This window comes from Pinus tabuliformis, chromosome 9, assembly GCF_031772625.1.
Source record: "Pinus tabuliformis cultivar Carrire ecotype Pingquan chromosome 9, CPIR1, whole genome shotgun sequence".
Classification (NCBI taxonomy): Eukaryota; Viridiplantae; Streptophyta; class Pinopsida; order Pinales; family Pinaceae; genus Pinus; species Pinus tabuliformis.
Window position 1 is genome coordinate 1,705,021,282 of NC_142307.1, and position 72,089 is coordinate 1,705,093,370.

Genomic DNA, 72,089 nt, shown 5'->3' on the forward strand with positions numbered 1-72,089 from the left:
AAACTCACACGGATCGACAGGGAAATAATCGGGGCCATCAATTATGTTTTAATCTTGGCCATTGGTGATCCAATAGAAAATTATAAGAAGTTGATGGGTAGATGGAGAACACACCAGTGCAATTACTCAGTTGCTAAGGGAGATCAATTTTCTCAGTGGTTGAAGTTCAGCAGAGGAGATAGAGATAGAGGGTGAGTTGCAGGAGAGAGAGAGAGGGTATTAGCAGTGGTCCAGGAAGTGCAGGACAAATTCAGGAAGACATAGCGTGAGGAGAGACGCAGTCCACTAGAGCACTGAGCAGAGGGTGACACAGAGACACCAGCGTATGGGCAGAGGGTCCATCTAGGGGTCAGGGAGTCGCTGTGGAGAGTGAGAAATTTGTCACTAAAGTTCTCTCATTATTTTTCCTCTATTTCGCTCTCCGAATTTTTGTACTTGAATCACTGCTGAAAATTTAATAAAGAAAACCCTCATCTGCTGCACCGGTTTTCCTGCATTGGGTTTTTCCAGGGACAATTGTCCAAAAATAACTGTGTCAATGTGTGTGATATAATTTCTCTAATTTTCCAACATTTATTTTTCTTCTGCAGTATTTGTTTTGTGAAGGCTGCAGTGTATATGTTTCAATATTTTCCGTAGGAAACTGCAAATAGTTTGTTTAACTAATTTAACAAATAGAAGAAATATTCTCAGTTGTTGCAGTAGGATTCCGTGTTTCGGAATTTTCACATGGTATCAGAGCACAAATAGAAGTCGGAGAGCTCAGTTGCAGAGAGGAGGAGCTTCGTAGCACTGCGTAAGCAGCTGCACGAAATCCCAGAGGTTGCGCAATCCCCTTAGTCAGGAGGGTAAGTTTTTGAGGAAAAGCCTATTTCTCCAAGAGAGTTGACAGAGAAATTAGATTTTCCAAATGATTGTCAGAGGCAAAGGGAGCAACAGTGTTTTTTGCAGAGTAGATTTCGAGCTGGGACGCAGTATTTTGCAGCAACAAAATCATCGTTAGGAAGAAAGGGAGAAATAGCATAGAAAATCATGGATAGGATTAATAGTCAGGAAGCCTCAGAATTATCTTCTAGGTTGTAGAATGAGTTTGTGTGGTTGTTAGGTTTGGCATCATTTGGTGTCTAGTATATTGATAGTGGAGCTTCAGCTCATATGATAGGAGTTAGAGAATATTCCTCTAGCTATCAGGAGGTGCAGATGGACTTCCAGATCACTATGGGCAACAAAACTAAATGTACTGTGGTAGGGAGAGGCACCATATAATTTCAGACAGTTACAGAAACCAGCACCAGCGCTACTAATGTACTGCATGTGCCAAGATTGGGTAGGAACCTAATTTCAGTGTTTCAGTTACAGGACAAGGGGTACGATGTACACTTCGTGGGTAAGAAAGTGTATGTCAAATGCTCTAGCTGGAAGAAGGTGAGACAGATTGGAGCTCAGAGCAACATGTTATATAGGTTGCAGCTCGATTCTCCAATGGCACTGATAGGTAGTGATAATAGAAGTGGAAAGGAGATGAACGAACTATGGCACAAGAGGATGGGACATTTACACCATGGAGCACTTAGGATGCTTAGAGAAATTGTAACGGGACTTCCAGTTGTCAGCACAGAGCACGATGATGTGTGTAGAGGATGCGTACTTGGGAAGTACGCTGTTGTCGCGCGGATTGACACGACAACTCTCAGACCGGGGGCTGTCACTCTGATCCCCGATCCCTCCGTTTAAGCCTGTCTCCCGCGGCTAAGGGGGGTAGACCCTATGAGATGATGAGACCAACTGTCGACCAGTTGGTTGGGAGACACGAGACACGATGATATAAGCACTAAAATGAATTGATTAAATTAGCAGACCAGTGCCTTAAGAGATTGTTGTAAAAACGATTACTTGTTAAATGATATAGAAACATAAAACGTGAACAACAATCATTTGTCATCAAAAGGAATCAGCTAAATCACAATGCTCTTAGAATGACAAAAACGATATCCAGCAATTGAAAATTTAGAAAAGATGAATGCTTTAAACCACCATGAGAATCATTAACCAGATATCATATTCGTATCTCGACTTGAAAACTTAGATCTCAGCATGAAAGATAATAATTCCCGAAAGTAAAACTGGATCTGACGAAGATTTTTTTTTTATTTTTTTTATTTTTTTTTAAATGAAATTTAAAATTTAATCCAAAACTAAAAATACAACTAAGCCTAAAAATCCTCCTCCTTTTTTTTTTTTAAATAAAATTAAAACTTAATTAAAATCTGAATGCAATAAAACATAAACTAAAATATAACATTACATCAAAAAAAAAATTTAAAATCTAACCATTGTCCTAACGAAATTCGATTTTTTTATATTTTTTAAAGATTTGGAATTAAAAAAAATGAAAATCAAGCTAAAGAACTAAATCTAAAAAAAACTGAACATATAAAACCATAATCTAAATCTAAATAAAAAACTAAACCTACATCTATCATGACGTAACTATTGCTAAAATCTAATTTAAACAAAACGAATAACCTCTGATGCAAAGAAAAACAAATAGTCAACAGTCCCGACGATATTCCATAATGAAAAATCTTCGATTTATATGCTACCGTCTGCGATTAAGATGGAATCGATTTTACCTGAGCAGCTTTGAGAATACGTTTACCTTCAAATTTCGTGAAGCCGCCTGCGTCTGGAACTCGACGGCGGCAGGGAAAGAACCCGAATCAGTTCACCTGAACGCTTATGCTTATCATACCCTTGCCTCAGTCGATGGTGGCGGACGGATCTGTGTATACTGACCCTGGACGTCTGACGGATTTGAGCCGTTGAGGATTGATTCGAAACCGTGTTGATACCGAATTGAAACAACTTTGATTTGCTCGGATCAGTTACATGGCGTGTATAGTTTGTTTTCTTTGTGCATTTGCAGGTGCGATTTAGACGGCGGAGGCGAATGCTGCAGCGGATTTGAATTGGAACGACCTCAATTTGCATGCATCCTCACTGTCGCAGCAAACAAACCAAGGAAATACGCTAATCAAATCGGAAATGCTACAGGATGACGTCTCAGCTGTGTACATGGAGTTTGATAAAAACTGGCGTCCACAGCAAAAATAATATTTGATCCTCGCTCAGTTTTAAAAGGTCGATCGGTTTTGTTTTGAATGGGTGCGATAGCTTCGTCGTAGCCGCAGGAGAAAAGAGGCACCGTAACCGACGTTTGAAATGGCAAATGCCCACAGGATGACCAACAGCAGCGTGGGAAGATAGCTCTTTGGACAACGAAGAAATGACCCTGCAAAATTTTTTCCTCCAAATCTTATCTGTAACCTGCAAGAGAAAAGAGAACCTAAAATGAAGAATACCAGAAACTAAACTAAAAACCCTAAACCCTAATGAAGACTGTGTAAAACAAAAATTTGAAAAACCTAGATCAGCTAATTTAATGTACAGATTTGGCCCCTTAACAGCCAGATTTCAGCAATAGGCACAGAAATATTTTAAAGAAATAAAGATTCTCAGATTTTCACTGTGAAGAACTTCAGAAAATCTCTCATGCAAATTTAAAAAAAATAAACCGAATGATAGACCCAGGATCAAATCCAATTGGGCTCAACACAAAATGCTTGCGGGAGTTGGCTGGTTCAGCCGAGAACTTCCCCGAACGCCCACAAATTTCCTTCAAAAAATGTTTTCTGCACAGCTCAAAACAACCATCAGCAAAGAGGGCAAAAATGCTGCTAGATCTCAGGAAGTAATGGAGATACCTGCCATTACTTCAGAAACCCTAACAGCACCCAAACCCTAGCAAGTGAACAAGATACCTGTGCTCACAATACTCTACAAAAAGCTATTATTAACGGCTGAAAATAACATATGTAGAAAATTAAACAATCTCACAGCATTTCAAGAGAGTAACACCAGCAAGATATGGACCCCAAAGTCTTCTTTTATTAACCAGAAATAGATTTACAAGAGAACTTCTTCAGTATCAGACTCACAGATCCCATGATCTAAAAAGACCCCTAGCACCCTATTTAAAGGAAATGATCCCAACGGCTAGTTCGAGTGATCCATGTAAAAATGATCCCGACCGTTGATGAGGATCAAGACATCTCTTGATCTCATCCGTCGATTTATTCACTTAAAATATTATTATTTTATTAGTTAGGGTTTTATTATTATTATTATTATTATTATTATTATTATTTTATTATTTTTATTCATTTTTTAAATGGATCATCGAACTAAGCCTTCGGAAACATCACCTAGGACCTAGGACTTAGGACTCACGAGGGGATTTAAAACATTTTCAACCCTCAAGACACATTTCATGATGACTTTTTACAATTTACATCTCAAGGGGACAAACCCACTTAATACAGACCCTCACAAAACACCCAGTTCTGCGACACAACTATAATCTAGCAGATCAACACACTAGGATTCTCCTAAAGTTCTAATGACAAAATCCATCCCGGCTTTGGGGTCAGGTTTGAAGGAAAACTCTGCCGATCCATGGATCGGTGAGACGAAAAACCTTCCGGGACGTAGATTACCACTAGAAAGTTAGGTCCACCTAGGCAATTCACATACACGACTCATGTCTACTAAGATTATTTACAATTCATACATGCAGACTGGGTTTACAATCAAAATGATCAAGCTGCTGATGACTGCAGGATGGCACAGAAACGCTGATCAGGTGCTGCCCCTCTTTGCAAAGAAAAGGGGGGTGTACTGCATGGGTAGTTGACCAGTAGTGGTCAACATCTGGCTCTACTTGGGGACACGTTGCTGCACTGTAGGAATGTGAGAATCCAGAATCTGCACCCATACAACACACAGATAAAAATAAGTAGCATCCATTCCAAAATCATCCTATACATTAAGCACGGGAAAGATAAAAGCTCTTCATTTATTAACTAATCTAGAAAAGTAAATCTAAATCCTAAAACAGAAATAAAAATGCGGAAAAAACAAGGAGTAGGGTTAGAAATACGATACAAAGGATGCCCCATGGCATCAGATGTGTTCAATATAGTGTATACTGAGCATTTGCCTACTTTCAGGCAAATCTGTCGGCTGCTTGTCGGATGTGCCATGTCCAATTTTGCATATGGTAGGACTTTTTCCTATCCGAAAATCAAGCTGCTCACGGCCGTCTGATGTATCAAATCTTCGTCTCATCTTCTTTCTCTTACGTTTTTTCTTTCTGGCAGGTGGAATTACTGATGACCTGGAACTTTCTGTTTCAAAACTATCAGATGAAGTATGCGTGATATGTCTTTCTTTATCCTGCATCTGATCTTTATCATTCTTAAGTCTATCCGGATCACCTTCAATTAACCATCTTTCAATCGAATCAATAACCTCCTCATAATAAGATGGAACTTGTTGTAGCAAATGAGAAGGCTCCTGATCTGTTGATGTCCCCTGGTTTCTCTTATCATGTATTTTAATGGCATCCATCTGACTAGAGTGTTCAACTTTTATATCACCGATTTGTCTGGCATGATGTTCTTCCATGTCTTTTATCATTTTATTGTTCTTTTCCTTTATGTCCATCAAGTAATGCTGCATGAAATTTATTTCTTCTTTATGATTCGCTTGCATGTCAGCCAACTGATTATTATCATTGAACGTCATGATAGTCATTTCCTCTTCCATAGTTAGTAACTTGTTTTGCATAGAGTCAATTTCCCTATCATGATCAGCTTTCATGGTCACCATATTTTCCTCTAAGACTGACATCTTGCTATGCATGTTTCCAATTTCTGTTTCATATTTAGTTTTCATGGCCTCAATTTCTTTAGCATGCTGATTTTGCGTGACCTCAATCTCCCTATTACGTTTTTCCAGGTGGGTGCATAAAGTTTTCACATCATTGACATAATTAGTTTGATTGATTTCCATATTTCTCACCAGCATCATTAGATCTCGTAAAATTTGTTTTTGCTCTTCCCTTTCATTGTCATTTGTCCCTGATTTTTCACTATCATGAACTTGATCTGCAATATTTCCGGTGGATGACACATTCTGACATGATGAATCGTCTTGGGATCTTTCAGCTGGACCTCTTATCAAATTACTTTCATTCTGTTGCACAATTTTAGAGGCAGAAGGCAAGCTGTTTGGATAACCATATCTATTTTTAAAAGCATCGACAATGTCTTCTAAAGAAGTGAAAGATTCCTTTGGAAAATTGTTAAACCAATTCAAAGCATCATCTTCTAAAGAAAGGACAAATAGACGCATTTTGATATTTTCATGATTAAACTGAGGGGATCTACAATATATGATCATGATGCGAGTAAACAAGACTAGATGCCTTCTAACAGCGATTGGATCACCACCCGAGAAAATAGGTAACTTAGGAATGGCATCTTCCGGAAAATCATGGAGACGTTCAGTAAAACGACATGGCTTAAATGAATAATCCATGATGAATGATAAGGGATTAAAAGGATGATAGAACTAGATATCTGCTCAAGAAAATCAAGAGATGAAAACAGTGGAGTTGCCACTTGAACAATGAATCTGATTCTAGGATCCAAAAAGTAACCACAAGCAGATATGAGGAAAGCTTCTTGTCTGGGAAGAATGAGAAAGTGGAGTCGCCACCCAAACAAGAAACAAACCGAAGAGATGCTACTGATATGGCGAAAAATAAGGCAATAAAAGATCCAAATGATAACCCAAAAGGTTGAATTTGCCAGCTCAAAATGAGAGATGAGAAAGATGAGAAGGTGAAAGTCGATGAAACCTCCAGGAACAGAAAAACTCTGTCCCCGGCAACGGCGCCAAAAAATGTTGTCGCGCGGATTGACACGACAACGCTCAGACCGGGGGCTGTCACTCTGATCCCCGATCCCTCCGTTTAAGCCTGTCTCCCGCGGCTAAGGGGGGTAGACCCTATGAGATGATGAGACCAACTGTCGACCAGTTGGTTGGGAGACACGAGACACGATGATATAAGCACTAAAATGATTTGATTAAATTAGCAGACCAGTGCCTTAAGAGATTGTTGTTAAAACGATTACTTGTTAAATGATATAGAAACATAAAACGTGAACAGCAATCATTTGTCATCAAAAGGAATCAGCTAAATCACAATGCTCTTAGAATGACAAAAACGATATCCAGCAATTGAAAATTTAGAAAAGATGAATGCTTTAAACCACCATGAGAATCATTAACCAGATATCATATTCGTATCTCGACTTGAAAACTTAGATCTCAGCATGAAAGATAATAATTCCCGAAAGTAAAACTGGATCTGACGAAGAAATTTTTTTTTTTTTTTTTTAAATGAAATTTAAAATTTAATCCAAAACTAAAAATACAACTAAGCCTAAAAATCCTCCTCCTTTTTTTTTTTTTAAATAAAATTAAAACTTAATTAAAATCTGAATGCAATAAAACATAAACTAAAATATAACATTACATCAAAAAATTTAAAATCTAACAATTGTCCTAACGAAATTCGATTTTTATATTTTTTAAAGATTTGGAATTAAAAAAAATGAAAATAAAGCTAAAGAACTAAATCTAAAACTAAACATATAAAACCATAATCTAAATCTAAATAAAAAACTAAACCTACATCTATCATGACGTAACTATTGCTAAAATCTAATTTAAACAAAACGAATAACCTCTGATGCAAAGAAAAACAAATAGTCAACAGTCCCGACGCTATTCCATAATGAAAAATTTTCGATTTATATGCTACCGTCTGCGATTAAGATGGAATCGATTTTACCTGAGCAGCTTTGAGAATACGTTTACCTTCAAATTTCGTGAAGCCGCCTGCGTCTGGAACTCGACGGCGGCAGGGAAAAAACCCGAATCAGTTCACCTGAACGCTTATGCTTATCATACCCTTGCCTCAGTCGATGGTGGCGGACGGATCTGTGTATACTGACCCTGGACGTCTGACGGATTTGAGCCGTTGAGGATTGATTCGAAACCGTGTTGATACCGAATTGAAACAACTTTGATTTGCTCGGATCAGTTACATGGCGTGTATAGTTTGTTTTCTTTGTGCATTTGCAGGTGCGATTTAGACGGCGGAGGTGAATGCTGCAGCGGATTTGAATTGGAACGACCTCAATTTGCACGCATCCTCACTGCCGCAGCAAACAAACCAAGGAAATACGCTAAGCAAATCGGAAATGCTACAGGATGACGTCTCAGCTGTGCAGATGGAGTTCGATAAAAACTGGCGTCCACAGCAAAAATAATATTTGATCCTCGCTCAGTTTTAAAAGGTCGATCGGTTTTGTTTTGAATGGGTGCGATAGCTTCGTCGTAGCCGCAGGAGAAAAGAGGCACCGTAACCGACGTTTGAAATGGCAAATGCCCACAGGATGACCAACAGCAGCGTGGAAAGATAGCTCTTTGGACAACGAAGAAATGACCCTGCAAAATTTTTTCCTCCAGATCTTATCTGTAACCTGCAAGAGAAAAGAGAACCTAAAATGAAGAATACCAGAAACTAAACTAAAAACCCTAAACCCTAATGAAGACTGTGTAAAACAAAAATTTGAAAAACCTAGATCAGCTAATTTAATGTACAGAGTTGGCCCCTTAACAGCCAGATTTCAGCAATAGGCACAGAAATATTTTAAAGAAATAAAGATTCTCAGATTTTCACTGTGAAGAACTTTAGAAAATCTCTCATGCAAATTTAAAAAAAATAAACCGAATGATAGACCCAGGATCAAATCCAACTGGGCTCAACACAAAATGCTTGCGGGAGTTGGCTGGTTCAGCCGAGAACTTCCCCGAACGCCCACAAATTTCCTTCAAAAAATGTTTTCTGCACAGCTCAAAACAACCATCAGTAAAGAAGGCAAAAATGCTGCTAGATCTCAGGAAGTAATGGAGATACCTGCCATTACTTCAGAAACCCTAACAGCACCCAAACCCTAGCAAGTGAACAAGATACCTGTGCTCACAATACTCTACAAAAAGCTATTATTAACGGCTGAAAATAACATATGCAGAAAATTAAACAATCTCACAGCATTTCAAGAGAGTAACACCAGCAAGATATGGACCCCAAAGTCTTCTTTTATTAACCAGAAATAGATTTACAAGAGAACTTCTTCAGTATCAGACTCACAGATCCCATGATCTGAAAAGACCCCTAGCACCCTATTTAAAGGAAATGATCCCAACGGCTAGTTCGAGTGATCCATGTAGAAATGATCCCGACCGTTGATGAGGATCAAGACATCTCTTGATCTCATCCGTCGATTTATTCACTTAAAATATTATTATTTTATTAGTTAGGGTTTTATTATTATTATTATTATTATTTTTATTTTATTTTTATTCATTTTTTAAATGGATCATCGAACTAAGCCTTCGGAAACATCACCTAGGACCTAGGACTTAGGACTCACGAGGGGATTTAAAACATTTTCAACCCTCAAGACACATTTCATGATGACTTTTTACAATTTACATCTCAAGGGGACAAACCCACTTAATACAGACCCTCACAAAACACCCAGTTCTGCGACACAACTATAATCTAGCAGATCAACACACTAGGATTCTCCTAAAGTTCTAATGACAAAATCCATCCCGGCTTTGGGGTCAGGTTTGAAGGAAAACTCTGCCGATCCATGGATCGGTGAGACGAAAAACCTTCCGGGACGTAGATTACCACTAGAAAGTTAGGTCCACCTAGGCAATTCACATACACGACTCATGTCTGCTAAGATTATTTACAATTCATACATGCAGACTGGGTTTACAATCAAAATGATCAAGCTGTTGATGACTGCAGGATGGCACGGAAACGCTGATCAGGTGCTGCCCCTCTTTGCAAAGAAAAGGGCGGTGTACTGCATGGGTAGTTGACCAGTAGTGGTCAACATACGCAAAGGCAACATTCCCCAGAAGTGACAACAGAGAAAATGGCATGTTGCGATTGATACACTCAGATATTTGCGGCCCTATCTCCACTAGAGCTGTTAGCGGTGGTGAATATTTCGTCACCTTTATTGATGATCATTCCAGGAAGACCTGGATCTATTTCTTGAAGACAACTATGGGGTCTTTGATCGGTTCAGAGAGTTCAAGGCTCTCATAGACAATGCGACAGGAAAAAGGATCAAAGTGCTATGTTCAGATAATGGTGGAGAATACACAAATAAAGACTTCACATACTTTTGCGTGAAGGGGGGCATCAAAAGAGAATGGACAACTTCATATAATCCTCAGCAGAATGGAGTAGCGGAGTGAAAGAACATAACAATAGTTGGGGCTGCAAAGGCTATGTTGTATGACTAGGGTTTGTCTAGATTTTTATGGGCAGAGGTATGCAACATAACAATGTACATTCAAAACATAACACCTCATAGAGCATTGGGGAAGAAAACGCCAGAGGGGGTCTTCACAGGAAAGAAGCCTGAAGTAAGTCATTTGAGGATATTCGGGAGTGTGGCTTACTGCCACATACCAGATGAAAAGCGCAGTAAATTGGATCAGATTGCAGAGAAGGGGTTCCTCGTAGGGTATAGCGAGACCTCAAAGGCATACAAGATCTACATTCCTAGCAACAGGAAGATTGTAGTGAGGCGAGATGTAAAGTTCATGGAAGACAGAGCTTTCAGAAGATCTCGAGAAATGCTAGCAAGTGATCAGTCAACAGAAGTTCTGTTGGTCCAAAAGAATGGACAGCAAGTGGGACAAGTAGGAGGACAGTCACAGGGATCGAGTACAATGACCAGTGTGTTGATTTGGGGTAGCATCGGATGTGCTCTAGCCACGAAAATTGGTGGAGAGGCTAAAGCACCTGAGATCTCCAATACCCAGAAAGGATTTGGGCAGATTCTAAACAGTTTGGGAGATATTAAAATAATTAATATTTTTAATGGAGTCCCTAAATCTAAACTTAGGGAAAATAAAATATTAATGTGGATTAATATAAAACTGTGTTAGAATGGTCCAAAAGTCATGGATCAAGCCAGATCTAATCTTAGTCGTTGATTAGGGACTTAATCTTGGCCGTTGATTTGTCAACGAAAAAAGTATAAGAGGAGGCTTGAGGATCACTTGGAGGACACACCAAGAGATCAAGATTTTGACTTTCTAGGGTTGGGTTTGATGAGAAAGTTGAGAGTAATCAGAATTGCAGCTGAGGGGAAGTGAATATAGAAGCAGAGAGGCAAAGATAGCACTGGGAGGATCAACGCAGTAGCCGAAGAGAGGGACGCAGAAGAAGCCAAGGGTTCACGCAGAGCCAGCTAGGAGTTGCGCAGTGCCTCAGAGGGCCAACGTGGGTGACGCAGAGGGCCAGAGGACTGACGTAGTGCTCCAGAGGCTAACACAGGCCAAGTGAGAGTGATGTTGGGCTAATGTTGGGCCAAAGAGAGGCTGACGCTGGGGTTGCGTGGGGCAGATTGGCGTTGTGGAGCTACCGGAGTGTTTATCTGGGGTTTCAGCTGGAATATATGCTTCCAAGTAGAGAGGTACTACTGCCGAGATTATTCCCTGTTGGCTGAGTCGGTTTTGGCACCCAGATTGTATTCAGAAATTGCATAATAATAAAACCCTCAGATAGCTACACCAGTTTTCCCGCATTGGGTTTTTCCAGGGACATTGGTCCAAAAACAATGGTGTCACTTGTGTGCTTGTTTTGTTTCCTTCAATTGATGATCTATGATGTGTTGAGCATGTACTTGTATTTATTTTCAATATTTACATGGTAAATAACTTGTTAATTAATCGGAAAAAGTAGGCAGAAATAAATCAGAGAAGTACATGAAGGGTTTTTAACGGGTTAGACTTAGAAATTCCAACATGGTAAAAGAGCGTGGTTGCAGATCACAAGAGAACTGAGGACATTAGTCAAACAGAGCAGCAGCAGCAGAAAACAGTTGTCCGGAGTGACAGAACTTGTTCCTAGCAGAGAAGCAGCAAGGAAGGGGTGACGCAGTCCCTGCATCATCAAGTTTGAGTCGGGAAGAGGATCAGCGCAGTGGCATAGGGGAGCAGACTCGACCTACGCAGTGCCTGGCCATCTTTCTCAGTCAGGAAGGACTGACGCTCCTGGCCAGGAGGTGCAAATTTTGCTGGTTTCAGGATTGCGCAGAGCCTACAAGCTCTAATCATCAGTTTGCTGGACCTTAGGAGGCTATGGGTAAGTTGCAGGTGGGGTACTGTAGTCAGAACAATACCTAACAAGGAAAGACCAAGGAGGAGGGAGTTCCTACCGAGGGTTTCTAGCCAAAAAATCCGGATTAGTGGTGCAGCGGCACTAAGGATCAGAGTGGGGGCCTCTCAACATTGGCAGAAAGGTTTCCAGGAGGGAAATCAAGGTTCAGAGGGAGTCACACCAAGAACTTCCAAAAGGGAAGTAGAGGAGCAACGAAATGGGAGTGAATGGGGTAAGAGACCAGGACAGACTGGACGGAGCCTCAAACTTCATAATCTAGAAGGCTAGAATCCTATCCGTTCTAGACAGGAATTGTGTCAAGCACTTCGCCTTGAGGACGATAGCTATTCCAGTTGACCCAACTGATAGCGACAAGTACGAGGAGGCAATGGCGAGTGTCAAGATCATCATTCTTGACGGGGTCAAGGACCATGTAGTACCACATATTGCCGAAAAGGACATGACAAATGAGATGTGGGAGGCCCTAAAGAAATTGTACCAGCATACTTCTGTGCAGAGAAGGATGTTACTAGAAAATCAGTTGCGGCCATACCAGATGCAGAAGGTAGAACAGATCAACCCCTTGGGATCAACTAACTTCTATAAGGCCACGTCGGATCAAGAGTTCATGGTGAGAACAACCCTAAACGCAATCTCAGAAGACTGGGAGGTGTTTGTCCAGAGCATACTGGGCAAGGAAACCCTTCCAAATTGGGAGGAAATGTGGGCAGCTCTTCGACAAGAAGAGATCAGAAGGCTGAGCAAGGCGGGAAGTAGTGGCAAGGGGATCAGAATTAAGGAGGAGGAGGTGGATGCTGCCCTAGCATTTGAGGGACAACAGGAGAACCGAAAGAATAAGGACCTCTCCAAGGTCAAATGAATCCACTGTGGGGAGCTGGGTCATTATGCGACCCAGTGTCCAAGGAAGAAGAGCAAGGGAGAGGCCTCTGAGAACAAGGCTGCACCAGCAAAGGCAGAGAAGGAAGTGGAGACAGACGATGACTGTGCCATTAGGGCGCACACACCACTTGAGCAGAAGTGGAGAGACATCGAGCTGCAGTCAAGCGGACTACAGGTGATGAGGGGCAGGATCCTCAAGGTACCTAGCCTCTTGGATTAGACCTTGTTATAGAAGCCCCGAAGAGGAGTAGCAGTACTGGCAATGTTAGTAGAGACGGATGCGGATGGAGCGACAGAGGGAAATACAGTGCAGGATTCCCAGGATAGCGCGAGGCTAGCAGGTTGCAACAGTGCGAGAGGCACGGGAGTGTTGCACCAGTGCAGGATGGCACAGAGAGGTGTGGAACAGTGCGAGATGCATGGAGTTGTTGCAACAGCGCAGAGGTCAGAAAGGAAGCACTTGTCGGTGACAGAGGGAGCTTCAGCATCAGGAGTGTTTCGAGCCTGATGGAGATGTCAGAGTTGGGAGATCAGTTACTTACTTCTCAGTAACTGGGTTGCAGTGCAGCAGTTAGCAGTGGTAGTGCTATGGGCAGCACGATGCAGCATGATGAGAGGGGTTGCAGTGCAGATGCAGCAGTGGCAGTGGCAGGGCCATGGGCAACAACATAGATGCGGAGGGAGTTGCAGTATGAATGCAACAGTGGCAGTGGCAGGGCCATGGGTAGCAATACAGGATGCAGCAGTGCAGAGGATGTTGGGCAGCAGGCCTAGCATCAGCACAGGGACCGATGTTGGATGATCAAAGTGATGCTCAGTGAGAGTATTACTAGAGCACAGTCTTCACTAAGAGGGAGTGTTGATTTGGGGTAGCATCTGATGTGTTCTAGCCACGAAAATTGGTGGAGAGGCTAAGGCACATGAGATTTCCAATACCCAGAAAGGGTTTGGGCAGATTCTAAACAGTTTGGGAGATATTAAAATAATTAATATTTTTAATGGAGTTCGTAAGTTTAAACTTAGGGAAAATAAAATATTAATGTGAATTAATATAAAATAGTAGAATGGTCCAAAAGTCATGGATCAAGCCAGATCTAATCTTAGTTGTTGGTTAGGGACTTAATCTCGGCCGTTGATTTGCCAATGAGAAAAGTATAAGAGGCTTGAGGGTCACTTGGAGAACACACCAAGAGATCAAGATTTCGACTTTCTGGGCCTGGGTTTGCTGAGCAAGTTGAGAGAGTGATCTGGAGTTGCGGCTGAGGGGCAGTGAATACAGAAGCAGGGAGGCAGAGATAGTGCCGAGAGGATCAGCACAGCAGCCGGGAAAGCTGACACAAAGGGCAGAAGCCGGAACTGCCGGGAACAGTTGAGAAAGCTGATGCAGAGGGCAGAAGCTGAAATTGTCAGGAACAGTCAGAACTATCGGGAACAACCAGGAAAGTTGACGCTGAGGGCAGAAGCCGAAATTGCCAGAGAAGCTGACGCAGAGAGCAGAAGCCTGAACTGCCGGGAAAGCTGACGCAGAGGGCAGAAGAGGCTGACACATTCCCTAGAGGCTGACACTGGGGTTTTTCGTGGGGAATATTGGAGCTGAGGAGTTGCTGGAGTGTTTATCCGGGGTTTCAGCTGGAGCAACTGTCTCCGAAGGAGAAGTACTACTACCAAGATTTTTCTCTATTGGGTGAGCCAGATTTGGCACCTAGATTGTATTCTAAGACTGCTTAATAAATCGAACCTTCTGATAGTTGCACCGGTTTTCTCACATTGGGTTTTTTCTAGGGACATTAGTCCAAAAATAACAGTGTTATTTGTGTGCTTGTTTCTGTTTCCTTCAGTTGATGATCTTTAATGTGTTGAGCATGTACTTGTGTTTATTTTCAGTATTTACATAGTAAATAACTTGTTAATTAATCAGAACAAGTAGGAAGGAATAAATCAGAAAGTACATGGGGGGTTTCTAACTGTTAGACTTAGAAACTTCAACATTTTGGAACCTTCTAACCTAGTTTTATATTAATACCCATTAATATTTTATTTTTCCCAAGTTTAGACTTAGGAACTCCATTAAAAATATTAATTATTTTAATATCTCTCAAACCGGTTAGAATCTACCCAAACTATTTCTGGGTCTTGAAGATCTCATGTGCTTTAGCCTCTCCACCAATTTTCATGGCTAAAGCACATCCAATGCTACCACAAATCAACACTCCCTCTTAGCAATGACTATGCTCTAGTAATACTCCCCACTTAGCATCACTCAAATTATACGGCACCAGTACCTGTGCTGATGCTAGGCCTCCCCGCCCAACATCCTCTGCAATGTTGCATCCTGTACTGCAGCCCATGACCTTGCCACTACAACTATTGCATCCGTACGACAACTCTCTTTGCATCATACTGCTACTGATCCTCTCTCCCAACACTGCATCTGCACTGCAACCCCCTCTCATCATGCTACATCGTGCTACTGCTAACTGCTACTGCACTGCAACTCAGTGACTGAGAAGTAAGTAACTGATCCAACCAACTACTAACATCCCTGTCAGGCTAGAAACACTCCTGATGCTGAAGGTTTCTCTGCCGCTATCAAGTGCTCCCTCTACTGTCTCTTTGTTGCTGCAACAACTCCCTGCCTCTCGCACCACTGCAAACCTCTCTGTGCCATCCTGCATTGTTGCAACCTCCTCTATGCCTCTCGCATTGCTGCATCCTGCTAGCTCTGTGCTTCTCGGGACTATTGCACTGTAGCACTCTCTGCCGCTTCATTCGCATTCGTTTCTACCAACATCTACCAGTCCTGCTACTCTCACTGTGGGGCTCCTGTATCAAGGTATGATCCAAGAGTTTGGGTACGTCAAGGATCCTGCCCCTCATCGCCTGTAGTCCTTCTGACTACAGCTCGATGTCTCCCCACCTCTTCTCTAGAGGTACATGAGCACTCATGGCACAATCGTCATCCTGCTCTACCTCCTTTTCCGCCTTCGTTGGCGCTGCCTTGGAGTCAGACACCTCTCCCTCGTTCTTCTTCTTCGGACACTGGTTTGCATAATGACCCAGTTCCCCACAGTTGAAGCACTTGACCTTGGAGAGGTCCTTTCTTCCTGTTCTCCTGCTTTTCCGCAGATGCCAGAGCTGCATCCTCTTCCTCTTCCTTCTTGATCCAGACTCCTTTTCGGCTACTTCCCATATTACTCAGTCGTCTAATCTCTTCTTGACGAAGTGCCGCCCACAATCCTTCACAATCTGGAAGATCTGGCCTACCCAGAATGCTCTGGACAAATGTCTCCCACTCCTCAGAGACCGCGTATAAAGTGGTCCTCACCATCAACTCCAGATCCGGCGTGGCCCCTATGGAAGTCAATTGGTTCCGGATCTCCTTCAATCTACCGAGGAAGTGATCTATCTACTCCCCCTTCTGCATCTTGTATGACTGCAGTTGATTTTCAAGTAACATCTTCCTTTGCATGGAAGTATGCTCATACAATTTCTTCAAGGCATCCCACATTTCCTTTGTCGTCTCCTTCTCGGCAATATGTTGGACCACATGATCCTTGACCCCATCAAGGATGATGCATTTCGCTTTGGCCATTGCATCGTACTTCTCATTATCAGTCGGGTCAACTAGGGTCACCGCTGTTCTCAAGGCGAAGGCCTTGATGCGATGTCTATCTAGAATGGACAATATCCTGACCTTCCAGACCACAAAGTTGGATGCCCTGTCCAGCCTATCCTGATCCCTCAACCCATTCATGGCCATCTCTCTGCTCTTCTTGTTGACTCCTCCGAGTCTCTCTACTTCCCTCTGGAAGTTCTCTCTTCGACTCGTACTGAGTCTCTCTGTTTCCCACCTGGAATTAATATAAAACTATGTTAGAATGGTCCAAAAGTCATGGATCAAGCCAGATCTAATCTTAGCCGTTGATTTCTCAACAAGAAAAGTATAAGAGGAGGCTTGAGGGTCACTTGGAGAACACACCAAGAGATCAAGATTTCGACTTTCTGGGGCTGGGTTTGCTGAGAAAGTTGAGAGAGTGATCAGAGTTGCAGCTGAGGGGTAGTGAATACAGAAGCAGAGAGGCAGAGATAGCACCAGGAGGATTAGCACAGTAGCCAGAGAGAGGGATGCAGAAGCAGCCAAGGGTTCACGCAGAGCCAGCCAGGGCTCACGCAGAGCCAGCCAGGAGCTGCGCAGTGCCTCAGAGGGCCAACGTGGGTGACGCAGAGGGCCAGAGGACTGACGCAGTGCCTCTAGAGGCTGACGCAGGCCAAGCCAGAGTGACGCTGGGCCACAGAGAGGCTGACGCAGGCCAAGCCAGAGTGACGCTGGGCTAACGTTGGGCCACAAAGAGGCTGACGCAGTCCCTAGAGGCTGACGTTGGGGTTTCATGGGGCAGATTGGAGTTGTGGAGCTGCCGGAGTGTTTATCCGAGGTTTCAACTGGAATATCTTCTTCCGAGTAGAGAGGTACTACTGTCGAGATTATTCTCTGTTGGGTGAGCCAGTTTTGGCACCCAGATTGTATTTAAAAACTGCATAATAATAAAACCCTCTATATCTGCACCGGTTTTCCTGCATTGGGTTTTTCCAAGGACATTGGTCCAAAAACAATGGTGTCACTTGTGTGCTTGTTTTGTTTCCTTCAGTTGATGATCTATGATGTGTTGAGCATGTAATTGTATTTATTTTCAGTGTTTACATGGTAAATAACTTGTTAATTAATCAGAACAAGTAGGCAGAAATAAATTAGAGAAGTACATGAAGGGTTTCTAACGGGTTAGACTTAGATATTCCAACACAGTGTTGAAGAATCTAGGGCATTTGGGTTATAGTAAGATTCTTCTGACTATGATAACAATTTGTGAAGTAATTTTTACTTTTCTTATCAACACAATCTTCTCTTATTATTATTAGTGTGTTCTCTTACTTCATCAAACAGTTACCCCAACAAAAGGAGACAAGAACAGAAGATGTTGGCTCTCAGCTAGGGAAAAACCTCTCTCTCCTAGAGAGGAACACCCTTCTGCAAATTTCTCTTATTGAAGCTTCAATTGACAAATGTCAAACCCTAGACCCTTGACCAGTAGATCCTCCAAGCAAAAGACATAGTCTCTCTTTTGACACTTCCCTTTTGTCCTTCAATCAATGCCTTCTCCTTTATTGCACCTTGATCTCTTTCTTCACACTTCTTCCGGCACTTGATGGCACTTTCCTTCGCTCCTTTTCTAGCAACTGCAGAGACCTCTTCTTTTGTTCCTTCCTTTCCTTCGTTGGGAAATCTTCCTTTTCCTTGACACTTGGACTAGGTAATGAGCCTCTCCTTCTGGTGTATCTCTGAGTTAGAGGTTGATCCTCTTAACCCTACTGCAGATCTGATTTCTTCGCACGTGTGGTTGATCTAGGGCTTGAGATGGACCTTTTTAGTTGCTCCCTTCTTTTGCTAGATGTGGGACCTCCTTCGCTTGAGATGGAGGACTATTTTGAGTCTCTTCTTAGCCCAATCGAACTCTATTATGTTGTTTCCCTTATGGATCTGATGTGACTGCAGAACTGTCCTCCTTTCTTGGCACGTATGACCGAACTAGGCCCTAAAATAGTCCTCCCAAACTCGGTTTCTTTTTCTTCTTCTTCGCTGCCCTAGAATCACTTCAATGCTCCCTTTTCACACCTCTTTTTCGTCCTTCTTCACTGAAAGGAACACAGATGTGTCCCAAGTGGCATAACGGTGGATCCTGGAGGTGAAAATTTGGAACTTGCTTACCTTTCAGGAGGGTCTGGTATGTGCTGCCGAATTTTGGATTGCTCTTGTAAAGATGTGGTCACCTCGAAGTCTCGTGCCCACAGGAGTTGAGCACAATGATCAGTGCCATGACTGGTGGTCGGCTAAGGCAGTCTGCAACATTATTGGTGTTGCCCTTCTTGTACTTAATGTTCAAATGGAATTGTTGTAGGTATGTGGACCATTTTTTATGGCGATCGGTATGCAACTTCCCTTGTGTCTATATGAACTGCAGTTGTTGGTGGTCTGTGTAGATGACTGTATCCTTCCCCAGAATGTAATGCTTCAATTGACGGCAGACCTACGCAATGGAATACATTTCTTTGTCATAAGTGGGATACTTTCAGACTGTGTCTGAAAGTTTCTCTGTGGTAAGCCACTGGATGCCCCTACTGAGTAAGAATTGCACCAATAGCATAGTCAGAGGCGTTTGTCTCAATCTCAAATGGTTGCTACAGGTCTGGTAATGTGACCACTGGTGCAGAGCAAAGGCAATGCTTCAACTCAGAATCTGCCTCTTGTTGGGTTTCAGACAAAAAAACCCTGATTCCGCTCCACCCTTGGTGACTTGACTTAAAGGCCAAGTGATATGAGAGAACCCCAACACAAACCTGCGGTAGAAATTGGCAAGACCCAAAAAGATGCAGAGCTCTGGTCCACATGACTTGTATCTTGGCTGGGTCCGCATGCACACCCTACTCATCAATGATGTACCCTAGATATTGAACCTGGGTCATGCCAAAAGTGCATTTCTCCAAATTGGCACACAACTTGTGTTGTCGCAGGGTTTGAAGAACCTGTCGAATATGGTGGAGGTGCTCTTCCCAACTCTGGTTGAAGATCAAGATGTCATCTAAATACACCACCACGAATGCATTGGTGAAGGGTCGCAAGATGTCGTCCATCAATCTCATGAAGGTTGCAGGGGCATTCGTCAACCTAAAAGGCATGACCAACCATTCGAAAAGGCCCTCCTTGGATTTGAAAGCAGTCTTCCACACATTGGAGGGTTCGATAGGCACCTGGTGATAATCGGACTTAAAGTCAATCTTGCTGAAATATTTCACCCCCTTGAGCTGGTCCAGAAGGTCGTCAATCCGTGGGATTGGGTACCTATTCTAGACAGTGATCTTGTTCAGTGCCTGATAGTCAATACAGAGTCTCCAGGTCCCGTCCTTCTTCTATACCAATACAATCGAGCTCCCACAGGGTGATGAGCTTGGCCTCATGTGCCTTTTCTGCAATAGCTCTTGAATCTGCTTCTTGATCTCCTCGTTCTCCAAAACCGAGCTTCAATAGATTGGTCCATTGTGTAGCAGCGCGCCCAGGGTCAGATCGATGAAGTGCTTCACCTGACAATGCAGAGGTATCCCTGTACATTAGGCAAAAATGTCCCTGTACTTCTCCACGACCTCGTCCATCTGTTGTTATTGTGCAGAGGAGCCCTGTTTGGAAGTTGTGGCCACAACCTTCTTCTTGCCCTGAGGGCGGATCATAAGGAAAACAAATTTCCTGGTCTAGAAAATGATCTTACTGCATTGCTTTCGCAGTGATCAAAGAGATGGTGATAGGCGGGGCTACCTCCAGTACCCTATGCAACTTATTGCCCAAAGTAATAATCATAGAGTAAGGTCTAGACTCATATACAGCATGTTGTTTCCACACGTATGGTTGTCCCAATAATACATCACAAACTTCAAGAGGAGCAACATCACACAGTACCTCATCCATGAAGGAATTGATGTTGTAGGGAAGGCGGCATTGTTGGTTGACGCAGAGATCTTGTCCTTGATGAAGCCATCCGATGGTGTACGATTGCAGATGTGTTGTCGTCAGTAGGCCCAGCTGCTTCATGACCTTTGCTGAAATGAGGTTCTTTTGGATCCCGTTGTCGACAATAAACTGTAGCGGAGAACCCTTCACCCATATCTATGAGTGGAAGAGGCATTCCCCCTCCTCTGGATCTCCAGGCTCATTTTTTTGGATCTTGGTGGTCGCCATGGTGGCACTAGGCTCCGCGTCAATGATTTGATTCCCTTTGTGATTCCTCTTGTCGAGTTCTAACTCAAAGTCAGAGTCCGATTCGAAAGCCTTCATCTCGGCCACTAGTCACTGCTTGGCCCGGCACTCACTTGTGTTGAGTGGAGCTCTTATGAAACTCACACCATTTTCCAGTGTCCTTCTTTGTTGGTGGCTTCGGCGAGTTGTCTTGGGTCGCCCCGCCTTGGCTTTGGCCTTTGCTCTGTGGTTTGGGGGCACATTTTTCCTTGCTTCGGGTTCGCAGATCCAAAGTCTCAATTCTTCTGTTTAAACTTCTCCTCAATCTTGACAAGGTATCGATATGTCGTGCCAAGCGAGGAGATGTCCAGGAACTCCATCTCGTCCTGGATGTACTTGTGCAGGCAGTCGTTGTACTTGAGTACCATGCCACTCAGATACTTTGATACCCAATTTTGTGCGGAGGGTATGGAAAACATTTGTGAACTCTAACACATCATTGTCCCTTCCCTGCCGTAGCGTGGTCCACTTTATGTATTTATCTTCATAGCTCCCGACAGGATAATATTTTTCCTTGATGGCGTCTCGAAAAGAATCCCAAGTGGGTGCAGCCAAAAATAGTGAGAATTCCCTCTCGTCCTTTTGTTCACAGTAGGTTTCCCACCAATCCTTGACGTGTGGGGCGGCTTTGAGAAGTGAAAAAATAATCTTTTCCCAATTGGAAAAGTCATGAACTGAAAAATATCCTTCCAACAAATTCAACCATTTATCTACGGCGTCTGCATCTATCTGGACCTCAAATATGGGAATGTCAAAGTTAACTTGTACCTTAAAAGGAGTGGTGCCTCTAGAGTGGTTGCTGGATGAAGATGTGTCACATGTGGGTAGCCGTCGAAAGATTTGGGCAAAGTTATTCATCATCGCGTTCCTCTGTCGCTCGAGAGCTTCCTCTAGCAATATTTTGATAGGATCTTCTGCCGCTTTTTCTTTCTTTTCTTTCGCCATAGGAGGCCATCGGGGTTTGTGTGGCTGGTCTTGCAAAGGTTCAACTAGATCGAGCCCTAACTCCTTATACCTAACCTCTTTGGGGACATGCAAAGAAAGACAAAGAAAGAGCAAACTGCTATGATACCACTGATCCGAATTTTAATAGGAACACAAAAAATTATCGATATAACCATAAATATAGAGATGCAACAGAAATAACACTTCATTTCATTAATATCAAAATATTGAAATATGCTTACAAACAGAATGGAAATAAACTAGCTCAGGTGATGGTAGCTTATCTCTGAGAAGAGACGTGGCATATACATGCCTCTGAACTGTGTTACAATGAGGCTCAAGGACCCATTTATTATTGAACAACAAGGAAAAACCCTAAACAACGAAAACCCTAACCCCAGGAGATGGAACGCCAAGAGTTTGTGGATCTTGTTGGGGTTAGTTGGGCAGCCAACTTCTCAGGGTCGTAACTTGGTCATATTATCTTCGTTTGGCACATATGATACCTTCTTGGAAAGGTCTCTCCAAGTACTACAGGATTTGCAACAGGCCCTTACCCATGGCTTCAAGCCTGCTGCAAACCTCAAAAAAAACGTCATTTAGGGGGTCAAAATTGCTCTAGATGTTCAAGACCCAAAAAACTGCTAAAAATAGTAAATGTTGAAATAAACAAGGAAACAAATGAAACTGACTGGAGGTCTAAGTGGAATAGGTGGGTGGCCACCAATATCCACATGGATCATGAGGAGTTTGAATTAGTCTCTTAGGCCTACATAAGCCCCAAAAATAAAATAATGTGTTAATAACCCAACTTTTGGTGACAAACCCATCAAACTAGCTCACAAATGAAATAATAAGCCTCTTAAAAGGTCAAATGATAAATAATACATGTCGTAGGGCCCCCCAAGAGGCCTGATAAGGTCAAATGAAGAATAGGACCTTCAAAAGTGATGGACAAGGGGTTTGCCCCTTATTCTCTAAACAATAAAACTATGGTGCTCCTAGTGGGTGTGGGGGCACAATAATAACCTCATGGGTCTCTAAATGAGTCAAAGATGCCTATAAATCATCTATAAGGGCTCCAGTGATGATGTAGGTGATGCCACATCATCCTACAAGTCCTGGGTCAACTGCCAAGTGGGTGGTACATCTGCGAGGCTCGCTGGGCAAAGGTGAACCAAGTGCATCTTCCTCGTCCAATAGGTGAATCTCGAGAAATCTCTAAACATCCTCGGGGATCCATGGAGCGTTGTCTACTGTTGTAGAGGTCCATGGCTCTTAACACACACCCTACATGTGCCAATGTAGCCCTTTGGAGGGTTAAGACCCTGTATAGGGAGACCAAACCCAAGATGGAGACCATCTGCAATCCTACATAAGATCCAATGCATCCCCTAGCCTTCCAGTACAATAAGTCATCAAAGAAATTGAGTAAATGAGCTTACAAACCATGGACCACTGATGAGGACTTCATAATGGCCTGCCCTTCCATAATGGGCTTTGGGATGTGCTAATGTCTCCAAACTCCAAATGGGGTTAACCATGTATCCTATTAGGTGGTTTTTACTTCTAAAAAGGATAATGTTGAAGGTACACCTTTTAAAAGGTGGTGGTATGTGATAAAGAGGTGAATGGAGTAGAGGATGAGAAGGGGCAGCCATGGGCCACATGCTGAGGTACAGGGGCAGCTAATAAAAGAGAAGCCCACACTTTGGTATATAATGTATAGGAGGGAGCAATCGTGGTACATGAGATGCCTCAACCTTGATTTTTTCATCCTTCTTTATATGTCTTTTTCCTTTTTATGATTTTCTTTAATTAACTACTCAGGGCTCAAGGGGTAAAAGCATGATGTGTGAGATGTAGCAATGGATACCCCCTTTTAAGGTAGGGCAGTTCATTGCCCACCAGCGGTTGGGAAAATCATGGGTTCCTATATGATGGAGGTTCATAGAACCTATAGGAACTAGGGTGATGGCCATGATGATGGGGTAGAGTTCATGTATTGACTTTTGCCCATGTGCTAAATGTGTTCGTCCCGCCCATCTTTCGCATTTGTGGTACATTTTCCTATTGAATGTGGCCAATTATGCTTTTATCTCTCTTTTTAGCTGCATCAACCTCTGAAGCATCATTCCAAGCCTGACCTGAGGTGTGGGCAAGGGGAAGGGAGAGTTAACCATATGTGGACCCAGTGGAGGAATGTGGACCCAGGTGGTAGAAATGATGAATGGGGTAATAATAAGTGAAAATGGGGTAATATATGCGGATGAGAGAGCGGGACCATGCAACCAAAATCAGGGCTTCTCGTGAAATACCATCCCTAAAGCCAAATGGTCAATAAAAGAGATCTCACAGGACTAGAATCCAAGATTAACATCCAAAAGGGGTCTAAGGGACGAGCACAGACATAGCCCACTCTTTCAGCCGAAACCCCCCATTAATCCATGCCCATAAGTGTCCATAATAAGAAAACTACAATACTCAATTACCAAACGACAAGGCATACCTTTAGGTTTGGAAAGCCCACCTTCAAACATACGATCATGCCAGATGGGTGAGGGACCACATGGCTGGCTTAGGTGGCAGAGAAATGGCACAATGAGCTAATTGGTCGCTACAAGGCGCTGCTGGCTAGCCACTGTGGACTATCTTGGAGAAAAAAAAAAAAATTCCTAGGGATATCACCCACAAAATGATGGGTAACACCACTTATATATAAGATTCCACCAAACAACCATAAAACATTTTTAGAAATATCCATACAGGAAATTGTTTGGAAATGCTTCTGGTGAGTTTCCCGGAGATTTCTTTATTCATACCAATTTCCCCACTGGAAACAACTCTGGTATCAAAGCAAGGGACTGAGATCCAAGTTTTAGTAGCATAGCTCCTAGAATTTTGCAGATGTGATTGCAGTAGCACTAATTGGATTCGGATTGATTTTTTCTTCCTATTTTTTATTGGAAAGTATACATTATTCGTTTCAAGGTAAATAGGGTTTGTCAAATCAGTGGCTTTGTTGATGAGATAGATTTGGCCCACCTGTACAACAAGAAAAATGTGTCAAACTAATATCCTCTTAGACAGAACAAAACATGGACCTTCATGTCATGCTCCACACAACCTACTGAACATGGAGAAGCTGCAGACTGGTAATATGAGTTCACGTTCCATTCAATAAAGGTCTGAAACTGTACGTTATGGATTGTAGCCTTCGCAAAGTACTTCAACTTTGATAGAAGGTTCCAATGGCAGTGTAAGTAGAAGGATTTAATACCAATGTAAGAGGGACTGAAACGTTGTTTGAAACTGTCTTCCAATACTGCTAGGCTCGGAAGTCCGCTGAAATAATAATAGAATACAGTTAACATATCGAGCATAATCCGGCAGTCATTCAACCTTATCCACGGAACAAATCTCGAGTCTACTGTATTCTTCCTCAGAACTTTTATGCACTCACACTGTTATATATATATATATATATATATAGGTGCTCAAAATAGACTGGGTATTTGAAGAGAAGATAGTGTTTTTCTTAAAACTTCCATGAATCTTACTGCTTAGATTTTAAATTCTTCCTCAAACAGGTGATAAAGATGCACTCATATTGGGTAATAAGCACAAACGTAATGAAGAATGTCTTTCTCTTCCTCTATTGTTGGTTTAAGTAGCTTTGACATACTCTATTGGTCGTTTTTTGCATCCTTGGATGTTCTTTCAGCTGTTGTAACTCTTCAAGATACCTGTAAACACAACCTTTTCTTGTGAAATTCTCTGATATCAGATATCTCATCAAAATTTAATGTCTTTGACACAGCATGTATATTTGGTAATTTTGGTTACTTCCTATGAAGCCAGTAACATTTCCTACTTTTGCTGCAGGTTTTGGAAATAAAGGTGCAGCTATGCTGATGAGCCTTTTTGCTGGAGGGTGTGCTTTTGGGTCACTCATGGGTGGTTGGATAGCAGATCGGGTGGCTCTTAGTTTTCCACATTCTGGTCGTATCTTGTGTGCCCAATTCAGTGCCTTCATGGGTGTACCTTTTTCTTGGTTTCTATTGGCAGTTATACCTCAGGTTACAGACAGATGGTTAATGTTTGGAGCTACACTTCTGCTAATGGGTTTGACAATTAGCTGGTGTCAAGTATGTGCTAATAGTCCACTGTTTGCAGAGGTAGTGCCTATTAAACATAGGACTATGGTTTATGCCTTTGACCGTGCATTTGAGGGAGCTTTTTCTGCATTTGCTGCCCCTATAGTTGGGATCTTGGCAGAGAATGTTTATGGTTATGATACGAAGTATACTGTTCCAGAATCTGGGTCAGCTAAAGAAGCATATGCTTTGTCAAGAGGATTGTTAGCAATGATGGCTATCCCATTTGGAGTATGCTCTCTGTTCTATACTCCTTTGCATTCCACGTATAAGCATGATCGCGATGAAGTCCGTGCAACATCCTTTGTAGATGAAGAGTTGCATCTTCTTTCAGAATGAAAAGTAACATTTACTTTGATAAAAAGGGATTTGGCTATGCTGTTGGACTTGATGAATGGTTCCCAAAGCCCTCCATCCTATCCCCACTAACCTGCATTTCTTGAATAGTAGACTGCATCAAGAAAAGATATCTTCTATATCTGATGTGGGTTCAGCACTTCCTACCGAGTTGCAATTGTGTTGACTCTTACCAGTAGTGCGAAGGAGCACGTCTTATACTTATCAGTAACTGAAAAGACCATGCATGTGGCAACCTACTGTCATTTTCCAGTGGAGCTCTTTTTTCAAGTTCCCTGACTACAGAGATTAGTTGACAGTGTGATAGTGTCAATTGACCAATTGGTCTTTGAATAATGCTAGACAATTCGTTGGCTAGGTCTGTTGCTCGGCTCTTTCTGGTCGGCATAATGACCTGGAATAACTTATTACAACATTGTATTTCACAGTGATTGTCACTATCACCATCCAAAGAACCCATTCAGAGCAGGTAGTAAATGGAAGTAAAAGCAGCCCTCAATTATACATAGTGAGTGCCGCTGAATTTCAATGATCGAATGTGAGAATAATGGTGTTATCATGTGAGTGGATTGGATGAGTTGTTAAATTAGCCAATGTTTTCGGGGATGTAAACTCAAAACTACAATTTTGGGATCCCTCATACTTTATTTTATATATTTTATCTTGTCTAGGCATTAACATTGATTACATCAGGAGGCACTTCAAGTGATCGATTTTATGGCATTAACATTGATTACATCAAAAGGCATTTTTTAAGAAAGGGATCAAATCTTTTGAGGTGTGAACCATTTTTCGAATTTTGCACTAAAAAAATTGCACTTTGAGAGATTTGATCCCCTAACTCTTAAAAGATCCCAAGTTGAAATGAATCATAGCTACTGATAATCATTCAAATGTTTAAAATTAGAATCTTCAAATAGTTGAATTGCAAGAAGACCTTAAACTTGGGGGACAAATAATTAGAGTTGCGGGAAAACCTTAAACTTGGGGAACAAATAGTTAGTGTTGCATGAAGACCTTAAACTAGGGGGACAACCATGGTCATTGTTTGTTAATATGTTTACACATATTTATCGATAGTACTTTTTTATTTATTTGGATCTGATCTCGTGAGGGGTAAATTTTTATTGGAGTAGTTTTTAAGTACGATTTTTTGGAGTTTCCGGCAGTTTTTTGGCTTGAATTTGGCAAAATAATTGTGGAGAAATCTTGATTTGTGTTATTTAAACATGTTTTTTTATTGCATATGGATTTAGCACTCTCAAAAACCTTCGAGGCACTTCTATTGTGAATAGTTCACCTGTCAAATTCGTGATTTCAATGAATCCCTACCGGATCTTAGACAAATTAGATCAGAAAATAAACCGGAAAAGTTTCCAAAATATTGCACTAAAAGACTACTAGAATTTTTATTATAAAAGTAGAAATAATTGAATATTAACTTTATATATTGGTTTTAATTTAATATTTAGTAACTTCACTGAATATCAATTTTATGATAATTGGTTTTTAAATGAAATTGATAATTTATTTAAGGAGTCTAATCTAGTTGCATTTATACAGTAAATTTGATGATATATTAAAATAAATTTTATAAAGTAATATTTATAGTGAATTTAACAATATAGTTGCATTTATATAGTAAATTTTATGATATAGTAAACTATATTTTATAAGTTAATGTTTATAGCAATGTTCCACCAAGATTCCAATGCGGGGAGACGTACAGGGGGACGTGTGGGAGTACCCTCAAACTTTAGGTAGGGGTGCGGGGGACATCGAGGTATATATATATATATATATATATATATATATATATAATTCAAGTTCATATTCATTGTTCAATAATGAAAGTGTAAATAGACTAATAGTAATATGGATACCAATACATTGAAAATTGAAATTTGATCCACACAAAATTTAAATTCATAATTGAATTAAATAATGACATATATTGATCCATCATCATCATTCATTTTGATACATACATCATTCATATGACATACTCATTATTCATCCATATCATGATATTCAATAAAAAAATCAATAATGAGATATTCAAATACATTGATCCATATCATTCATCATTCTACAATCTACATTGATTTAAAAATTAAATTCATCATTCATCATTCTAGAATCTAAATTGAAAGCAAAACATACTAGTATATTACTATATACTATATATTAGATACTGAAGTTTTGAGGGGGGTGCCCAAACGCATCTTTTTGGGGGATCCTTGTCCCCCACACTGGGGAAACACACCCCTTGCGTCTCCCCAAGACTCCCAAAAAAGGTGCTTGGGGAAACACACCCCAATAGACTCCCCCGTCACGGGTGTGAGGGGTGCATGCACCCGACTCTAGGGAAATCATCCCATGGAACCCTAAATTATAGTGAATTTAACCATATAGTTTATTAAATTTTATAAGATATATATATATTTTTAAAATTCATTTCAATGTATATATTTTGATATATTTAAATTAATAAATAGGATAGTTAGTTATGACATATATATGGAGATCCGAACATAGATCAATTATCAGTGACCTAACTTTACCTAGTATAGGCTTGTCAAATAAGTTATCTAAGAATATTATGCTAATTTATATTAATTGATTTATATGATGTGTTTTTTTATATCAAACTTATATATTTTGATAAATCTTTTAAATGAAATAATAAATTATATCGATTGATTTATATATTGTTATTTTTAATGTGTAACGAATATTTTTTTCATTATTGTTTTTTATAATATATTAATGATGTGGTTGTATTAATTTTTATATTTTAATTAATAATAAATAATTAATGTTTTTCATTAGTATGTTGATAATATCCTATGTCATCTAATATAATATAATATATTTATTTTATATATTGAAAATAATATTGTAATTATAGAGTATTTTTAATAATTTTAATTAATAAGTTTTGGGATGGTTTAATTGGTGATTAAGATAATATGAGTCTTAAGAAAATTGAGTGTTCAAACTTTTCAATGCGATCTATTTTATGGAGAAATAATAATAATAATTTTAATTAATAAAAAAAAACTGAATAGTTTTTTAATTAATATATAACTTTGGTCATATATTGATAATATAATATATTTTTGGTAATATATTTATATTTAATAATGTGGTGGCCATAATTTTTATAAATATAGTTTATATTTAGTGATTTTAATTAATTAATAGAAAGTTTAATTTTAATGATTTTTGTAATTATTAAAATTGATTAATCTATTAAATTATAACACTATATCTAAATTAATCAAATCGCACTAATAATATAATCTATTCTGGGTAATGTATTGATAGTATGATATATTTTATATTGAATAATTTTGTAATGGTAATTTTTATAAATATAGAGTTTATTTTTAATGATTTTAATTAATTAATAAAAGTGTTATTTAATAGTGGAAAATTTTAAAAACTATTAAAACTAGTGAATTTATCAAATTATAATATTAATATCTATCTCATACAAAAAAGGAATAACCTTCATGTCAAAAGGAGGATCTCTATTATTAAGAATTGGCCCTTGTCTCTCTAAGTTAATTTACCTTGTTCAAGCTCCATAGGGCACTCTTATAGATAGCGAGAAATATTGTAAGAAAATTTTCATATCAAAGAACATATAATGCATGGGGTGGATGCAGGTAGAGAAAACTTCTACACACCCTTTGGTGCTCATGAATGGCATGATAGTGTTTTATCAATAACAAGGCAATATTGGTTAAGTAGATTATTAAATGAAGAGTACAGAGTTCTTTGCTCATGGTATACTGGGCTTAACCACAATTGGCATAGATGCACCATCTCCATTACCACCTTGTTTATTTGTCCTATATTTGAAACTAAAAATTATGAACAAAGTACGAAACGATCATACCAAGAATATATTTTTTGATGTTTAACATATTTAAATAAACCTACAATCTTAATTTTCCAAATCTAATATAAGATATCAATTATAATCTATTGTCATGATGCACTGAAACTAAAAGTATTATCTTCCAAGAGATGAGAGAGAAGACACCTTGATTATAAAAATTAACAACCTATTCTCAAATTGTTTTTGCCAAAAAGATAGAAGGCTAAAACAGGTGCTTGATAATGTTGTTCTTTGTACGGGGTATTTAAGTTTAGACTCATTCAAAATTGGGGACATTTAAATATTTCAAACATTGTTCTAAAGCCAAGTAGTGAAACTCCAAAAACCATCTAAAATAAATATTTTTATGTTGAAAAATTAAACTAGCAATTGCACCTCATGTTGCAATGGGAAGGCTGTAAGGTTGTAGCATAAGGAAGAGTGTCGTTTATTAAGGTTGTTGATTTAAGTAACTATAGTTTGAAAGGTGAAATGGTGAAGTTTTGCATTCCAAAAACTTGTGCAACATGTATATCTTGTGATGCCAATACTTGCAAAATAAAATGGGTCTTTGGCTTCAAAGTTTATCAATACCATAATCCACCCAAAGATAACAAAGATACTTAAGAAAGAACTACTTTTAAGTCTTGCTTGCAAATTGACAAATTGACAGGTTTTCAATGTACTTCACATTTTCAATAAAAAAACTATTAATTTAAAAAAAGGAGGTCAAATTAATCTGAAAAGATACATAATACATTGTTTTTGCTTGACACAAGGTTGCCTCAGAGTGGTTGCAGACACTAAATATCCATATTTTGACAACAATGGAATCTTGCAAATGAAATGGATGAACAGTAAAAGCTTGACAGTAGTCCTTGGAGTCAAATTCTGGGAGGATTGAAGAGAATATATGTCTATATTATGATGGTTATCTGACCTTCTAAGAGGGAAGGATTTGGTAGATTTCAATCACTGAAATCACTGAGAAGCAGGAGAAGAATTCCTTTGCGAAGAAGATGATTTCCTCACTATAACATGAAGTTTACCATCTTCACCCATCTTGGCATCAGTGTGCAAATGTTCTCTTCCATTCAGGGACATAACATCTTATCCAAATTTAAAATAACCAATGGAATTAGCAAGCTCAAGAATTGTTCAACTATGAGTATCTTGGCACTTCCATATAACAACAAATGTGTATACCAGATAATACATTGCAACACAACACTCTGCATCATGGTCGTGGCAGACAAAAAAAAAATTGACCGAGAGAATTAATGAATTTCCTAAGATAGGTGTGCATACCTTTACCCAGGGATTCTGCACTGGCCACTGTACTGGTCACGGCAAACAACAAAATCTTGGCGGATAGAGTTAATGATTTTCCCCACATAGCTGCATTGGTGGTGGGGGAGATCGTGCTCATTATTGAAGCTTTTGCAAACTTGCAGCGCTTGAGCACATTTTTCCTTGCCTCATATTTTGATTTGAAAAGTGGTTGTTCTTTGTGTTGTCCTTGATGCATTTTTCATTGCCTCAGATTTTGATTTCAAAAGTGGTTGTTCTTTGTGTTGTCTGTCATGCAGGTTGGGTTACGGCAAGATAAACAAGTGGTAAGGTCATGGGCCAACATAGAAAACTGGAAAAAATCGTGGCCCCACAGAGTGGGACAGGGTGATTTATATTTAACTCAAGTTGACATCTCTGCATGCATTTAACGTGTTGGATTGCTCAATTAAATGCTTATGGAACTGGTTAAGGATAACGGTCGGGCTCCTAGGGTTTTATCACCTAATGTAAAAGGTCATCAAATGATGTATAATTTTAAGTCTATTTTTACACTGGGTTCCATCCTAGTCTTTGGAAGCGTCCTACTTTGGTCTGCATGTACCGCTTTTCAGGTAGTATTCATTATCAACACTTATATCGCCAATTATACTTGTTTCTTCGACTAACATGATATTCTCTGTAATTATTGGACAAAAAATGGGTGAAATCAGATTCAGGCACCTATTCTGAAGAGGTATCCTATTCAATTACCTAATTGCTGTAATCTGCGAGCATAATAAGCCCAATATATGGGCTATAGGATGGAATATTAAGCTTCTGAACGTTGTATAGTCGGTAACCATCCGAACTCTCAACCAAAAATGTCTCTGGCATAGAATACTCTGCAAACATTACACACGGAGTATAGTAACAAGATATTAATTGGAATAAAGTACAGCAGGAACATGACAAATATATTGCATGTTTCAGGGAGTAATAAGTTCTGGATTGGGAATGTTTGTGTTAGCTTGGTGTATTTGTGGCACTTTTCTATCCACTTGGCACGATTATCACTGCAATTTTGGAGATTCTCATCGTTCGTGTGTATCTTCGTGTGGGCAGGTAACTCGGAATCCTTACAAGCAACTTGCATTCCTCTTATGGTCATTTGGTATCTCTTAAATGGACATAATATTGCAAATTACATTTTGTTGTTTATCTGTTTGACATTTTGGAAAGCTTTTCTTTATATTTTTCTTTTTTTTGAAATCATAAGTTTGAATCTTAAACTATTTATAATCTAAGTGTCACAAGGTTTTTCGCGTGCATAATCCAAGTGTCACAAGGAGGTTTTTCACGTGCTGAGTGCTAAATCCAAATCCATAACAAAAAACCAAAAAAAATAAAAAACCATTCTAAATAACAAAAAAATACATATTTAAACAAGTCTGGTCATATGCCTCCCCTCATCATGTAACTTTCAAAATTCACATATTTAAACAAGTCCGGTCATATGGCTCTCCTTATCGTGTAACTTTCCAGAATTTCGAACAGAATCTTGTGTCTCCTCGTCATGTAAATTTCCATAATTTCGAACAGAATCTTGTGTAAAAATGTGACATGATTCTTTTGATTTTGATAATTTTTAAATAACAAAAAAAACCAAAAATATACATATTTAAACAAGTAATATTCCCCCACGTGGAAGGATGCAAAGTCATTGGTCTGCCGGTTGAACTCCATCCTACTTGGAATCTGATCACAGTCGCATTACAGGACAGCGGGATTATTCGTGGAGGCACTCATGACCATCTATCTTGGTCCTCTTCCAACAGCTCGGCGGTTCCTAGAGTAAAAGATATTTACTCTGCCTTCATTTGCTCAAAGGCTTTGAATTCTCCTCCAATCTTCCCGGTTGTTTTTTGGAAAACAGGTTGCCCTCCTAGAATGATCCTTTTTGCCTGGCTGGTTTTTAACAACCGAAATCTCTCTTGGGACAATCTTAGGAAAAGGAGCTGGCATGGCCCCAGCAGATGCTCGATGTGCGAGTCTGAAGAAGAGACAAACTTACACATGTTCTTTCAGTGCAACTCTTCACAGAAAATCTGGTATGAACTCGCCATTTTTTTTATTTCCCTCACAATGTCTTTGACTCTGTTCATGCAGCTTTCCATTGGTGGTGCTCTCAATGCGTGGCAAGGCGTCCCCTTCTTGTTATCATGATATGGTATGCTTGGAAATGGCAGAACCATAAAATCTTTAGAGACTCCAAGACCCCCTTCTCTGCCATTTTGCAAAGCATCTGCACTAGCTTTGAAGCTATCTCAGGCTTACAGGCCTAATACATCTGTCTTAACATGTTTTTGTTCCCTCTATTTTGACTTAATGTCTAAGTATATGTACATCCCCAGCCCATCTAGTATCATATGCTTCCATTTTCTGTATCCATCATACTCTGAGATATGTGCTATATGACATCCTATGTACTTGATCCTGCTCTATTTTGACTTGACATCTACTCAAGTCCCTTTCATATGTTTCCAGATGTAGCTCTTTATATTGACTTAATATAATCTATATTGCTTTTTCTTCTGGAAAAAAACTTTCCATAATTTCGAACAAAATCTTGTGTCTCTCCTCATGTAATTTTCCATAATTTCAAACAGAATCTTGTGTCAAAATGTGATATGATTCTTTTGATTTTGATAATAAAAATTGTGCAGTGTCGTAGGAGCATTCTTGATCGTTGTGGGCCTTTATTCTGCACTCTGGGGTAAAGCACGCGATATGAAAACTGAGAATGACGACGCATCTGACAATCCAAGTTTGAGAATTCCACAATAGAATTATTCTACTTAATAACGTGACAGTCGAAGATGATGACTCCGCCAAAGAAAGGGTCCACTATTCCAAAACATACAAAATGTAAGACTGGAAGATAAGACGAATTGGAGAATGGAAGAGAGCCCCATTTGAAAATGCATAAAATGTGTAAAGATAATTCAGTGACTTTCTACTTTTCTCCTTTGGCTACACTCGCTGACTCATAATAATTGATTTAAAAGTACAACTCTATTTTCCGTGCAAGCTTTTAATCCCAGGGATGAATAAACTTGCCACTTTTGAATAAATATGATATTTTCTGGTTCTCAGAACATTGGGCTCTGAAAACGTTTTGTCATTGAAAATATGTTGCAACTTTAACATTACATAAGAAGACATCATATCAGTTATAATTCTAGACTTATGGATTAAGTAGGCGTACTATGAAGTGAAATGAATCCATGTTACTCTATTTAATAAAAAATACAACTTTTATTTCTGAGAGGATGTATTTCCCTTCATTTTCTTCTTATTTTGGTTTCCTGCTTGAGTTATGTTGTCCTATATGTTGCTGCACCAGGGACTTGGGTTATATGTTTCTGCACCAGGTACTTGGGTTTAATTGTGTAGTGATTTTGGTTTTGCTCATATGCATTATGATATAGTTGGACCCTTTTGACTTCATAGATTTTGAAATAATTTCTTCATTTTCTTGTCAAGTATCTTTTGATTTTGTAATATTGAAATAATTCATTCATTTTCTTGTCCTCTAATAGATACAAGATAAGGTGGAAAACAAATTTAGTAGATTGCAAGACCAGAAGTTATGCTTCTATTTTTATTGCTTTGGGATTATGTTGTTTTTTCTACTTAATACGTAATACAAGATAAGGTCAAAAAAGTTATGTTTCTATCTTTATTGCTTAAATTGGGATTATGTTGTTTTTTCTATGTATTGGGTGCTTGACAAAAGAGTGGCTTTGGAAAGGGTGATAATATCCCAGAGGAAATAACCAAACTGACAGACTCTGCAACTTTGTCTCTAAATTTAACCTTAAGGAGCTAAAGATATAGGTATTGGTACTGCTTTATTATAGAATGCAAGTAAATACAGAACACGAGCTTACTTGCAGTCGATGTTTTAGTGTTTACATTAAGCTAGATGCTAGTAAAATTCCCAATGAGAAGGTTTTCAAATTATGAATCAACCCCTTGTGCAGCCCCGAACGAACTTAGGCCATTCATTGAGAGTTCAATATCATCTAGTAGAGCTTACGGAAAAATAACGTGTAGTTCTGACCCATCGATGATCCGGATTTAAATAGGAATGCAACAGATTACAGATATAACCATACATACAAAGATGCAGCAGAAATAATACTTCTTTTCATTACTAGTAAAACACTGAAATATGCTTACAAACAAAAGTGGAAATAAACTAGATAGGGTGATGGTATCTTATCTCTAAGAAGAGATGTGACGGCTACATGCCTATGAACTGTCTTACAATGAGGCTTGAAGGCCTACTTATTGTTGAGAAACAATCGAAAACCCTAAACATCCAAAAACCTAACCCTAAGAGATGAAGCGCCAAACTATAGGCCTCATTTTGGGTAAATTGGTACATCAACTTCCCGGGGTCGTAACTTTGGCATATGATCTTCGTTTGATGCGCACAATACCTCGTTAGAAATATCTATCTGAGGACTACAACTTTGAGAAGAGCAACATCAATCCATGGACCCATGTTGCTCCCATTTTTCCCAAAAAATACGTTGTTTAGCGCCTCAAAACAGCTCTGAAAGTTCAAGACCCAAAAAACTGCTAAAAATAGTAAATTGTGCTACAATTAAGGAAACTGAAAAATTGAAAGAAACAATGGTGGGTGTCCAAGTGGAATTGGCGGGTGGCCACCAATATCCACCTGGATCATTCCTCCCCCCCCAGGAAGCAATGGTCCCCATTGCGTTGAGTTCCTCCATGAGATGAGGAAACTTCTGTTGAACTTGGTCCCTGATGAGCCACCTGCCCTGGTAAAGGAGTTGGTCTACTTTGACAACTCAATATAGTTGGATCTTCTGCTAGCGAGTGTGCTTGATCTATGTGTCCATGATCCGATCAGTTACAACTTGTTCCATGCAATCTGGATTTAACTCTGTGGGTGTGAGTTGTTCTGCAATGTTGGATGTGTTTAGTAATGGTGGAAAGTATGGCCGAAAGCAGTCAACATTGAACATTGGGTGCAAGCCAAGGAATGGGAGAATTCTGAGCTCAAATGCATTGTCTCCCACAGCCTTGGTAATGGTGTAAGGACCATATCGGAGTGGTCTAAGTTTCCGATAGGCTCCAGTAAGGCATTCCTTTTGCAAATGCAACCAGACTTTGTTACCCACCTGAAACTTGTGTGGCACCCAATGTTGATTATGTCGCTACTTGTACTTGGCATTTGATTTCTCTAGAATGTCGTGGACCTGCTGGAAAATATGTTGGATGTGTTCAATGAATTTTTTTGCCTTATCTGTTTCAGACTAGACATGAGCCGAATCTACCTGAGTAGCTACAAATGGCATGTCCACATCAATGGGACATAGTAGTTGGAATCCCAAGCCCACCTCAAAAGGGTTGTGGCTAGTCGAGCTGTGGAGAGCCCGGTTATAGCGGTGTTGAACATAGGGGAGGCTCTCATCCCATGTGCGTGGATGCTTTGAGTTATACATGTGCATAATGTGTACGATCATCCTGTTGACAACCTTTGTCTGGCCATCAGTTTGGGGATGGAAGGTTGTGGACTTAGTGAGTTTGGTGTCCAACATTGACCAGAGACTAGACCAAAATGTACTGAGGAACCTGCTGTCCTGATCTAAGATGATAGACTGGGGGATCCCAAAGTGTACCCACACTCATTCAAAGAAGATTTTAGCAATGGCTTATGCTGTGATATTCTTCTTGCAAGCCACCATAATGGCCATCTTCGAGAACCTGTCGATGACCACAAAAACACAATCGTTTCCATGCTTAGTAGAAGGAAGTTCCGACATGTAATCTATGGAGATGGATTCCCAAGGTCGACTAGGGGTAGGCAGCGGGGTATAGAGGCCTTGCTTCTTAATGGTCGGTTTGGAAATGACGCAGGCAGTGCATGATCTGATGTACTTCTCGACATCCTGTCAAAGATTCAGCTAATAGAAATACTTCTGCAGTATTGCCACTGTTTTCTCGACCCCAAAATGCCCAGCAACCCGACAATAGTGTGCTTCCCAAATCATCTTGGCACGCTCGCTTGAAGGAACACAAAGGTGATTCAGGTGGCATAACAGGGCATCCTGGAGGTGAAAATCTGGAACATGCTAACCCTCCAAGAGTGTCTGGTATGTGTGGCTGAATTCTGGGTTAATTTTGTAGAGAGGTGCCCAAGTCTCGTGCCCACAAGAGTTGAGCACGGTGGTTAATGCCATGATGGATGGTCAACTGAGGCTATCTGCAACATTATTGATGCTTCCCTTCTTATACTTGATATTCAAATGGAACTATTGCAAGTATGTGGACCACTTCTGATGGCGATCATTTTGCAATTTCCCTTGAGTCTGTATGAACTACAGGGGCCGGTGGTCTGTGTGGATGACCATTTCTTTCCCCAAAATGTAATGCTTCCATTGTCGGCAGGCTTGCACAATGGAATACATATCTTTGTCATAAGTGGGATACTTCTGAACTATGTCTGAAAGTGTCTCACTATGATATGCCATTGGATACCCGTGTTGAGTAAGGACTACCCCAATAGCATAGTCAAAGGCATCTGTCTCGACCTCAAATGGTTGTTTCAAGTCTGGTAATTTGAGCACTGGTGCCGAGCAGAGGTGGTGTTTCAACTCTGTGAATGCCTTCTGTTGAGATTCAGACCAAAAGAATTTTGCTTTCACTCCTCCCTTGGTGACTTGACTCAAGGGCCAAGTGATATGAGAAAATCCCAACACGAACCTACGGTAGAAGTTGGCAAGACCCAGAAAGTTGTGGAGCACTGTCAGAGTGGTTGGAGATGGCCAATCTCGAATGACTTAGATCTTGGCTGGATCCACATGCACCCCCGTTCATCAATGATGTATCCCAGATACTGAACTTGGGTCATGCCAAATGTGCATTTCTCCAAATTGGCACATTACTTGTGTTGCTGCAGTGTTTGGAGAACCTATCGGATGTGGTGGAGGTGCTCTTCCCAACTCTAGCTGAAGATCAAGATTTCATCCAAGTATACCACTACAAATGAGTTGGTGAATGGCTGCAAGATATCATCCATTAGCCTCATGGAGGTTGCAGGAGCATTTGTCAACCCGAAAAGCATAATCAACCATTCGAAAAGGCCCTCCTTGGCTTTGAAGGCAGTCTTCCACACATCGGAGGGTTCGATTGGTACCTAGTGATATCCTGACTTCAAATCGATCTTGCTAAAATATTTTTCCCCCTTTAGTTGGTCCAGGAGGTCATCAATCCGTGGGATCGCGTACCTATTACGGACAGTGATCTTGTTCAGCGCCCGATAGTCAATACAGAATCTCCAAGTCCCATCCTTCTTCTATACCAACACGATTGGGCTCCCACGGGGCGATGAACTGAGACGGATGTGACCTTTCTGTAGCAACTCCTGAATCTGCCTCTTGATTTCATCGTTCTCCATAATGGAGCACCGATAGATTGGTCCATTGGGCAGTGGCGCACCTAGGGTTAGATCGATGGAATGCTTGACCTGACAGTGCAAAGGAACCCCTGCAATGGAGGTGAAGATGTTCTCGTACTCCTCCATGACCTTGTCCATTTGTAGTTGTCGTGCGGAGGGGCCTTGTCTAGAGGTCGTGGCCACTGTCTTCTTCTTTCCTTGAGGGCATATCATCAGGAAAACAAATTTCCCGGTTTTGGAAATGAGCTTATTGCATTGCTTTGCAGTAACTAAAGAGATTGCAGTAGGCGGTGCTACCTCTGGTATCTTGTACAACTTATTTCCCAAAGTAACAATAACAGCACGAGGCCTTGATTCATACATAGCGTGTCGCTTCCACAAGTATGGTTGGCCTAATAATACATCACAAACATCAAGGGGAGCAACGTCACACAATATCTCATCCGTGAAGGGCTTGATGTTGTATGGAAGGAGACATTGTTAGCTCACGCTAAGATCTCGTCCTTGGTGAAGCCAAGGATGGTGTATGGTTGTGGATATGTTGGGGTCGATAAGCCCAAATGCTTCATGACATCTGCCGAAATGAGGTTCTTTTGGCTCTCGTTGTCAACAATAAATTGTAGCGGGGAGCCCTTTACCCACATCTGGGAGTGGAAGAGGCGCTCCTCCTCCTCTGGATCTTCGGGTTCCTCCTTCTGGATCTTCGTGGTGGCAACAGTGGCATTGGGCTCTGCATCGATAATATGCTTCCCTTTGTCATTCCCCTTGTCGGGTTCTGACTCAAAGTTAGAACATGCATTTGATTCTGAAACCTTTAACTTCGCCACCAGTCACTGCTTGGCCCGACACTCACTTGTGTTGTGAGTGAACCTCTTATGGAACTCACACCACTTTCCTGTGTATTTTTTTGACTTCGTGGCGTTGTTCTTTGCTTGCAAATTTGGTGGGTTGTCTTGGGCCGCCTCGCCTTGGCTTTGTCCTTTGTTCTGCGGTTTGGGGGCACCTTTCCCTTGCTTCGAATTTGCAGATCCAAAGTCTCACTTCTTCTGTTTAAACTTTTGCTCGATCTTGACAGCATATCGGTATGTCGTGGCGAGCGAGGAGATGTTCAGGAATTCTATTTCGTCTTGGATGTATCTATGCAGGCAGTCACAATATTTGAGTACCAAATGTTGCTTCGAATCGTTGAGACCCAACTTTGTGCGAAGGGTATGGAAAATATTGGTAAACTTCAGCATGTCTTGGTCCCTTCCCTGCCGCAGCATGGTCCACTTTATGTATTGATCCTCATTGCTTCCGACATGGTAGTACTGCTCCTTGATGACAGCCCAGAATGAATTCCAAGCGAGTGTGGCTGAAAATAGTGAGGTCGTACTTTCATCCTTCTGCTCGCAGTAGGTTTCCCACCAGTCCTTGACGTGGGGGGCGGCTTTGAGAAGAGCGAAAGTAATCTTTTCCCGGCCGGAAAAATCATGAACAAAAAAATACCCTTCTAACAGATTTAACCATTTATCTACGGCGTCTACATCTAATTGACCCTCAAATATGGGAATGTCAAAGTTAACTTGTACCTTAAAGGGTGTGGCACTTCCATAGTAGCTGCTGGAAGTAGATGTGTCGCCCCTGGGTAGCCGTTGAAGGATCTAAGAAAAGTTGTCCATCATCGCTTCCTTTGTCGCTAGAGGGCCTCTTCAAGCAAGATTTTGATAGGATCTCCTACCCCCTCGTCTTTCTTTTCATCTACCATGGGAGACAGTCGGGATTTGCGAGGCTAGTCTTGCAAAGGTTTGACCAGTTCAAGCCCTAACTCCTTATATCTTGACCTCGTTGGAGAAATGCAAAGAAAGACAGAAAAAGAGTAGACCCCTCTGATACCACTAATCCAGATTTAAACAAGAACACAACAGATTATAGATATAACCATACATACAGAGATGCAGCAGAAATAATACTTCATTTCATTACTGTAAAATACTGAAATATGCTTACAAACAAAAATGGAAATAAACTAGCTAGGGCGATGGTAGCTTATCTCTGAGAAGAGATGTGGTGGCTACATGCCTCTGAATTGTCTTACAATGAGGCTCAAAGGCCTATTTATTGTTGAGAAACAATGGAAAACCCTAAACATCCAAAAACCTAACCCTAGGAGATGAAACGCCAAACTATGGGCCCCGTTTTGGGTAAATTGGTACATCAACTTCCCGAGATCATAACTTTGGCATACAATCTCCATTTGACGCGCACAATACCTCGTTAGAAATATATATCCAAGGACTACAACTTTGGGAAGAGAAACATTCGTCTATAGACCCATGTTGCTCCCAGTTTTCCCAAAAAATGTCATTTAGGGCCTCAAAATGGCTCCGGAAGTTCAGGACCCGAAAAAATGCTAAAAATAGTAAACTGTGCTACAATTAAGGAAACTGAAAAACTGAAAGAAACAATGGTGGGGGTCCAAGTGGAATTGGCGGGTGGCCACCAATATCCACCTAGATCAACCGAGGAGTGATCGAGGCACGAGCACGGTTATTCTTGTAAGAAACTGTTTTTCCTTGACTTACTGAACTAAAAAGAAATCATTTTATGAGCAGGCTATGGTCTACCTTGGTATTTGTTAACGAATATTATGGTCTACACTCTACCCTCTTGTCTAAAAAAAACGGTGATTAAACAATGGCATCATCATCGATATGCAACCTTGTGACCTTCAAAATGCCCAAAAAATAAACTGGATTGGAACTCATAAACAATTTTCTAGGACATTATTAAACCACCAAACAAAATTCAAGATTTTAACCTTCAAAATGCTAAAAAAATAATCTGGAATGGAAAAAAGAGTAGCTAGCTTACTTAGAGACAGCATTGGACTCTTCCTCAAGCTAGATGCGTATTTGGCGCACATTGCGTTTGAATATATTGGCGGACTGCTTCACGTTGCTCCTGAGGAGGACTACAGCACCCACTCCTAACACTGTCACGACAAAGTTCGTTATGGCCATCCTCAGTCTATCTATGCAAATTATCTCTAGATTAATGTAACCAATTGAAGAAATATGAGTGGAAAATACAACAGTTAAGCACCTCAAATGGGTTCCGCATGGCTACCTAACACAGTAATTGATCTACAGCTCTCCAAATCCGGGCCAGATCCTCAAATGGGTTCTGCATGGCTGCCTAACACAGTAATCGATATACATCTCTCCAAATCCGGGCCAGATCTAAGAGAAGCATGGCCACATTTTTGTTTGAGGGTGAATATAGGATCATTTCTTAGAGTAGTTCAATAAACAATAAACAACTGATCTAACTAATTATTAAAACTACTTTTGATCAAACCGTTGAAAATAGTCTAATCGTCACTCTACCAATAATTTTTTTTTGCGCGCGGCCCGACACTTCGCTCTCAAGCTAGGGTTCTGAGTGCTCTGCTGCGCCGCTCAGGCTGCTGCGCCCCTGCACACAGCCTCGTCCCTCCCTCTGCAGTCAGATGGAGGCTCCTGAGAGCTCTGCCCCCCCTGCGGATCCGCCCCCCGAAGTCGCAGCTTTCAGAAACTTGATTGCAAATGGGACAAATCGGACTCCTTCTGCGACTCAGCAGAAATTCATCAAAAGAATGGAATCGATACCCTCTGTTGCCCTGCCAAAGGAGGACACCTGCAAAGCGGCTCTGAACTTGGCAGAAAAAGGCCTCATAGGCCAGTTTACAGGCCTATGGCCCTCCCCCAAATCCGTGGAGGATTGGTGCCAAAGAAACTGGAAACCTCTGATAAAAAACGGAGTGAAGGGTTATTTTGTGGGCAAAGGGTATTTCGTCTTTGTATTTGAAAACATGGAAGACAGAAGTCTCATATTCAGAAACGGCCCCTACTTCATGGGGCCGCAGGGACTGTATTTAAATCAATGGAATCCAGACTTTGATCCCTCTCAAGACGTCCCATCTGCAGTGCCGGTGTGGGTAAGGCTCCCTCATCTGCCCCTTCATTGCTGGAACCAAAAATCGTTTCAGACTATTGGGAACGCATTAGGCAAATATATAGACCAGGCTGTAAGAAGAGACCAATATTCTTGTGCGCGTATCTGCGTCGAAGTGGACCTTGAAGAAGGATTGCCTGAAGCGATCAAGCTCACGGTGGCAGGATGGACGCACATCCAAGAACTCGACTATGAGCAGCTCCCCTTTAAATGCAGACACTGTCACGGCTACGGTCACTTTGCCAAGCATTGTAAGAAGAAAACAGAGGATCAGGCTGAAAAACAGAATGGAGATCAATGGACCCTAGTCCAGAGAACAGCCCAAGCAAAGAAAGACGCAGGAAAAAGCGCAGCAACAGGAGGCAGGAACAACGCCACCCCAACTCAGGAAACAGGAGAAAATGCAAAAGGAACCGAGGAGGCGCAACCCGATCCACCGATCAAAGAACAGGAAAAAGAGAACCATGAGGAAACCCCTCTTGTAAGCAAAGAGGGAGGGGGCGACATCCACATCGAAGCCACCCAAGGCAGCCCCTCAAGCCCCACTTATGCAGAAATCATAAAGAAAAAGTCAGCCGAAAGCTCTGAGTCCTCAGAGGAAGAACTCTTTGAGAGGCCATTAAAAAGACCCGCAAGGAAATCCCGCAAGGAAAAAAGAGAAGAAGAAGCAGAAAGGCACAAAACCCAAGGGAGCCAATCCACGATAGAAATGACAATCGGAAGAAGTAGCAGGCCTAGGTCATCCAAGGGCGGCTCCACCCCAATCATAGGTAAATAATGAAGCTAGTCTCTTGGAATTGCAGAGAACTGGGGAACCCCGCAAAAATAGAAGCAGTTAAGGACCTCTTAAAATCAGAACCCACTGACATCCTCATGCTCCAAGAGACTAAGATAGCAGGACAAGCCCTGCTAGAAACCAGCAAATCAAAATGGAAGAAAAGTTCAGGCATAGCTGTCAGCGCTCGGGGCTCCTCGGGAGGTTTGGCAACTCTCTGGAACGAAGATCAATTTCAGCTGATCAACACTCATGAGACCTTGCATTGGATATACACAGAAATAACCCACATCTCAAGTAAGTTATCTATCTCTCTAGTCAATCTATATGTACCTGTCAATTACTCCGAAAAAAGAGACTGCTGGAAATCTCTGGCAGAATTTCTTGAGCAGGAAACCCCTAACAACATCATTCTCGCTGGAGATCTCAACATTGTTTTGAAAGCCAAAGAAAAAAGAGGAGGTACCAACTCCAAGGATCCTATGGTGGGTGTCGTGGAGGAGCTTGCTCAGCACTGGGATCTGCAAGATTTTAATCCAATCCAAGGCTTATTCACCTGGTCAAATAACAGAACTGGAACAAAACATAGCTCTGCTCGACTTGATCGTTTTCTTGTGCAAACCCCCCTCATGAACAAGAAAATCATAACAACAAAAATACTGCCCAAGTTGTCCTCGGATCACAAGCCAATACAGCTCTGTTTGGAAGACGAAGAGGATTTGGTTCCCATCCCATTCCGTTTTTCTCCTCAATGGATTGAAAGAGAAGGATTTTTAGACACGGTGAAAGCAACCTGGAACATCTCCATTTCAGGTTCCCCAAGCTTCGTTTGGGAGCAAAAACTGAAACTCACCAAAAAAGCGTTGAAGGAGTGGATCAAGAAACCAACTCCCAACCCCACCTCTCTTAGAGTCGCAGCAGTCCAGGCTTTGCATTCCCTACAAAATGACATGGAAAGCAAAAATATTAATGAAGACCTCTTGGATAAGGAAATAAAAGCGCAGAGAGCAGCCTACCATTCTTTTAGAAAAGAGGAAGAATATTGGAGATTAAAGTCTAGGAGCCTGTGGCTAAAAGGAGGGGACCGCAATACCTCTTTCTTCCACCGGCAGTACAGGGCTAGATTGTCAAGGAATCATATAGCAGAAATAAAGACTATGACGGGCCAAATCTGCAAGGGCAATCAACAAGTCAAAGAAGCAGCAGAATTACACTTTCAGAATCTCTACAGCTCGGATGTTCAAGGTGAAGAAACGGATGAAACAGAATTCCTCAATCACATCCCCTCCTTAATCTCTCCGGAGGACAACTCAGATCTATGCAAACCTGTTACAGAGGAAGAAATAATCAAAATTATCTGGTCTATGGACTCCGACAAGGCCCCCGGGCCGGACGGATTCACCATTCATTTCTACAAAGTATGCTGGGACATCATAAAAAATGATCTGCAAAAGATGATAAGGGGATTCATGACAAAAGCAAAAGTAGGTGGCAGCACTAACTCAACCTACTTAGCTCTGATTCCAAAAGACTCTAATCCGGAAACTTTTGCCAGATTCAGGCCAATTTCGTTATGCAATGCCTCCTATAAGATCTTGGCAAAGTTGTTGGCCAACAGAATGAAGCCCTTGCTTCCTAGAATTATCTCCAACTCTCAAGGAGGTTTTGTGGAAGGTAGACACATTCTGGACAACGTCATTCATGTGCAGGAGACCATACACTCAAGCACGCAGAGAAAAGAGAAAGGTATGCTCATAAATTTAGATATGGCGAATGCATTCGACAGAGTCAATAGAACATTTCTCAGTAAGATCTTGCTCTCCTTTGGCTTCTCCATCCAGTTTGTCAACCTTCTAAAAGCTTTCATGAATAACCCTTGGATAGCTCCTCTCATAAACGGCAGACCTGCTAACTTCTTTAAAGCCAAGAGAGGCATCAGGCAGGGATGCCCGCTCTCCCCCTATCTTTACATCATATTGGCCGAAGCATTAAGTCGAAAACTTGAAGCTGAAATACTGTCAGGATCCATTCCGGGCCTCAAACCCTCCAACAGAGTAAGCCCCCTGAATCACGCATTATTCGCAGATGACTCGATTCTTCTGGGGGGCGCCTCAACTAGAATAGCAAAGGCCTTCGACACGGTCATTAGGAACTATTGCAAAGTCTCAGGAGCATTGGTAAATGAAAGCAAAAGCGAAGTCTACAGCTGGAATACAGATCAACAGGAGCTCAATAATATAGCTAATACTCTCGGATTCAAAGGGCATTCCCAATGGGAGAGAATCAGATATCTCGGGCTACCCATAATCTCAGGAGTGAATAAGAGAGCGCTTTGGAGCGACATAATCTGCAAATTTAAATCCAAGATTTTGAAATGGGGAGGATACTGGCTGACAAAAGGAGGTAAGGTCATTTTAATTAAATCTCAGCTCTCTTCCTTAATAATTTACCAAGCAGCCTTTCTGCTCGCTCCCAGAAATGTCATGGACCAAATCTCCTCTCTCCTTAGAAATTTCCTTTAGCAAGGAGGCAGGGGCAATGACAAGAAACATCATCTTGTAAACTGGGAAACAGTCAAGAAACCCATCGACGAAGGAGGATTGCAAATCCGAGATCCTTCTCTGGTCAGTCTCGCCTTAGGCAGCAAAATCCTGTGGAAAATGATCAAAGAGCCAACTCATCCTGTAAGTGTCATACTGCGATCGAAGTATACAAACAAAAATGATCTGAGAAACCTCCATCTGGGTTACACAGCTAACAGTACGCTGTTGTGGAAGCTCTGTTACAAAAGCAGCAAAATCTTCAAACGAAATGTCTACAGAATTCCAGGGAATGGCAAGAAAACTCGTCTCTGGCAGGATCGGATAATGGGGCGAAATCCTCTAAGTGAAAATGAGGAAATCGCTGGCTTAAGGGACTGGTTAATTACAGTTGGGAAGTCAAGTTTATTTGATATATCCGTTTGGGATCAGAGAGACGATTGGGCAGGTTGGGCAATCCCCGCTCCTCCAGCCCATCTGCAACAGCAATTGAACTTATTTCTGGAAATGATCGAAGATGCTGCACCGATACAACGATTAATGCAAGACCGGTGGGGCTGGGGCCAATCTGGAGAATACACAGCAACAGAAGGCTATAAAGCACTACAGACTTCGGGAAACAACAAGCACAGTCCTGCGTTCTGGAAAAACGTATGGGATCCCATAGCTCTCCCAAAAGTCAATTTCTTTTTCTGGACACTGATTCATAATAAGATTTTAACAGGAGACAATCTAGCAAAAAGAAACTTCGCTGGCCCTCACTGGTGCGCTCTTTGCAGAAGCAACGCCGAGACAGCTCAACACCTCTTCATCGACTGCCAGTTCGCAAAGGAAGTATGGGATTTTACGCTCCAAGATTTACTTATAAGCTCTCCCGCTCAGATATCAGTCCCAGACCTCTTCGCAGAATGGAGCCACCGCTACTCTCATCATATCCCTCAAAAATCGATTTGGTACAAAATCTGGAACGCTTTGCCCAAGTTTGTCTGTTGGAAGATCTGGTTGGCCCGTAATCAGAAGATCTTTAAAGAAATCCATCTCACTCCCTTGCAAGTAGCAGCTAAGGCCAGATCCCTTCTTCTAGAAGCGGTGCAGCAACAGAACTATAAAGAGGATGCATCACTTCAGCAGACAGAGAAGCGGTGGCTTGGGAAGCTTGAAATGCAAAACAGAAAAATCCTCTTTTCTCCTAAATCAGAGCCCCCAACCTGGAAAAAGAGAGACACAGATGAAACATTCCAGATCTGGTGGCGAGCTCAAAACTCACACACAATCTTCTTTGATGGGGCTTCTAAAGGAAACCCCGGCCCCTCGGGCGCCGGTGGGATCATCTACTCCCCTGAAGGGCTCTCCCGAGATTCTTTCTACTGGGGTCTTGGTTTGAAGACTAACAATCAAGCAGAGCTGCTCAGCCTTCTTAAAGCATGTCAAATTGCCAGAGAAAAAGGGATCAGAGATATTCAGATTTTTGGGGATTCGGAGATCCTCATAAAGAAGCTGAACGATGGAGAGGTATTCAAAAACGCAGGTCTTAATAGAACACTGGAAAGATTGAAAAGAGTGCTTTCATACTTTGCATCTTACAAATTCTACCATATTCTCAGAACCTCAAACAGTGAAGCGGACTTGATGGCAAACAAAGGGAGCGCTCTGGACAGAGGGTGGTTGTTCATCAATGAGGACAGATTTGTAGAAACTCCTTTCTAAAAGATTAGATAGTTCAGCTGACTTAGAAGTACAAGCATGTTGTAATCAGGGCTTCTTAGGCAAAGCCCCACTCTTTTTCCTCTATAAGTAATAAAAAAAAAAATAGTCTAATCGTCTAACATATAATCTAACAGGCACAGTGATGACAGGTGGACAGGAGCTAAGTTCATTTAAGAGGGGAACGCCTTACGACATAATAAGAGAATAAAACAGATAATGCTTCATTCTCACCATTGTACCAAATTATATATATATATATATAGATATAACACCATCCTCCCACATCCACCCAAGTAACCATGCCAACTGGGGTAAACATGAGACAAGAGGCTACTATGATTAGATTCGACCTCCTAGGTAACCTTAAGGAATTGGAATCGACGGAATATCACATGCAGCCATCCAACACCATCAACAGAGCCCTCAGGAGACAAATCAACCACTCAGATAGTTTGTCCATGGGTCCCACTATTGTTCCAGACAATTTAAGGCTCAGTTTATCTCATTCTATGGGCAAGGGAGCGACCAGAGACCTAAAGTCGCTCTCATAGGCCTGCCTGCCAGCGACTATGGTCGAAACTTTCTGGTTCTGTGCCAGAAACTCCAGGATTTGAGCCACTTTTTCAGGCCCAGAGCCCAGGCCACTGCCTAGAATGGAATGAAAGCTCAAAATTAAGTAAAGTACAGGGAAACAATGACGCAAAAGTAAATAGTTGATCAAGGCCTTAAACAGAACCCTACTAGCCATGACAGGCATTTCATCAAACATATCATCGACATGTAACTTATAGGTGTAAATGACAGAGTTAAGTGTAGGGATCTCTTACTTATCTGAGAATCGACATGAACCATTGTTTCCTCATGTCATTTGTTGCCTTATCACTTATTAGGTCATAGATACACTATCTATTCAAATACAAGTAAAAACATGTTGAGAGCCAAACATAGTTGATGCCATAAAACGAACACATGACCATCATAATAGGAACATAATTATAATAAACATATCAGCCATCAAAATCCATATATACATCAATACAGTTACACATGAAAATCAATGGAATGAATTTCTCATTAATCAATGCAATGAACTGACCAGAGATGGGACTACCATGTTCCACCCGCCCATAGATTGGTTGAGCCAAGTCTCTCTTCAGCCAATCACCCCCATGTCATTTTCCAAGCATGAATGTGGGACTCATAGAACACATCAAAAACACCAATCAATGTGGATGCCACCAGAATTCTCTGCCTACACTGTGAGGAATTTGAGTGCCTCGTAGTCTCTCACGTTCTACCGTGCATCCGCAGTCTGACCCAAGGACCACTAAGCCCTACACCGAGACATACTCTCCAGGATTTACCGTGTATCCCATCCTGGAATCACTAGGCCCAACGGAGAGAAAATCCACCTCTTGGCTTTACTGTATATCCCACCATTCACCGGTAATGATTCCTAGGCCCACCACATCGAGCATCAACAACAAGTTTTGCAACTCTTAAAGGTTAACCTCACATTGGTGCAGAATAGAATGAAACAATAGGCAGATCAACATCGCAGCGAAAGAAGTTTTGATGTAGGTGACTAGGTATTCCTACAGCTACAACCATATAAAAAAATGTCCCTCAAGCAAGCTAAGAAGGATAATAAATTATCACCAAAGTATTATGGTCTGTACAAGGTGTTGCAAAAGATTGGTACTATGGCATACAAATTGGAGCTTCTTGCAGCTTCCCAAGTGCACCTAGTTTTCCATGTTTCATGTTTAAAGAAGGTTATAGGTGACAAGATCCCAATTCAAACAATATTGCCATAACTTAACGAGGAAGTAAAAATCATATTGGAACCAGAAGCAGTCACAGAAACAAGAACTCGACAGCTACGAAATCGATCAATTTCGGAGTATCTCATCAAGTGGAAGAACTTATCCGCTGAAGATTACACATGGGAGGATGAGAATTTTATACAAAAGCATCTAGAACTACTCAAGCGTTGAGAACAACGCTTTTCAGAAGGAGAGGGGCATGTTAGGCCCCTTTAATACTAGTGATTCCCCCATTACTATTGTCATTGTATCCCTTATTGTTATTGTGCCCCTATTTTCCCCATATTGTTATTAGTATGCCCCATAGAAACCCACTATTGTTATTTTTGTGCCATTATCTTATTACTGTTATTTCAGCTTGATTACATTGTGACCTTGTAGACTCCTATATATAGAAGGGAGGTTTAGTCATTTGTATCATCCAAGAATTGTTCATTTGTGTAATGTAAAGGAGGTTGCCCCCTCAAAGAGGCTGAATTCTAAGGCGTTGATCTATCTTTTCTATCTTTTTGTGAGTTGGTTTCCTAACAAGATGTTTAACCTTTTCCTACAATAAACAAATAAGATAAAAGAACCTACTTGTGATCCTTCACTTCCTTTGATCTCCTTTGAGTTTCTCCCGTCGCTCCCATCACTCCTGCTCAAACTGAATTCGCTCAATTTGTACCTGCCAACATAAATAGAAGATGACAACAATCAAATCATATGATCTATTTATTGTAAACAAATGGAATCAACAACATTTGAGCATACATTCATCATAGATATAAACAAAAGTATTGGAAAATGAAAAAACAACTTTATTGATTGATAGAAGGAGAAGGTACACTCAATGTGGTTCGATCTCGTATCACTCATCTAGCTTAGTCCAAGCCCTCATCACACCAATAGCAACATCAATCCAGCAGAATAACATTGCTTTGACAATGATTTCAAGTCTCTAAACCAACAGTATTTATCTATAATATCCAAGCTCTTTGGCTCTATGATGGGAAGCCAATTTATAGATGAATGCAAGTGGTTTTGTCATTAATATGGCATTGAATGGTTTTCCATAATTGGATGATTAGTTTCCATGTTCAAAGGGATGAGAGGATATAGGATTAGATCACTCAAGATTATCCTAAGTCGAGCTCATCTTGATAGGATAGGAGTTGGGTTCCTTCTAGAAGGCTCTAGAAAGGAGGAATATACTCAGGATCTAATGAACATTTTGAGGATTCTCGCCTAGCACAAGCTTGAGTGGGCTTAGGTGCTCTACAATGCAACCTTGAATGGGGCTACCTGCTCTGCAGAGCACTTACCCCTGACCAGGGGTGCGCTGGTGACCCAAGGAAGCACTTCAGTAGGGTTTGAAGTCAGGAAACTCTCATGGATGAAAGCACTCAATGAGGTGGCATGTATAGGGTATGTAGCAACTGAATTAGGGTTTGATAGACCCTGTTTACATTGATCTGATCGTCGGGAGTGATGAGCCCAAATAGACCTGTAACACAGGGTGACATCAGTTGTGGGTCCACTTCCTTATTATCTTTGTTTCCTCTAGTCACATTAACCCTTCTTCCTTACTCTCTCCCACATCATCCCATGACATTTCTTTCCCAGATGGAATCTTTCACATTTTCCCTCTTTTTTTTCCAGTATTTTGACCTTTTGGGATGACGAAGACATATGGGTCTCTTTCCTCCATGTTATTCTCCTTACACACACTATAGGTAGTCTGACCCAACTATATTCATTAGTTTACTCTACCATGTAGCCTGGAGATTCTTCCTCGAAACTAACACAAGTTTCTCCTTTCCATCCTCTTGGGGATCACCTTCTGGGGTGATGTCGAGAATCCACGATAGCATGATAGTTAGAGCCCATTCTGCCACGTGACTTCATTTGTAACCCTAATTCACCCTCCACACCACGCCCTTACACATCATCTCGACCTAGCTCAATGAACTTCCCTAGAGGTTTCAAAAGACTCTCAATTTGAGTTACCCAGGGAGAAACTCTTGAGACGGCTCAACATCTCACATTTGCTTGCAGAACTTTTCACAGCCTACACGTCGCTATTTCATTTGTTCTTTAGTCTTCCGCATTCCATGTAATCACTGAGTCCACTTCCCTAGAACATATAAACCACAGGAATTTCTAAAGCAAGTGCTTTTTATTTTTCTGGGATGACATGGAATGCAAGTAAGGAAATTTAAACACAGTGGCATATGAATGAGTTGGTTCACAACGAACTAAGTGGGTGCTCAAAATAAAAAGGTGAAAATGAAATTTCTAGTCAATTTCAATCTTTAGTCACATCTCCTAGGTTCATCAGTGTTGATGCAAGAGTTAATTTTGTTGTTGATTGATTTACTTTTATTTGTGAATTTATTAGCATTTTAATTCTATGTTTTACCTCATCCTGGTGTCAAAATAGCCCATGATATTATGTTTACTTCACGGAAAATCTCGAGTCCTATCCATATATATATATAATCGCTACATAGGTTGGGACTTTGGCACAATTTCATGGGATTTTAAAAAATGGGGCTGATATAAAATTAGAATGTTTTCATCTAGCCTGATGTTGTAGCGGCTACATCCACCCTCCAAAATTTTGGCTTGCACCAATTTTGAAACTTCCCTTGGAGAGTTTCACTTGATGATTGCACACACTCGGGTTCACTCCGTGAGCTCATGTGAGTCTTTACATTCGCCTTTCTTGTTTATTGCACTCAAGTCTCTTCATTTTGATGTCTAAGTCATGCTTGTGACCGTGTTCTGGTTATTCTCAAAGTCTTTGCTTTGTATGTGTTTGTTGTGTTCGTCATGAAAGCATTTGTCGCACTCACACACGGAGTCACACTCATTGTCGTGCAAGCATCCTCTCGATCATGAACAATCAATCACGAGTGTCGCGCTTGTTTCTAGCACCATCGGTCAGTCATGTTGAACATGTGTGTCTGGATGGTTCAGTCGTTTCCTCGTCAAGTCATGCGGGTGTGTGTTCATATGATCACCTATGCATATTTCTATTGTTCACACACTTAGTCATTTTGTTGAAGTTCTGTTGACCAGACTCCTCACTGACAGCCTAATGAGCACCAGTATGCAGAAAGAATGTTGCAACTCCTGGGGCTACCAACTTCACTTTATCAACCCGGGTTTCGTACAAACTTGGAGGTGAAAGTGTTGTATACACAAGTAAAAGTGATGGTTCTACCTTTTGTCATTGTTCAACTGGCAAGAGAGCACTATGGTTTTCAACCCAAACTTCTATGGATTCGAAATAAGCTTGATTACTGATGAAAGAAAGAGAAATCTACTCTAGGGGAAATATTGTCTACTGCGATAAGGAAAAGGACTAAAATCCAATGCTAAAAACAAACCATTTTCTAACTAACTACTGAGAAACTATGCTTAACAAGAATGTCAAGCTAACATGTATGAAATTCTATTGTCCTAAGCATGAGAATTCAAAACATCGAACATCACTACTGTGCATGTAAAGGACTGAAATAAATCTGTTTTTTTTTATTCTTTTTATGGAGAAACAAGTGTGAAAGCTAATTCCTTTTGGTGATGTGGCAGGTGGCTCAGGGATGTTGGTGGATGGTCGGAAGGTTTGGGATACCCTTAGGTGACCTTGTGTGGCTTCCTGGAGGTTTACCCTCAATTCGGCCTTAAAATAGGCCACTACAGGAAAACCTACGGGATGTCCTAAAAATTTACAAGATTCCCTGTATTTATATAGGATACAACCAAGAGAAAAACGATGGGTGTTGGAGGTGATGGAAGGCTTAGGGAAGGTGGTTGGTGGATGGAATGGAGTGATAAAATGCCTAGGATCACTCAGAACTCAAAACCAAGGTTGGGAAATGGTTGGATTTGCTCAACATGCTTGGAGAAGTTTCCATGTAAAATGAAGAAATTGGTGAAGGTCTTAGTGAAAGCAAGGGATGATTATGGATGGATGAAGTTGGAAGGAGGTTGATTGCTATGAAATCTTTCTGTACTTATGAATCACATACATTGCATCAAACAATGATATTTGCCCAAAATTCATTTAAACAAGAAGAATCTCAATGACCTAGAAAAACAGAGTTTAATGAGCGAGCTCTCTACTTCATGCATGAGGAAAATTTGGAGAATAAAATGAATGTTGGAAATAATACTGAGAGGGGGGATGAATCAGTATTATCAAATCTATAACTTTTTCATTTCATACTCAGATTTATATACTCTACTTCAATGAAGGTAACTCGCGTGTACACACCACTGTCTTTAAGGCAACGAGCGTATATCCAACAAACTTATGATTCAGTTAATTCATAATATGTTGATCTTTAATCAATGCATCAGTACTTCATTAACAAAATAAACAGTAACCATGTGCAGTAATAATAGAATAAACCATCACACATGAACACCAATATTTAAGGTGGAAACCCAATGCGAGACAAAAACCACATGTTGTTGTCTTCTTTTAATATAAGAAAGCATGTTTACAATCTTGTACTGGTGCAGACTCATACCAGTACACAGGCACCCACCTGTAGAAGTCTACAATCTTCTCTCGTTCTCCAGCTTCTATTGGAAGGGAGCTACAACCCCCTAGCTCTTGTACTAGCTGATCTATTTACTAGCACGTAGGTGTTGGACTACAGAACGCTCCAACCTTCACTCTTTTTCTAGCTGCTACTGGAAGGGAGCTCCAAAACCCTAGATCTTGTACTAGCCAATCCATTTACTAGTATGTAGGCGCTGACCTACAAAGGATCCAACCTTCACTCGTTTTTCCAGCTGCTATTGGAAGGGAGCTCCAACCCCCTAGCTCCTGTACTGGCCGATATGTTTACCAGTACGTAGGCATCGGCCTACAGAAGGCTACGACCTTCACTTCTTCCTCCAAGGACCACGTTTCATGAATTTTCAAACTTGATACTCCTAGAACACAACACCATAATCTGACGGCCTCGTTTCATCGAATTTTCATATTGGACCCATCAACAACATTGAAGCTCAAAATCATAACTGCAATACAATCATCAAATACATATGCATCCACCAATCACTGAAACTCAATCATCAATCTCTAAATCACCATAACTAAATCAATCACTGTGAAACCCATCATCATTGAAGCAAATCACAATCAATCAATCTGAACATTCAAAATATTTTCACCAGAACACAGTCACCAGAACGCAAAGCATAACCCAGAACTCTGCATCAACAACTAGAACCAACTGTAACTTCAAACATCACATTTCATAATGTATACGCTACTTCTATGTGTCGAACCAGCGTGTATACACGCTTTTACCAAAGAGAACTGGCGTACATATATGCAAATATTAACTTAAAACTTCACAACCATTCCAGACTTCAGTCATACCCAGATCATAAAATTTACAGAATAAAACATGCGTCAGTATTCAGATCTAGACTATCCATGATCAAACCACATAATGATAATTCATTTCATGCCTTACGATCCTGATCCATCATCCATCATCAACCACATAGGTGCATCCTTAGTTTAGATCAAGCAAAGCATCAGAAGCCCATAACCTGCATATTTGATCTAACACTTCATAAGATATTCAATACTTTCACACTAGGCCTAATGATCTTCTCCTCCTTATATACTCTTAGGCCTTTTTCAATACCTTGGACCAAAACCACTTAGGACCAATACCTTGGACCAAATACCTAGGGTCAATACCTTGGACCAAATACCTCGGACCAAATACCTTGGATCAAAATACCTTGGACCAAATACCTCAGACCAAAACCTTGGTTTTCCAACATGTACGCGCTTTTCCTCCTATAAAGTGTGTGTATACGTATACGCTCCTTTTGTTCTGTTAACCCACGTGTATACGCTTCTTGGACAAAGTGAACCAGCTTATACCTCTCTTCAATCTTTGGAGGCTGATCTGTAATCCTTTGTTGATAACCTGTTGTTATAGACATTTTTGTGCCTTACAGCATTGAGCATGAAATGTCCATAATCTAAGGGATCCAAAGTCCCTAAACATGTTGTTCCTACCCCTAGAGGAACAAGGCTAACAAACCACAGCAATTCACAGAAGTTCTCCACCTGAAACTGCTCAAAAACAAGTCAATTCAGGATCATTTCAATGGCTACACTAGCTGTTTGCGCTGAATGTCAAAGCCAACACTGGCTACCTGCGTTGAATGTCAAATGGAACACTGGCTACCTGCGCTGAACGAGAATGGACATGTGGCAAGCTCATTTCTCAAGGTGTCAAAACCCAGGAAGCTTCCAAAAGGACACTTGCCTCAGGGAATTCGACTGGTGATGAGTAAGAGGTTCCAAATCTGCAAGTGGAAGCAAGAACCTCCAAGTGGAATCAAGAACTGACAGAGGGAGAGGACACTAGTCACATCTCAAGCTGACTCATCCTCTCTCCAAACATCTATATATGGATCTCTCCTCCATGAGATCTAGAGGCTGGAATTTTGTTATTGCAAAGAATTGCTGTTGGTTTGAGACTGGAACTATTGGGTGCTTATTGCTTTGAAGGGGGTGAAGATAGAATTCCATTTGCTGGGAAGGAGATGTTGGATTGGAGCCCTCTGGGTTGTATCTCTTCCTGAACCTTGTTATTCATCAATAAAGCTATCTTGGTTTCTCCTATATGCTGATGTATTCTTGATGTATGATTGCATTAGTATGTTTAGTTTATTTCTAATCCTGAACTAGTTATGAATATGAATCCATGTATTGTGTAGTGTTCTCTTCTTGTGATCTTGCAGAAACCTCTTGAAGCTGGGTGAGCGAGAAGGCAAGTAGCTGGGAACTCTCCAAGAGAAGAGAAGCTGGATCGAGGGACAAACGGAAGACACCGGTTAGTCCATCTATCTCTCTCTTCATTCTTAATTCATAAAGGAAAGAATACTAGAATAGCTGTCTCTGTTTGTTGCTAAGGCACTGTCACACCTTAGGTGGATAGGATCGTCCTGCATAAGCATTTTTCCCCACAACACCTGTTGCACTGTGAACTATCATCTGAGTGAGTTTCCATCAAGGACAACACGTGTATCATAATGCCAACAATCTCCCCCTTTGTACTTGATGGCAACAATAGCACCAAGACACTCTCCCCCTTTGACATCAAGGGCGAAGGGTGGACCAAGATATTCTCCCCCTTTGATATACATTATGCTGTCCATGCTCCCCCTGAGTACATGTTGAATTCTCTAATTAAGCTTCCCCTTTGTACATGCTGAGATGCACTAAACCATCCATGCTCCCCCTTAGCACATGCAGAGTCTGCAAAAAAAAAAAAAATCAAAAGAATAACATGACTCTATAACTCAATTAAGTGAGTATGACCTTCCTATCACCAATGACTCATACATAAATTAATCTCCCAACCAAATGGGGATACACCTATTTTGACTCATCCACCCAACCAAGTGGAGATACACCAATTTTGACTCATCCACCCAACCAAGTGGGGATATACCAATTGTTTATACATGACTTAAATATAGACATTATTACATCATCCTTCCCATGCATAGTGGGGGTACAAATTACATCATATGACCAAAAATGACTCATTAAAAGACTATGACAGACAGAGACATATTATTACATCATGGGTCTTTATATGACCTTTACATCGAATGATATACATGACATTTATAACAGAGACCAAAGATCTAAACAAGACCATGATAGTCATCAGCAACTATCATACACCATGTATGATCTGCACCATAAGCATCTGTCAACAACATCCATACCAGCAACCTGTATATGTCCATCATTAGTTCCCAAGATATGACAATGTAATTATCATCAACCTATGACAAAGTATGCTGCATATAGATATCAACTCATCCTCTTGATCTCATCAAGATCAACTTGCTCCATTTCCTTAGTAGAAAGAGCCTTATCATAACCTTCCATGAATCAACTAAGCATATGTCATATCTCCAAGCAGTAACACAAAATCATATCATATGTATGTGAAAACACCATAGTCATCATATATGATCATAGCATCATCATCAAGAGTTGCATGATCTTTCCACAAAAACCCTCAATATATCAACTATGTATCATCACTAGGGAACATCCCACATCTGATAAGCATTAACCATGATAATCAACGTATGTGAGTATCAAACCTATCATCATAAAGTAAGAAGGCATCATCATTATGTGACTAAGTAAGTCATGTCTCCAAATATCCATGTCTTCAAATAGCTACGTCTTCATGAGACCTGTAATAACATCATTCTCTTGGCCAACCAACAATATTGATCAATATGCAACTTAAGTATCCATGTATCTAACATAATGTGTATCCATCAAAGAGATAGTAATATGTAGCTAGCAACCATGAGGTCATAATCATTTTTCAAGCTTTCTTGATACCATCAACAACAACAATCCTTAACAATGTGAGAGACAAGAACTATAGGAACCCTGCATCATAATTGCACCATATGAACTTTATGCATCTTTGAAGGCAGTAGCATAAAAGAAATGAGTGACTCATCATCAAATAATGAAGTTGTGTACTCAAGCTTTGTACTTATCCTTGTCCTTACGAAGATCACCATGTAAGCAATATATCATATGTACTGTATGCATCATCAAAAAGGTTAACCATAAATTTGATCTGAATAACAATTATGTGGATCAAGCAATATAAGTATCATCTGAGATTTCATCATAGGCAACTCATGACTACAACATAGCAGCATAGCATGATGTATCATTTAAACACTTCAGCAACATAAGTACCAAAGACTTCTGAGCATGATGCCAACAATACATTATTAGAAGCATATGCTCCCCCTAAACCTGTGCCAGACATTCACTATCAGATCTGATCATTGCAAATATCAATAAGAATCATCAAGGCATCATCATATAACAGTTATTCGTCAAATTATCAACATCTTATGAGGGCCAAGAGCACTTCTAAATATTTTCAAAAAACTATAATCATCATCAATCAGAATAGAACAGATATTTGATAATTGATTGAACCATATCAAACCCCTTTTCCTGAGTGTATCCCACTGCTTTTTCCTCAAAAAACCCCATATACGCGACTGTGCAGCTTCGAACTCGCGTATATATGCAACTTGTCTTCATGCTAACTGCGTATGAGAATTTAAATTCTGAAGTTTCAGACTTTCAGCTCCCTCTGAGTCTGTTATGTCTGTATACTCTGCTATGCCACATATTTTTTACTGTACTTCCTTTTTCTTCCATATCTTCGAGTGTGATGATGTTTTCTCCCTTTGGTATGGTGGCCGAAATTTTCTCAGGCATTTCTTTGCTATATGTCCAAACTTGTTACAACAATAACATCTTACATGTTTCATATTCCTTCTACAGCTGTCAATGGCTTTGTGAACAAACATATTGCAAGAAAAACAATATCCCTTAAAGTACCTGGGAGCTGATGATCTTTCTGTGTGACAGTCTTGAACCATTCTACTTATGCATCTCACTGCAACATGTCCAAAATTATGACATATCAAACATTCAACATTATTCATCGGAGGAAATAACCGACTATCACTTCCACAATTAGGAGTACAAGATTTTCTTTGAAGAATTTCTTTCCTTGGTCGTTGATGGGGTTGACCTCTCATCTCCTTGTTGAGCATTTTAGATTTTGCATTAGAGTTCCTTGCCTCACCTTGTGAGCTAGATTCACCTTCAACAGAGTCATGAAAACCAAGACCAGTTTTGATGGTAGGAGACATCTAACTACTAAGAATATTATCCAAAATCTTAGTATTGTCTTGAAATCGTAACAGTTTATCCTTTTCTTCTAATTTACCTTTTAAGATATTTACCTCAACCTGATATTTCTCTTCCTTTTCAAGATATTTCTTAATATTTCTTCAGCCTTTCTTCCTTCTTCCACTTGTTGCCTTAATTTGAGAATCTCCTTTTCTTGTTCTTCATCTGCTTGAGGTAGTTCTTCATTCTACTTATTTTCAATATCTTCTTTTAGAGAGAGGATCTTAGCTTCAAGACTTTCATAGTAACTAGATCTATCTTTAAGTCTCTTGATTGTTGTACTCTTTTCATTTATTTCATTTATTAATGATGTCACTTCATCCTGGAACTTTTGACATTGATCTTCCCTTTCCTTGTACTTCTTCCTTACTTTGTTTCCTTCCTCCAGCTGAGCTTTTAATCTCGTAACTTCTTCTTTGAAGGCACACTCCCTTTTGTTAAATAGATCTTGTTGATCTATGATTTTATCTGCGAGTCTTTTAACTTCTGTCTCTATGTTTCTTTCACGATTACTTCCAATATCTCCAATATTGCATGAACAAAGAAAAGTATCACTAGAAGACCAAAAATTTGTACCTGGTGCTTCATTTGCTTGTTACTCTTCAATCTAAGGTGATTTTGAATCTGAGTACTTTCTTCCACCTAACAACTAGTTGTCTCTCCTGCTGTCACTGTTCCTTTGAGATGTCTTCCTGTTCTGAGGTGCTTTCTTCTTTAGCTTCTTTCCCATTGTTTCTACGGATCTCCTTCAAGCGATCAAGCTTCTACCAAAGGATCTACTCTGATACCAGTTGTTGGAAATAAAACTGAGAAGGGGGGTGAATCAGTATTATCAAATCTATAACTTTTTCATTTCATACTCAGATTTATATATGCTACTTCAATGAAGGTAACTCGCGTGTACACGCAACTATGCTTAAGGCAACTAGCGTATATCCAACAAACTTATGATTCAGTTAATTCATCATATATTTATCTTTAATAAGTGCATCAGTACTTCATTAACCAAATAAATAGTAACCATGTGCAGTAATAACAGAATAAACCATCACACATGAACACCAATATTTAAGGTGGAAACCCAATGCAAGAAAAAAACCACCTGTTGTTCTCTTCTTTTAATATAAGAAAAACTTGTTTACCATCTTGTACTGGTGCAGACTCATACCAGTACGTAGGCACCCACCTACAGAAGTCTACAACCTTCTCTAGTTCTCCAGCTTCTACGGGAAGGGAGCTACAACCCCCTAGCTCTTGTACTAGCCAATATGTTTACTAGCATGTAGGCGCCGACCTATAGAAGGCTCCAACCTTCACTCGTTTTCCAGTTGCTATTGGAAGGGAGCTCCAACCCCCTAACTCTTGTACTAACTGATCCATTTACTAGTAAGTAGGAACTGACCTACTGAAGGCTCCAACCTTCATTCGTTTTTCCAGCTGCTACTGAAAGGGAGCTCCAACCCCCTAGCTCTTGTATTGGCCGATATGTTTACCAAGACATAGGCGCCGGCCTACAGAAGGCTACAACCTTCACTTCTTCCTCCAAGGACCACGTTTCATGAATTTTCAGACTTGATACTCCTGGAACACAACACCATAATCTAAAGGCCTCGTTTCATCAAATTTTCATACTGGACCCATCAACAACATTGAAGCTCAAAATCATAAGTGCAATACAATCATCAAATACATCTACATCAACCAATCACTGAAACTCAATCATCAATATCTAAATCAACCATAACTTAATCTATCACTGAGAAACCCATCATCGCTGAAGCAAATCACAATCAATCAATTTTAACATTCAGAATACTATCACCAAAATACAATCACCAGAACACAAAGATAACCCAGAACTCTGCATCAACAACTAGAACCAACTACAACTTCAAACATCATATTTCATAATGTATACGCTACTTCGATGTGTTGAACTAGCGTGTATACGTGCTTTTACCAAAGTGAATCATTCACAACTATTCCAGACTTCAGTCATACCTAAATCATAACATTTATAGAATAAAACATGCGTCAGTATTCAGATCTAGACTATCCATGATCAAACCACATAATGATAATTCATTTCAGGCCTTATGATCCCGATCCATCATCCATCATCAACCACATAGGTGCATCCTTAGTTCAAATCAAGAAAAGCATCAGAATCCCATAACCTGCATATTTGATCTAACACATCATAAGATATTCAATACTTGCACACTCGGCCTAATGATCTTCTCCTCCTTATATACTCTTAGGCCTTTTTCAATACCTTGAACCAAAACCACTTAGGACCAATATGTTGGACCAAATACCTAGGGTCAATACCTTGGACCAAATACCTCGGACCAAATACCTTGGATCAAAATACCTTGGACCAAATAACTCGGACCAAAACCTTGGTTTTCCAACATGTATGCGTTTTTCCTCTTGTGAAAGTGCGTTCATACGTATACGCTCTTTTTGTTCTGTTAACCCATGTGTATATGCTTCTTGGACAAAGTGAACCAGTGTATACCTCTCTTTCTTCAATCTTTGGAGGTTGATCTGTAATCCTTTGTTGATAACCTGTTGCATTGTTAACTGTCATCTGAGTGAGTTTCCATCAAGGACAACACCTGTATCATAATGCCAACAATGAAATCATTGATGAGATCTACTGTAAGACTGAAAATGGAAGAAATGGTAATTAAATCCTACACTTGCAAATTGACCAAATGCTAGTTCAAGTACTGTAGACTCTAAATTCTATGAGAAAGTAGAAATTTGTCTTTTTGGGGCTGCATAGGGGTCCTTTCCTCAAATCATGATCTCTGAAGGAGGAAGTGAGGCCAAGACACCTATTGACAGCTTTTTGGTGTTCTTTTTATCCCCTCTAACCTACTACTGAAGTAAAGCACAAATGGAAGCAAACTAATAAACAAACTAATCAAATTTACACTACTTGCAATGAAACACTTCTAAGGACAATTTAACCATGAATCTATGAAACTAATATGAGCATACATATACAAGAAGAGGAGCCTTTGCTGCTAGGGTTTGGCCCTAACCCAAGAGCTTCATCCCTCTGAGTTAACGCAGTACTAGATAATGAAAAAGCTCATTCTCATTATCAAAACAGAAAATTATAGCAATATCTTCCACAAGTCTAGAGCTCCAAAATAACTAGTGTTTTTACAACAAAAAATTCGATCCTAATGAGGCTCTAGGCCTATTTATTTATACAACTTAAGTCTCCAATGACTTCCTTAAATCTAGGGAGGATCGGCACCCAAACTCGAGATGAACTAACACTTTGACTATCACTTGCTCGGCTGCCTTTTGATCTTCATGACTTGGTTGCTTGTACTCTGAGCTAGTGTGATTGATCAAGGGATATTCAAATGAGGGAGGAGTAAATGAGGAGGATTACCTCCTAAAATCTCTCTTCCTAGTCCCATTCGAGTTTCAGCCTTTAATCTTGCCAAAATCCCTGATTTTCTCTCACAAAATTGCATTTAATGCACATTAGTCCACTGGGGATAATATCTCACTTTGACTCATCTCATTAAACAAAATATAATCAAAACATGTAATAAATTGTGAGAAGAGTTGATTTGACTAAGCTAGGAGGTGAAATAAGGTCCATATAGTTACCCAATGATGAGCCTTATCACAATCGGACCATCACCTTGCTTTCGACTTGATCGACTGTCAACCAGGACAGCGTAGAAGCACCAAGCTAGTTCTTTCAAGCAGCGCGGCCTACAAGCAACTCAAGCAACACTCATGCTGGCCAACTGGACAGCCAACTAACTGTTCATCTCATAAATTGCGCAGTTCTCATGAGCAAGCCTCCCACTGCCCATCATTCAACTCAGCTCAGAAATTGTGCAGAGATGATCAATAGGCCGGCCTCCCGGCCTTAGTGCAGCTTTCCCAGCCAACAGCTGCCAACAGCAGAATACATGTCCCCTCCAGGAATTGTGCAGTTTCTGCTGCCAGTGACTTAGCAGCCAACAGGCAGTTCCCTCTAGGAATTGCGCAGTTCTGTCTGTTAGTGAACCAAGGAGACAACTGGCAGTTCCCTCTAGGAATTGCGCAATTTTGGCTGCCAGTGACCCCAGCAACCAACTAGAAATTCCCTCTAAGAATTGCGCAGTTATGGCTGCCAGAAAAACTATGTAATCCTTGCGTGCTTACCATTCATGCAGCCTGGCTCGTGTTGAAAATAGCAACAAGAAATGCTACAAATAGCACTTCAGGATATACTCCAACTCCGTTGGAAATAAAAAAAAATAGAAATGCTAAAAATAGCATTGTTATAAATAGCATTTCGGGATAGATTTTAATTTTAATTAGTCCCTGAATTAAAATTGAGAATTAAAATTCGAATTTGGCCTCAGCAGTTGTTTGAAAAATAATTAATTAATTCATCTTGAGTTAATTAGTTGGAGAAAATCAAACATGAAGTCTATGTGAAGACATGAAACAGTTACCCCTTTGATTGAGGAAGTTATCCCTTAATTAAGGAGATAAGGATGAGTTGTATTTGAGTTGTAATTAGTTAGCTCAGTTAACTCAGTTAAGTCCAGTTAAATTAGTTCCAAATAGTTGGAGGAACTAATTGTGAGTTCAGACAGTTAATGCATGCATGCATGCCACTAGTGTTCTCCAGATGTTGGCTTGTTGGGGCCTAACCCAGGTTCAGAAGTGATTTAGCCAAACAAATCCCGAAACTAACGGCCCTTTCGGAAACAGTCTGCGGTGCGAGGACTGAGGTCTCACCCGAGGTAGTATGGGAGGGTGTTGGAACCAGGTTTCCGCACCCAAAGGATGTCTTGATGAAATCTAGGAAGTTTGTGAACTGAACCTGCGCGCTTGCGCTACTCCGCGCAGCCTTTTGTCCTTCGCAGCTTATGCAACTACTTCCGTGCAGCTCTGTAAAGGGCCCGAAGAGGTTCTATCTAGATCCTTTATCCTTACTGTGCTATTATTATAGATCTTAACATAATTGTGTGGACCCAATATTCTCATTAATCATTCAACCTTCATAACAAGTGCGCGTTGATGAGCCCCAAAAATGAATAATTATATGGGCTCATTCAGCCTCCTAATTTGACTTAATCCACCATTATCATTAGTTTATTGCATGTTTTTTATTATATTTATGCTAATAGAGTGAATTGGGTTAGTCATTATGCCAACAAGTCTAATGTGTGCTTTATGTAGATTTTTAGTCAATTTTGAGACAAAATCAAAGGTTTAAATGAGTACTTGGCAGCCAAATTCGTGGAGAGGATTTGTAGGAAGGTGTCCCCTTCATTCATGAGCTCTTACCTTGAATTCTCCACCACCATCTCGGAGTTCAAGGGCCACCACATCGATTATCACAAGGGCAGCCGAGCAAGGGCTAGTAAAGTTGTTGTTAACTGCAAGTTTTGGCAGCCGAGTTCCTAAAGTTTAGGAGACCTGTTGGGGTCCTCAATTTGTATAAATAAGAAGGCTTAGGGCCTCATTTGAGTTAGCTAGTTGGCAGTTCGATTTTAGTCATTTTTAGGCAGTAGGTTAGCTCTGCATTTCAGCACATTTTCAAGCTTTTTCTTGTAGACAGTTTTTGGGATGTAACTATTATTTCTTGCTCAATAAAGATGAATCCAGCTTTGCACCAGCTCTAATCTTCCTTAGGAGGTTGTAGCTCTTGGGGTTGGGCCCAAATCAAGTGCCCAGTACCTCATTTGTGTACTTTGATGTGTCTTTGTTGCATTCTTAGAATAAAATCTATTATTTAGATTAAAATCTTGTTTTGTTATTTAGGTTGCTTTTGATGATTAAAATAAATTTTCATGCTTCAGGTTGATTTGAAAGTTTGAGTACAGAAAAGATCTTCAGAAAAGGCCATCAAGCAACCCTTGATATCACCTCTCCCTCCTTGTGACCATGAGCTAAGACCAAGGCATACTTGCTGCCATAAAAACATTGTTCTTGCTTCTTCATGCAATTTCTATTGTTAGATTCTTAGTTGCAAAAGTTAGTACCAGTTGTGATTACATGCTTAGATCCATTATTGCTTGGTTTCCATAGTTGTTTTACATGATTTTCTGCCAATAAACTTCTGTTCATCATGCTTATGGTTTCTAGGTCAAAATAGCTAGATCTTTGGTTTTCTTAGTCTTTGTTGATTAGTTTTGGAAAATAACGTGCAAAACACCTATGATATCTCTTTGCCTACCCTTACTCCATCAATACAACCTGCTCTGTCCTCTAACTCAGATTCTTGCCTTTCATCCGCCACATTTTCTCACTTTGCCCTAAGCCCTACAGTCTTGTGCAACATTACTTCTCCTATCTTCGAACAAACCCAATCGCCTTAATCACTCCTCAGCCTCATGCACCAGGTCCTAGACCTCTTCACAACCTCATCCAACCTCCATTTCCACTTTCCCACCATTTTTTCCTCCATAAACCCTCAAAAATCCTCTCTCGGCTCATCCTGTAGAAACATCCTGTAGAAGCTATAGTACATCCTATAGAACCCCTGCAGACTTCCTGTAGAAGCTCACGAAAGCAGTTTCTTGAGATCCGGTCACTGTGAAACTCTCTAGAAGGGTGCTAGGTACCCCTTAGGCCCTCTTCTAACCTTCCCAACCTCTTGAAATCATTTCCTTTTGCCAATCCACCTCTGCACAGTCAAAAACAGTTAAAGCACATGCATAATAATTCTGCCAACTTACTCAAAAATACAAAACAATGTTTCGTTTCAGATTTCACTTCAGAAGTAGCTTATACACATGCACTTAACCTTCCAAAGAATCAATGGCATCTCTTTCAGTAGCATTCAACCTTTTTCTTGCATCAGTAGGGCTAGTCGGTAAAACTAGGGTTTGCTAGGGTTTGCATTTCCATTGAGCTTTTTAGTTTCTTTCTGCAAGTAGATTAGCCTCCTTTGAGTTAGCTTTCATCCATCAGTTAAAAGCTTCTTATAAGAGCTCATAGAAGTTGGCTTAAGCTCCTAGCAGACTTGTGCCAGCTGATCAAGTGACAGCCGCGGCAAGAGCTAGTACTTGTGCATATAGCACCGTCGCTTCCAAGTTTGCTAGGAACTACCGGGTTGATTAAATTAAAGAAGGGAGTTCCAGGAGTTGCAGCATTATTGCTGCAATACTGGGGCCCACCACGCGTAATCATAAAACTATAAAGAGATGCACAAATATAATAGAAGCATAGACACACAATACTTCAGAATCAAACTTATCTTTACTTATACTCAAGTTCAGTTACAGACCCGATTCTGCCCTGCGCACTCAGCTGCAGGGGTCCGCGCACACAGCTGCGGACTCTACTAGGCCTCCGTGCACTCAGTTGCGGAGCCTCTACCTATCACTACGACCTAATACCTTCATATCCACTTCTAACTTTTAATCATGCCTTCGTCTCTCTCTATTACTTGTCCAAAACCAAGACTGACTTTACACTTAGAGCCTCGCTCTATTTATACAATCCCATGGTTCGCGGACCATGGGTAAGCCGACACACTTTACATTAAATTACATTATCTTAGGGTGGACAACCCTAGACTTTTGTGCTCCAAAACCAAAATTTGGGCTTCAAGCCCCAAAACCATGCTATGGGGGGATCCACTGCCCAACAGGCCCCCAACACAATTATCGTGACTCATCCCGAGTCACTCTGTTGGTGCAGCAAACTTCGTGTGAAGTCCATCTAACTGTGCATGTGCGGTGCGAAGGTCCATAGCACATTGCTCTATTGTCCGTTGGATCTGCTCTGCTCGCTTGGCTGAATGCTCACTGTCAGGGTCAAATCCCTGTCTTAGGTCGTGCATCGCTTTCATGTGTGCGAGTTTTCCTTCGATGTTGGCCGTGATGAGGAAGGCCTCATCAATCCAAGGCTGGACGTGTGCTTTAAGTACTGCCTCTTTTTGGTGCGCTACATCCACTTGTTCCTTCAATGCCTTCGCCTGTTGTAGCCTTGCGAGCCGCTGAGTTAGGACTACTATCTGTACCATCCCGCGCACACTATCATATTGCATTTGAAGCTCCTGCGCCTTTGTTTCCAACCACTGTATGATGGGATCCTCCTATAAGGTTGTGATGACCCCGAAGGATTCTTCCAAAAAATTGGTACAACTCTGCACCGCCTGTTCAATTTATCCCAACCCTTTTCAAATATCGTCAGCGCATTGTTCCCGAACTTCTAGGGGCGTGGAGGGTTGCGCCTTTAATCGTAGTTCAGCAATTTGTAGGTTCAGCTCCAACTGAACCTTTTCTATTTCCTCCCGAGCCTCGCGGACTCCGACCGCCAATCTATGAACCCACTCTACTGCTGGTAGCTCTGCCGGCACGGCCAACTCTGGAACGCTCTTGCATGCATCCTCTACGACCTGCTCCAATCCACTAGCCTGGGCAACCAACGCATCCCTTTGGATGTTGAGCTGGTCCATGTTGGATTTCTACTCATGTAGGACCTGGATCGCTCGGCCTTCCTAGGCATGGAGTTCGACGATGACCCCATCCTACAGCTGGTACAGTATTTCACGCGGTAGGGAGGCCAAGTTCAAGCTAAGGCATTTCATGCTGCTCATCACAGCCCAGTCATCCTCGCTTTCTACTGCTAACGCGCCTTCGGGAAAGATGAAGGTGTTACCCATATGGGCATGCACTGGCTGTTTGGCCTCAGGGGTTCGGTCTGCGACATACTGGGCCATTGTTCCTTTTTGGGCGTACTATACCTATAAACCTTGTAGCTGCGCGCTGAGTGCCCCCAACATAGTGTTCTACTCCATCCGTAATCCCTGGAGCACACCCTTCATGACTTCCAAAATCATTTTATTGATCTCCAATAGATCACCTTTTGTGAGCATGATCAGGTCGTCGGACGTCTTCGTGGCTTTCCCTTCTTCCTCGGGACGATTTTCTCCAGATCGCACAGCCGCTTGAGTTGTGTTAATGTCGTACTGGGGTCCACATGTTCCTCCTCCCTTTCCACTTCCCCGATCTGTTGCCCCGAGGACATCTCCTGGCCTTCCTCGGCCTCTCTGGTTGGCGCGGTTGTAATCTCTGTCGTGTAGCTGCTTCCTGTTCCTGGTGCTTCCTCTCAGCCAGCTACGCGAGGCACAGCTTGGTATCCTTCTTTTATTGTTGAGCTGCAATCTTCTCCATTTCTACCAAGTCCAAGGCACGCCACTCTGAAGGCCATGACTCCATCATGGCGAAGCATCATCCATTGCAATGAATGGAAGCTTCACCCATTTTTGTGGTGGATCCTTGCGCGCCTAGATATACAAGTTATCCATATCTGACTTGAATTCTGCCACGCTTTACAAGCTATTATGAACTGTAGGGGACAAGTGCAGCTTGCAGTTGATCCATGTTTGGATGCTTACCTCCACGAACACCCAGAACACCTTTATCTCGCGAATCCTATTCGCGTCTCTTGTAGCCCATAGCGAGGTGTACCTCGCGGCTTCGGGTAGGTCACCCTTAGTAGTGGGAAACTGGCTATCCGCCGGCAGCTCCCCTACAACCAATAGAATGGATAGAAACAACCACGCATATTGGAAGGTCTTACCCTACTCCTGGGCCTCCCTACAGTTCATCAAGAACTCGTCGCAAAAGAACTGCGCCTAGTTGAACTGGACCCCCTCTGCGCATTTTTCTTCCAACGCAATCACAGATGATGGTACTTCATCGGCGCGGCATTTCCTCATCAGATTGTCGACCAGCAGCTGGGTGGCTACGTGCACCCCTTGGTCTTTAATACTTTCTATTGCGTACCCCCACTTTCCCTTTTCTAGTTTATACTTGGCCTTCATAGCTTCCACGAGGGCCAAGTCGTTGTTTTTTCCTGCTATGGCTGCGGGGTCATTTCCTTTGACTGGCAGTTGAGAAATTCAGTGAATTAGATCAGCCGTGATGGGAATCGGCTCCTCCAGCCAGAGATACCCATCATGCACTAGGCATAGCAGCTGCCTGATGACAAAAATGGTGATTGGCGCGTGGTGGTAGTGGGGTATCCATTGCAGATGGAGTAACCCAGCCTTCTCCACACCGCGCAACCATTTCTACTTTATTAACTTCTTCGCAGCCAACTGTGGAAGGTCCCAATCTTCAAACTTCATAGTAGGTACTCATCCCAACGGTGGACCTTCAAACCTTATATCATCTAGGAGGAGAGGGGTCTGGAGCGCACTCTTCGTGTCCTCCAGGTCCTTTGGTATCTTGGCTTTCCCCTTCCACGGGAGGATGTAAGGAGATGACTTTGTCGCAAAATGCTTTTGGGAGGCATCCTCCGCCTCATCGTCTTGTGCCTCAATTTGGGTGATCAGGGCCTGCAAGTCTTCCTCCTCCTCCTCTGTTTCAATGGTGACAGCTTTTCCCTTCTCTGCCATTGACAATTTTCCAAACCGTGGGTTTCTTGGGGATACACGGACTGGCCCCATCGTTTTCTTATCTTTCTGTGGCCGCAGCATTCGTGGTGATTTTGTAACTTCGGGCGCAGTTATCGCCTCTTTAGGCTCCTCATGGGCCATGCCGGCCTCCGCGGTAACTTTGGCGAATCGCACTCTTGTTCTAGCAGTTGTCATTGTGTCTACACTTGAGGATGGTAAGAGTATGTGGCACTCAATGCTCTGTACTTGCTCAATTCTCAAACCACCAAGTGTTGCCTTGGAGTAGGCCCTGGGGGTTTTATAGCATCCTTTGGGTTTGAATTCGACCCTTCCCCCCACTTCTGCATCATTAATTCCTTCTTGGCGGCAGATCGTCTCAAATCTCGTCCTTAATTCGTGTCTTAATTGTCCGTCACCTGCTCCTTTTTGCCTTAAATTGGACTTCTTGTCATGAACAGTGACACCAACGGTCACCTCCCAGACTACCAGTGCAGCAGTGCAGCCCCCAATGCACAGCCGCGACCCCTATGACATATCGATCCTGCGCGCAATGTCCTTATCGCGCAGCTCCCATACAGACTCTTTTAAAGTCTCGCACTCTCTTTCAACTGCTTGGAGCGCTAAGACTGTGCTTCCTGTAGATAGTCAGGTGGTCGCACCACCAGTGCGAGGTTTCAAGTCACCTTCCAACCCAGTCTGTGGGCCTTCCTTAGCTACCCTCGCGCCAATCAACACCTTGCATTCTTCCTTATGTGGTGCACTTCCCTGGTTACTTTGTCTGATAAGGTGCGGTTGTACCATGGTAACAGAGCCACAAATTCTCGGCGACAATCTTCTAATGTGTGTAGGTTTTAATCCCGTACAGAAAATACCTGCATACAAATTCTAAAACACAAAATAAATAATGCGAGAGCATAACACATATACACAGAGATTTTCCCCTGGATCCCAAAACCGGGACTACCAGCTTGATTTTTCATTATGTTCCTTTCAATGTTACAATACATATTTATACATGCCGAAGCATCCAATACCATGGACCGAAAACCATCGCGTTCAAAAAAACATGTGCGAAAATCATGCACAAAACCAGTGGGTCCGCCCAACCTAACATAGGTTCCAAAACCAAAATTTTCTGAGGCGCTGCCCCGGACCCCATAAAGTGGGGTTACGGGTGCCCCTCAAACCCCTTGTGACCTCCCCCCCTTCTAACCCCCAGTTAACTATGTGGGCTAGTTGTGGAAAGAATATATCACAACCCAACATTCTCCCACTTGTTGTTTTCTTTCCACAGGGGGCCACAAGAGAGCTTAGTCATTTATCCAACCCTACAACGCTCATTGTTTCTCTACACCAAGAGAACTTTTGAAAGCTCAGAGATTTTGTCAATGCATCTGCAGTATTCTTCAAAGTGTCCACCTTTACCAACAACACCTTTTTGTCTTCTATCATATCCCTCACAAAGTGATACTGAACATCAATGTGCCTTGTCTTTGAATGATATGCAGGGTTCTTTGCCAAGAAAATTGCACTTTCGCTGTCACAGTCTATCCTTATAGCTTACTGTACTAACCCCATACTTGAACACAATCTCTGCAACCAAACTGCTTCCTTGCTTGCATGAGTGGATGCCATGTATTCTGCCTTTGTAGTTGATAGTGCCACTATAGATTGTTTCTTACTCATCCAACTGACTGCACCTCCAAATAGGTTAAACACATACCCACTTGTAGATCTTCTCTGATCCAGATCTCCATCCCATTCTGCATCAACAAAGCCACGAATATCCAACACTCTATCCAATCCTAGTCTTCCTTGGTAGCACAAACCATAATCACTAGTGCCACGCAAATACCTAAAACCCGCTTCACTGTTGTCCAATGCTCCTTCCCTGGTTTTGACATAAACCTGCTCAATACTCCCACTGCATGTGCAATGTCTGGTCTAGTACAGACCATTGCATACATCAGGCTACCGACTGCACTTTCATATGGAACACGGGACATGTCCTCTTCCTCTTCTTGTGTCTTGAGACACTGTTCAGCAGATAACCTCACAC

The 72,089-nt window shown here is 41.1% G+C and overlaps 3 protein-coding genes across 3 annotated transcripts; all 3 read left to right on the forward strand.

Moving 5' to 3' along the window:
• The first annotated feature begins 25,705 nt into the window (after positions 1-25,705).
• On the forward strand, positions 25,706-26,350 carry LOC149155456 (uncharacterized). The gene has a single exon (XM_089444430.1). The coding sequence runs from the start codon at positions 25,706-25,708 to the stop codon at positions 26,348-26,350; it is 645 nt and encodes a 214-aa protein (XP_089300556.1).
• A 5,424-nt stretch (positions 26,351-31,774) lies between these two features.
• On the forward strand, positions 31,775-34,397 carry LOC149155457 (uncharacterized). Its single transcript, XM_089445878.1, has 3 exons — positions 31,775-32,161; positions 32,520-32,651; positions 34,253-34,397. Exons 1-3 carry the CDS (start codon positions 32,000-32,002, stop codon positions 34,304-34,306), a joined length of 348 nt encoding a protein of 115 aa, XP_089302004.1. The 5' UTR covers positions 31,775-31,999; the 3' UTR covers positions 34,307-34,397.
• Positions 34,398-42,514: 8,117 nt separating this feature from the next.
• Positions 42,515-48,021, forward strand: LOC149155458 (uncharacterized). The gene is made up of 3 exons (XM_089444431.1): positions 42,515-43,674; positions 43,803-46,177; positions 46,349-48,021. The coding sequence occupies exons 1-3, from the start codon at positions 42,515-42,517 to the stop codon at positions 48,019-48,021; spliced, it is 5,208 nt and encodes a 1,735-aa protein (XP_089300557.1).
• Positions 48,022-72,089: the final 24,068 nt, after the last annotated feature.

Coding starts and splice junctions, on each gene's coding strand:
- LOC149155457 (XM_089445878.1), top strand. CDS start 32,000: ATGCTTATGGAACTGGTTAAGGATAACGGTCGGGCTCCTAGGGTTTTA. Junction 32,162..32,519: donor CTGCATGTACCGCTTTTCAG/GTAGTATTCATT, acceptor TGCATGTTTCAG/GGAGTAATAAGTTCTGGATT. Junction 32,652..34,252: donor GTGTATCTTCGTGTGGGCAG/GTAACTCGGAAT, acceptor AAAATTGTGCAG/TGTCGTAGGAGCATTCTTGA.
- LOC149155456 (XM_089444430.1), top strand. CDS start 25,706: ATGAAGCCAGTAACATTTCCTACTTTTGCTGCAGGTTTTGGAAATAAA.
- LOC149155458 (XM_089444431.1), top strand. CDS start 42,515: ATGGAGGCTCCTGAGAGCTCTGCCCCCCCTGCGGATCCGCCCCCCGAA. Junction 43,675..43,802: donor AGAGAAGAAGAAGCAGAAAG/GCACAAAACCCA, acceptor TTGGAATTGCAG/AGAACTGGGGAACCCCGCAA. Junction 46,178..46,348: donor ATACTGGCTGACAAAAGGAG/GTAAGGTCATTT, acceptor ACTGGGAAACAG/TCAAGAAACCCATCGACGAA.